The sequence below is a fragment of the Somniosus microcephalus genome, chromosome 10, assembly GCF_052327205.1.
Source record: "Somniosus microcephalus isolate GS21.2 chromosome 10, FLI_Smic_1.0, whole genome shotgun sequence".
Classification (NCBI taxonomy): Eukaryota; Metazoa; Chordata; class Chondrichthyes; order Squaliformes; family Somniosidae; genus Somniosus; species Somniosus microcephalus.
In genome coordinates, this window is record NC_140996.1 from 194,469,750 (window position 1) to 194,541,838 (window position 72,089).

Sequence of the window (72,089 nt, forward strand, 5' to 3'; positions counted from 1 at the left end):
CTATTTCTCACCTCTTTCCTGCAGATCAGGATCCAGTAAATGGCATTACTCAGTGGCAGCCTGCCTGGTGCATGGAGCCCCTGGGATTGTGGGCACACTGATTTGGAGAGAGCAATTTCAGGTGTTGCTGATTTCTTAAGAACCTGAACTAAAGGCGCAGTATGTTTGTCCTTGGATTAACTGCTTTGTTTTATGTGATGCCAGATTTTGATTTGCTGTTTTTTTTTTAATTGGGTGGTGCCGGGACTTTGACATTTGCTGCCTTTTTACTTTATATTTTGTGAACTTTCTTGGAGCTGCTTTCAAGCTGGTTTCCCATCTGTAAAATGAATGGCAGTCAGCACTGAGAGAAGAAGCAGGGCTGTCTGCTTTATTAACAATTTTGCAGAGATGTTGCTTCAGGAAGTGGAGCAGAGGAGGGAAATTATCTTCCCCTGCCGATGCCACGAAATCGACAAAAATTGTGACATAAAAGAAATGCCGGACGGGGTCAATTTCTCAAGCACAGTGCATCGAATGTAGCTGCAGGAGTGTAAAACATTGCACAACCTCAATGGGAAGGGCAAGGTGGGCAGGTGCAACTTCCCCTCTTATTTCTGTTGTGGACTGACTGGAATTAGCACCATCTCACACCTCTTCCTCTTGCTTTCCTTCCATTTCTCTGCACCGTCCCGTGCCCATGATGCTGCATTGTGTGCTTCCCTAGGCAGCCTTATATCCTTCTGCGCAAAATGCGCAGGGCAACCTGCTGACAAGCCTTTCTCTGTCTTGAGTCTGCATGCTCCATCTTTGTTTCAACACAAACCCTATGGAGTGCATCTTCATACATGCAAAAGTTGCCAAGATGTTGAATTTCTGCTTCATCTGGTAGAATGGCATCTTTACAGTAGGCACCGCGTTGACCTGTTCTACCATCCCTTCTCAAGCAGCCCTAACGCCAGCTTGCTGTGGCAGGTGGCGCTCATACTGAGAAAATTATATGTCTACTTGCTACCTTCCTCAGTGTGATGCACAAGCCTGCAAAAAGTGCAGATACAGTATTAAAGTGCCACATCAGCACTTTTATTCCTCTGCCACGGAAATCTCACTCCCCCCAGCCTCTGTGCTAGGAACGCTTGACACAAATCATGCTAGAAACTCACAATGAGTTTATAAGTAATGGGATAATGAAAATCCCAGGGAAATCCCTTTTGTGCACTGTCAGCACAAAATGTGCCAGGAAAAATACGCTTGGGGAACTGAAAGGAGAGGAATTTGAGCTTCCATCATCCTAATTTCTATGGTCTGTTACATTTAATGGGCCAGAAATTCGGGTCCCCACGGGTGAGTACGTGCTGGGTACTCACGCGTAGGCCCAACGAAAGTGCCGGTTTCGTGCATGCACTGTGCGTGCGCGGGAAACCGGAACTTCCGTTCCCTTAAAGGAAGAGGTTCACAGGTCGAACGCGTGCATCGGAGAGGCAGCACATACGCCTGGAACTTCCGAGTTTTTCCAGGTTTCTCCGGGAGGGTAAGTCTCCAGCAGCTACGCTTTTAAAAAGCAGTCGCAAGGCCTGCTTTTAACAAGCTAAGTGGTGAATTAAGTAAAATTAAAACATTATTTCCACAGGTTTATTATTTTTAAATACTTTAAAGAAAGGTAAGTTTATTTTTAGCCCTGTTAAAAACTGTAATTATTTTTTTCAAAAATTTAAATTATTGTTTAAAATAGTTATTTTATGTAATTTATAGTTATTTTAAAAATGTGATTTTAAAAAAAAAATATTTGAAGTTTTAGTTATGTTTTGGGGCTGAACTCTATTCATAGATTTGACAGGTCTTCCTGTCAAATCTATGAATAGAGATTCCCTGCTACGATTGGCTCTCCATGGCCCACGTGATCCCAGGGGACGCTTCGAACTAACTGCGCCCCTGGGATACGCAAGCGCTGCGCGCTGGCAGTTGGAGCAGGCCCAGGATTGGAATCCCATGCGGGCCCACAGCTCAACAGCCGGCGCGCTAGGTAAGTGCAGGTCGGGGGCTTGCACCCACGGGAAGCCTCCGACCTGAATTTCTGGCCCAATTCGAAATCTCACTAGTTTTGCAGATTCATGTGCACCCTAACTCAATGCTGAACTCCTGTTCAGACCAAACTCATTTCCTTACCTTCCCTCAGGAAAAACTCACTCTGTCAGACTCTCTCAGTTCACTAGCCACTTTCAGACTCAATACAGAAAACAAACCCAAAACAACATTGGACAACTGGCACAAGTTTCATTAAACCACCCTGTAACAACACTGCATGCTGTATATTTTTGTTCAAGGATGCATTTTTATAACTGTAGTGTATGTACCTTTAAGAGAGAACTACTTTTACAGCTCCTGTATACTGTAGTACCGGCAGTGACCACACCTGTATATAAGCCTTGAGCATGCCTCTGTACTGCCAGTCTTGAGACTACCCTACTCCAGTAAACACCTGTTGATTGTTAAGTTACAGCCTCCGTGTAGTTCTTGGGAAACATCCTATTTTAAGAATCATGGATCTAACAGTGGCGACGAGGTCGATTCGAATCTGCCTGCAACTCTGCATTTCCCTTCAAGGATTCGCTCCGGGAGGACGGTGTAAGAAAGTCGAGGCCAGAAACACGGGTGTCGACCACGAGCATCCACCCAGTCATCCGGCAGAAAGTAAACATCGCAGGAGAGGCTGTTGAGAGCCGGGCTTGGTTCCCCAGCCACGACGATCCAGCAACAGACTGGCAACAGGTGCAGCGCACACCCATCCCGGACAGCGGCGGCTGGAGCCGACCGACAGCGTAGAAAAGCCGAGCAGCGTCGACGGGGTAAGAGAGAGGGTGAAGCGCACAGGGCGCGGCCGGTGGTTGAAAACCGAGCGGCATTGAGGAAAAACAAACAGAGAGAGAGAGAGGGTAAAGCAGCAGCCGGGTTCAGGACCGAGCGACGGCAACGGGAAAGGCGGACAGGAGAACGCGCAGAGCACAGCCAGGGATCAAGGGCTGAACCGCGTCCGCGGGGAGAAGAAGGGAAAGCGCGGGAGACACCATTGAGCCGCGGAGAAGAAGGGAGAGCGCGGGAGATGCCATTTTTAGAAGCCGCGGCGGAGAAGAAGGGCGAGTGCGGGAAGGAAGGAAAGCGCGGGAGACGCCATTTTGTGCCAGCGGAGAAGAAGGGAGAGCACGGGAGATGCCATTTTAGACAGTTAAATCACACCCAGGGATGGCGAAGAGTGGCAGTATCACGGCGTTCGACAATGAAGTCGAAAATTCGGCGACATATGTGGAACGCATTGAGGTGTACTGCAGGGTGAATGAAGTGCCAGATGCTGGGAAAGCACTGGTTTTGTTAAATTCCATGGGTGCAAAAACTTATGGCTTACTGCAAAACCTGATAACCCGAGAGAAGCCCATGGATAAGAATTTCGAAAGCATAGTAGAAATCCTACAGGACCACTTAAGCCCCACACCGCTGCTGATAGCAGAAAGATTTAAGTTCCACAAAAGGAACCAGCATAAAGACGAAAGTAATGCTGAGTACTTAACGGAACTGCGCAAGTTATCGAAACATTGCCAGTTTGGAGTGGGACTAGCAGATACGTTAAGGGACAAGTTTGTGTGTGGGCTTCAAAGTGATGGAACCCAGAAATGGCTTCTATCAGAAAAGGATCTTACGCTGGACAAGGCTTTCAGCATGGCAGTATCACATGAAGCAGCCGCACGGGGCGCTGCAGAGATACAACGGAGACCGCAAGAATACGGCACCAATGAAATGTCGTATGGAGCAGGGAAGTGTTATCGCTGCGGCAGAACAACACACGACCAGAAGGATTGTTGGTTCAAGGACCAAGTGTGCAGACAGTGTGGAAAAACAGGACACATAGCAAGAGTCTGCAGGTCAAGGAATAAAACCAACAGCAAGAAATCTCCACAGGAGAAGTACATAAGGTGATGGACAGTAGTTCAGACGAACAGGGAAGTGATACAGACTCCAGAAGCAAGGAGCTGGGTTGTCTGAAACTACATAAGGTAACCAAAATGGAGGATCACCAGACTATCTGGGTCGCACTCAAGATAGACGGAGTCCAAGTGAAAATGGAATTGGACACTGGATCAGCCCTAACAGTCATAAACCAAAGGTACTGCAAGCGGCTATTTTCACATATACCCTTGGAAACTACAGAGATTGTCTTGAAGACGTACACGGGGCAAAAAGTCTACCCCAAAGGGAAAATAAGGGTGAAAGTGATATACAAAGGCCAGGAAATACCTAAAATGGACCTATATGTATTGCCAGATGGAGGACCACCACTACTAGGACGTGAATGGATCCGGAAGATACAATTAGATTGGCATTCCATACAGGCACTGAAGGTTGAGGCCAAAAAGGACGACGACGTCACACCTGGACGACTGTCAAAAATGCTAACTGACGCACAAGAAGTGTTCCAGGAGGGACTCGGAACACTAAAAGGCATAACAGCAATGATTAAAATAGAGGAAAATGCAAGTCCAAAGTTTTTTAAGGCCAGACCGGTGCCTTATGCGATCCGACCAGCCGTTGACGCAGAGCTGGAAGGGTTGGAACGTTCAGGAGTACTGTCCAAAGTAGACTGGAGCGAGTGGGCTACACCCATCATCCCTGTAATGAAGAGGTCGTTGAGTAATACACCTGGGGAACCAAAGAAGGTCCGCATCTGTGGGGATTTTAAGGTGACAGTGAACCCAGTCCTTCACACGGTACACTATCCGCTTCCATGGATTGGGGATATTTTCGCCTCGCTATCTGGAGGTAAACGCTTCACCAAAATTGATCTGGCCCAGGCGTACTTGCAAATGGAGGTAGAAGAAGCCTCAAAACAATACCTCACGATCAACACTCATAAAGGTCTCTATCAATACAACCGACTGGTGTTCGGGGTAGCATCGGCTCCGGCTATTTGTCAAAGGGCAATGGATCAAGTCCTGCAAGGGATTCCAGGGACCCAGTGTTATTTGGACGACATCCTGGTCACGGGCGAAAATGACAGTGATCACCTCGCCAACCTGGAGAAGGTGCTCACTAGATTAAAGGAATATGGGCTACAAGCTAATCGCCACAAGTGCGAGTTTTTCCAGAAGCAGATCTCGTATTGTGGCCACATTATTGATGAAGAGGGGTTACATAAGTCCCCTGAAAAGATTGAGGCAGTAGTCAAGGCTCCAGCACCAGAAAATGTGTCACAACTGAGGTCGTTCCTCGGGTTGGTGAACTACTACCATAAGTTCTTACCAAATTTGTCTACAGTAGTACACCCACTGAATACCCTACTGCAAACGGGGGTACTATGGAAGTGGAGTGACGAATGTAAACGAGCTTTCCAGAAGTGCAAAGATTTGATCACATCAAAAGAGGTGTTGGCCCATTTCAACCCAGCACTACCAATCCGGTTGGCATGTGATGCATCACCCTATGGTATTGGAGCGGTGTTATTGCACAAATTCCCAGACGGGTTGGAGAGGCCAGTAGCCTTTGCGTCTCAGTCACTAACCTCAGCCGAGCGCAACTACGCCCAGATCGACAGGGAGGCCCTCAGCCTAGTATGGGGAGTAAAAAAATTCAACCACTATCTGCATGGACAGAAGTTCACCTTGCTGACTGACCACCAACCACTTGTCTCCATCTTTAATCCAAAGAAGGGCGTTCCGGTGATGACTGCACAACGGTTACAAAGATGGTCCCTTTTTCTAGGGGCAAACCAATATGAAATAGAATATAAAGGCACGAAACAGCATGGAAATGCTGATGGGCTATCACGCTTGCCACTGCCTACTGTGGAGGAAGCACCAGCAGTGGACCCTATCGAGATATTTTATTCGTCAATAATTGAACGATTGCCAGTAACTAACGCGGATATAGAGAAGGAGACCCGAAATGATCCGACACTGTCTCGGGTATATGATTTGACGGTGAGGGGATGGTCAACACATGGCGACTCACTGTTGCCAGCATTCTCATCCAGAAGAGAACAGCTGTCAGTATGCCAGGGGACAGTGATGTGTGGATCCCGAGTGGTAATTCCACCCAAGTTAAGGGACAGAGTGCTAACTGAGCTTCACGAAGGTCATCTGGGAGGGGTGAAAATGAAAAGCCTTGCTAGGGCTTATGTGTGGTGGCCGGGGATTGATCAACAAATCGAGGACCTAACTAAGAGCTGCTCAGGATGCCAGAAGGTCCAAAATGCACCACCACATGCCCCTCTACACCCCTGGGAGTGGCCCTCCTCTCCATGGCAACGGGTGCATATTGATTTTGCTGGTCCATTCATGGACTCAATGTTTTTAATAGCTGTGGATGCGCACTCGAAGTGGCCTGAGGTGATCCAAATGTCCTCCACCACCACGGAGAAAACTATTGCAGTCCTACGGACCATCTTTGTCAGGAACGGCTTGCCAGAGCAGATTTGCTCTGATAACAGGCCACAGTTTGTGTCCGAAGAGTTTCGAAGATTTATGAAATGGAATGGGGTAAGGCATTACACCTCCGCTCCGTATCATCCAGCCACCAATGGATCGGCTGAGAGGTTTGTACAAACCTTTAAAAAAGCAGTAAGGGCCATGTGCAATGACGACATTCCACTGCAGCATAAGGTGGACAATTTCCTGTTAGCCTACAGAAATGCGACACATACAATCACCAACTAGACCCCGGCCATGATGTTCTTTAACCGAAGGTTGAGATCTCATCTGGATTTGCTCAGACCAAATGTGTGAAGAAATGTTGAGGATAAACAATTCCAGCACATCAATGAGAAGCCGACAAGGAGCTTCAATGTAGGACAACCAGTCTTGGCCTGTGATTACCGAACAGAGAAATGGCAACCCGGAACGATATGCACACGGCAGGGGCCATTAATGTACACAGTGGATGTCGGGAGAACATTGTGAGACGCCACGTCGACCAGATCTTAGCGTCACAGGAACGAGTCAACCCCATGTCTCGCGTACCTGGGAATGAACCCAACATACCGGTAGCATCTACCTCAGAAACAGTAGCAGTGGGAACCGATGAAAGGGGGCCAGAATCGCCTCCGCACCAAGAACAAAACCTCAGGAAAGGCGCTATCCAGAAAGGATCAGGAAGCCGCCCCAAGACTGAATTTATAAATGGACTATTTCTGTTTAATGTGCATGTTAAAGTGTTAATTGTTATTTGAATGTTATGAGTACTGTTAATCTAAAAGGGGAGGAATTGTAGTGTATGTACCTTTAAGAGAGAGCTACTTTTACAGCTCCTCTATACTGTAGTACCGGCAGTGACCACACCTGTATATAAGCCTTGAGCATGCCTCTGTACTCCCAGTCTTGAGACTACCCTACTCCAGTAAACACCTGTTGATTGTTAAGTTACAGCCTCCGTGTAGTTCTTGGGAAACATCCTATTTTAAGAACCACGGATCTAACAATAACTATGCAACGAGTCACTTTATACAATAAATTTAAGAACATAAGAAGAAAGAGCAGGAGTAGGCCATACAGCCCCTCGCGCCTGCTCCGCCATTCAGTAAGATCATGGCTGATCACCGACCTCAACTCCACTTTCCCGCCCAATCTCCATGTCCCTTGATTCTCCTAGAGTCCAAAAATCCATCTATCTATCTCAGCCTTGAATATACTCAAAGACTTTCAGAAAGAAATTTCAGACAAACTTTTCATTTTTTATCCACTGTCTAATGGCAGAAGTTTTATGTATGCATCAAAATACTTTACATAAAGAAATAAAAATGAGTGATCACTCACATAAGTCACTTGAATAGTGTAATATTTAAATGCTGCCGAGTAAAGAAATCGAAATGTATAAATCTCAGCAAGAGATGCTGTTAAAATTGTGTGGGTGTTTGTTTTATGAATAGGAGTAGATATAAAATGAAATGCTCTGTTCAGTATCCAGTAATATAGCTTTCTGTATTTCACAAACAGCTTATGTACATGTTAAAATATAAAAATGGGCAGAATATTATTGCTTAATCTCAGTCAGATGTTTTAAATTGAGTTGTTTTCCCTCGCATATAAAGCATGTTAAGCATCCAGAAATCCTTTATCACACTTTGTCATAAAACCGAGAAACATCTGTGTCTCCTGATGTGTGAATATTTTTAGTCAGTGTTTTTTACTATGAGAAACACTTTTTCAGAGATACAAATCTGTTATTTTGTGGGAGATAAAACATAAAAATCAAAGAAAATTGCTTACCAAGTAACTGGATTTTTAAAATTCACAGCAGCAACCCCCCTCTGTGTAGTTTATAAATGACATAATGCAAAATTATTTTGATATAACCATGACCATAGGAAATGCCAACAAGCCTCATAACTAACAGTTGAGCACTTAACGTAAATGACAGGGATCAAACGCTACCTGCTGGATTAACAGTTGGCACATTAGCCGTGAGCTTTGCTAGGCCCTGCTGGTGCCACCAGACATCACAGGCGGTGGGTGCAGGTTGGATAATTGGGCCCCGACCTCGCTCAACTGATTCAGGGGCATCCAATTTTCTGACTGCTGATTTGGGGGGCAAAAAATGAGGCAGTGCTATTGGCAGACACAGCCTCATTTTAATCATCAAATATTCGTCTTTCCAAGCTGCCCCTCGAGACATCGCCCACATCAAGCATTCTGCAGTGCTCACAATGTATCAGGCAAGTGAAAATGCTATGTTGCAATGGGCCACACCTTCATCACTTTCCCTGTGGAAAGGAGACATCAGATGAATAGAATGGACAGTTTTCACTGGGTGGCAGGATTCCCTTGAGTGCAAAGCATCTCACATGGTTCCCATATGAGTATCAGAGCTCTTCATGTCAACTCTGCGGCCTTCACGAACAGGAAGGATTTGTACTGAATAACTGTTCAGGCTGGTCTCTGACCATAAAGAAAATTCTGCATATCAGAGGCCAGTGTCCTGGAAGTAACCATGATGCCTTAATGGCGAAATCCACTCCGCTTTGTGACTTTGTTTTCACTTCAAGTTTTACCAAACCAAAAGCGTACCCTTTGTTTAAAATATCCCAGGCCAAATTGCCACGGTCTGCATACGATGGAGGTACAGTCCATTTGAAGGAAGTGAAACACTGGGTAGATGGCTCTACGAGAACAGGGCTATGCCCTGCATCCATGGCTGTTGACCCTGTTGGGAAAACTCCAACAGTAGAGGAGCATCTCAACCTTGATACCTCAGCATCTCCAGCTACCACTCCCATCTTCAAGTGCCCTGCAGATTAAGCAAAAGGTCAATGTTAGCACACAATGCTTTAACTGGTACCTCCTGAAGAATATGGCACCCCCCAACTTGGGTTTATGCCATGGTTGATGAACCCAACAACAAATGTGCGTACAATTACCTTCCTCTTTCACCTGATACCAGCAAACATCTTCCTCATTTCCAATTAGGTACGAAGGTCCTGGGTGACAGCATTGACTCAGTTAGTCACCTCCCTCCAAGCAGCTGCCACCTGTACTTTTATTAGAGTGTGACCTTCAACTTAAAATAGAACAACCCTCCTTTGCTGCACCTTTTACAGAAAGACCGCCACATCTTCAATATCAAAGGAGTAGTTGCCCACAAATCTCTGTCGCTGCAAACAATTGGTCTATGCAACCACCACCACGTCTTTCTTTATGGAGAGCTGCAGTCTTCTAAGAGCAGCCCACCCCTAAGCTTCACACAGATGCTATAGGTCAACACAATCCTAATTCTGCTTATCTCGCAAAATTGAGGATATTATTTTAAAAGTGCTTTTTTAAAGTTAAGGCAAACATTCTTCTGTTGCCATGGCTTCAGCCATAGACACCAATTGCTTGCTCGGTGTCTTTCATTAGAGTGGTGAAATTTGTCAATTGGTTATACCACATGATGATATATATAGGCAATGGGGTTGTTGTGCTTCTTTACATGCACACCAACATGTTTTAAAGGGATAGGCCAGCTTGAACTCTAAGGCATAATGTGGTCATTCACAGAAATAGACAAATTTGAGGCACTTTGGATTTTCTATTTAGTTTGATTTGCACACTTCACACAATGAAACATTCTCACTGTTTATATTTGCATTTATGCACGTGTTTGTTTTTGTGCAGTTTGCCTCAAGTTTCTCCAAAATTAAGTGTATTCTTACTGCTGTCAGATCAGGTGATCCAGGTCTTGATAAGACCTTATGTAAGAATGAATTATATAGGACTTGAAGACCAAAGGCTTATTTGTAAGTGTAGTGTATGTAACCTGTACCACCTTAAGAGGATACCTTAAGGTGATGGACTACTTTTTGATGGCTCCTGTACATTGTAGTACCGGTGGTGACCACACTGGTATATAAACCCTGTGGAGCAAAGTGTATTCCAGTTCAGCCCTGACCCTCAGTTACTAAAGACCCGTTTAAGTATTTCTGTAGTCTGTGTCCAGTTATTCAGCATAACTACATTTGAAAGCACAGACTCAACAGTGGCGACGAGTCTGATCTTACCTAGCGGCAGTTGCATCAAAGGAAGCTTCGCCTCTGAAACGGGCGTCAAACAAGGACATCCACCCTCAACACCCTGCTGGGCACTGCATAGCACGGGAGGCAATCGGGAACCCGGGTTGGGTTCTGGCCACGAAGTCTAACATCAGTGAACATCCCTTCGACGACAGCGGCGGGTAAGCCCGATCGAGCGGCACGGGGTGAAGTCGGCCGAGTTGTCAGTAAGAGAAGGGGAGGGAAACGACGAAAAGGGCGGAGAACATGACCGCAGCTGGTGTCAGGGGCCGGACTGCAATCGGGGCAGAGACGCGCAGCAGCCAGAAAAGCGTTTATGTCCACAAGGACTGCAGGAGCGGCGGGGAACAATAGCAGCAGCGTCGGGGAAAATAAAGGACCGCTGGGAGGCGAGAATGGCAACAGCGCAGTAATCGCCATTTTTAGTCGGCGGGGGAAGAAGACAAGCGCGGGAAAAGCTGCCAAGCGCGGGAAGCCGCCATTTTGAAAAATAAAATAATAATCATAATCCGAAGGAAAGGAAACTCAACAAGGATGCCAAAAATGGGTAACATCACTGCTTTTGATAGCGATGTGGAAGATTGGGCCACTTATGTGGAACGCGTTGAAGTTTACTGTACAGCGAATGAGGTACCGGTGGATAAGAAAGCACTAACCCTATTAAACTCGATGGGTGCGAAGACGTACGGGTTATTAAGGAACCTTGTAACACCAGATAAACCGGTAGGAAAGAGTTTCGCGGATATTGTTACTATCCTGCAAGAGCATTTAAACCCCACGCCGCTGCTGATAGTGGAACGATTTAAATTCTACAAAAGAATTCAACTTAAAGAGGAAAGCAACGCTGAATTCTTAATTGAACTGCGCAAGTTATCAAAGTACTGTCGGTTCGGTACAGGACTAGCAGACGCACTGAGAGATAAGTTTGTGTGTGGGCTCCTAAGGGAAGGAACCCAGAAGCGACTGCTAGAGGAAAAGAATCTTACGCTGGACAAAGCTTTCAGCATTGCAGCATCGCATGAGGCAGCAGCACAAGGCACTGCAGAAATGCAGCAAAGGCCATTGGAATTCAGCACCAATGAAATGGCATTGGGCGCAGTAAAGTGCTATCATTGCGGAAGGACAACGCATGACCAGAACCAGTGCTGGTTCAAAGATAAAGAATGCAGGCAATGTGGCAAACTTGGTCACATAGCGAGAGTATGCCGGTCAGGAAAGAAGACCAGCAGCAAAAAGTCGCCGCAGGAGAAGTACAAAAAAGTACACAAGGTGACAGAGAACAGTTCGGATGAACAGAAGACGGATTCAGACTCCAGCAGTAAGGAACTGGGTTGTCTAAAAATACATAATGTGGGTAACACAGCAGACCACCAAACTATCTGGGTCATGCTTCGGATAGCAGGAGTCCAAGTGAAGATGGAATTGGACACTGGATCGGCATTGACGGTCATGAATAAGCAAGATTACAAAAGGTTATTCTCACACATTCCCCTGAGGGATACGGAGATTGTATTGAAAACATACACGGGGCAAAGAGTATACCCCATCGGAAAGATAAAGGTAAATGTGGTCTACAATGGTAAAGAAAGTCAGGAAATGGACTTGTATGTGTTACCTGAGGGAGGTCTGCCACTACTGGGACGGGAATGGATCCGGAGAATAAATGTGGACTGGCATTCCGTACAAGCACTAACTGTAGATTCCTGTAAAGAGGACGACGTCAAACCTAAACGACTGTCCAAAATATTGGACGAGGCTAAGGAGGTGTTCCAACAGGGACTGGGAACACTGAAAGGAATTACGGCAAACATCAAGGTTGAAGAACATGCAAACCCAAAATTTTTCAAAGCCAGACCGGTACCTTATGCGATACGACCTGCTGTGGAAGCAGAGCTGGAAGGGCTAGAACGTTCAGGAGTACTGTCAAAGGTGGACTGGAGCGAATGGGCCACACCCATTGCTCCCGTCATGAAGCGTTCGTTGAGCAACAAGCCGGGGGAACCTGGGAAGGTTCGCATCTGTGGCGATTTCAAGATCACTGTTAATCCGGTTCTTCACACGGTGCAATATCCGCTTCCGCGGATTGAAGATATCTTCGCTTCGCTGTCTGGCGGGAAACACTTCACCAAGATAGACCTGGCGCAGGCGTACCTACAGATGGAAGTTGATGAAGCGTCACGCCAGTATCTCACGATCAACACACATAAGGGCTTATATCGGTATAATAGACTGGTTTTTGGAGTGGCATCAGCTCCAGCGATTTGGCAAAGGGCCATGGAGCAGGTATTGCAGGGAATTCCAGGCACACAATGCTACCTGGACGACATTCTGATTACAGGAGATGATGATAAGGAGCACCTCGCGAATTTGGAGCAGGTGCTCACCAGATTGAAAGAATATGGACTCAGAGTTAATCGCCAGAAATGTGAGTTCTTTCAAAAGCGAATCTCGTACTGCGGCCACGTCATTGACCAGGAGGGGCTCCATAAGTCACCTGACAAGGTCGAAGCTGTTGTGAAAGCTCCCGCTCCGGAAAATGTATCCCAGTTGAGGTCGTTCCTTGGGTTGGTTAACTATTACCACAAGTTTCTTCCAAATTTATCCACGGTGTTACACCCGCTGAACACTCTTTTGTAAATGGGAGTACCATGGAAGTGGAGCGAGGATTGTAAGCGGGCTTTTCAAAAAAGCAAGGCACTGATCACCTCTAAGGAAGTGTTGGCTCACTTTAACCCAACGCTGCCTATTCGCTTAGCTTGTGATGCTTCTCCATATGGTATCGGGGCAGTGCTCTCACATAAGTTGCCAAATGGCTTGGAAAGGCCAGTCGCGTTCGCATCCAGATCATTGACCTCCGCAGAGCGCAACTATGCTCAGATAGATAGGGAGGCTCTCAGCCTCGTGTGGGGAGTTAAGAAATTTAACCATTACCTGCAAGGCCAAAAGTTTACGCTGCTGACAGATCACCAGCCGTTGGTTTCCATTTTTAACCCTAAGAAGGGTGTTCCGGTTATGACGGCGCAGAGGCTTCAGAGGTGGTCCCTTTTCCTAGGGGCACATCAATATGATATTGAATTCAAAGGTACAAAGCAACATGGTAATGCTGATGGGCTGTCGCGCCTGCCACTACCTACAGCGGAAGAGGCACCGGCAGTTGACCCTGTCGAGATATTTCACTCGACCATCATCGAATGCTTACCAGTCACCAATGCGAGTATTGAGAGAGAGACCCGAAACGACCCGACACTGTCTCGGGTCTACGATTTGACAGTGAAGGGATGGCCAGCACATGGCGACCCACTGTTACCAGCATTCTCAGCCAGACGAGAACAGCTGTCCGTCTGTCAAGGAACATTGATGTATGGAACAAGGGTGATTATTCCTCCTAAATTAAGGGAGAGAGTTCTGAAGGAACTGCATGAAGGTCATCTGGGGGGAGTCAAGATGAAAAGCCTTGCTAGGGCTTATGTGTGGTGGCCAGGTATCGACAAACAAATAGAGGATCTGACTAAAAGCTGCTCAGGGTGCCAAAAAGTTCAAAACGCACCTCCAATTGCACCGCTGCATCCGTGGGAATGGCCTTCAACCCCATGGCAACGTGTGCATATCGACTTTGCAGGTCCATTCATGGATTCCATGTTTTTGATAGCGGTAGACGCACATTCTAAATGGCCAGAAGTGATTAAGATGTCGACCACTACCTCTGAAAAGACGATCGCAGTTCTAAGAACCATATTTGCAAGGAATGGGTTGCCGGAACAAATATGTTCAGACAACGGACCACAGTTCGTGTCAGAAGAATTCCAGAAATTCATGAAAAAGAATGGGGTGAAACACTATACATCTGCCCCATATCATCCGGCTACCAATGGGTTGGCCGAGAGATTTGTACAAACGTTCAAAAAGGCGATAAAGGCCATGAGCGAAGACCATATTCCACTACAACACAAGGTGGACAATTTCCTGATGGCATATCGAAACGCCACGCATGCAGTGACAAATCAAAGCCCTGCCACAATGTTCTATAACAGAAGGTTGCGGTCCCGGTTGGATTTGTTAAAACCCAATGTGCGTAGGGAAGTCGAAAACAAGCAATTCCAGCACGTAAATAACAAGGCCACTCGGAGTTTCGAAATAGGACAACCAGTGTTGGCCAGGGACTATAGGAATGATAAATGGCAATCCGGAACAATTCGTGCCCGACAAGGACCCTTGATGTACACGGTAGACGTTGGAGAGAACGTAATACGACGTCATGCTGACCAACTTGTGGAATCGAGAACAAGGGTCGACCCCATGTCTACGGCAGAGACACCAGTTGAAGAAGTTATTGAGCCTGTAGCATCTACCTCAGACTCGAACGTACATGATGATGTTCAATCCATAGAAGATCAAATGGATGAGTCACCCCAGCAACGAGAACCAGAGACCCCTGAAAGGCATTATCCGGCCCGGATCAGAAGGCCTCCTCAGAGACTGAATCTTTGAACAGTTTTGTGTGAAAGTTGTATATATGTTATCCATGTAATGTTTAAATTGGGGTGTACACTGTTAAGCTAAAAGGGGAGGAATTGTAGTGTATGTAACCTGTACCACCTTAAGAGGATACCTTAAGGTGATGGACTACTTTTTGATGGCTCCTGTACATTGTAGTACCGGTGGTGACCACACCGGTATATAAACCCTGTGGAGCAAAGTTTATTCCAGTTCAGCCCTGACCCTCAGTTACTAAAGACCTGTTTAAGTATTTCTGTAGTCTGTGTCCAGTTATTCAGCATAACTACATTTGAAAGCACAGACTCAACACTCTCTATCCAGTATCACCTCATTGGAACAACTTCTCTCATCATTGACAGATCGCTTCTGTCATCTTAAGTTCACCTGCCATCTATTACATCAAAATGGGCACGTTTTATACTGTCTCACCTTGGTCCTCAGAATCTAACCACGATCAGCCCCAACACCTGCAGCACCAGGCACACCAGCAGCACCAAAAACAACACCAACCTTCTCCGCAACTGATGCTGCACAGGACACAGGGCATCAGCACCCAACCACATTGCAGGGATGGCCTCACCATGGCTAGATTTACTTCACTTGATGCTGTACACCCTGGTTGCCACATGATGTGCCAGGTTGGCACCACCCCACACCAACACCATAAAGCATCCCTACAATGCCCAAGCCATTCCTTTCACACTCATCACCATTGTGGGGAGTACCGTTATGTCTCACCATTCACTACAACTCACTAAGCTACTTCCAAAGGTTCACACAAATCTGTCCAAGAACGCAAAGTGTTCACAATAAAGGTTTCAATGTTTGACACCACATTTAACAGAAACTTTACATGAACATTGCATAAAAAACCCAAGTGCCTACCCTTGTGTGTTTTTAGTTAGTATGATTGGACTAGGATGAGGGTGAGTGTGAGGGGTGGCTGGTGAGATGGGGAAGTGATAATGTAGATAGAGAGAGAGGGATGGGTGGAGGTGCAAGGTGGGTTGGTGTAAAGATCTACAGGAATAGGGTAGGGAAGGTAGAGTGATGGGGTTCTGATGAGTGGCACAGCAGGATGAGGTTGAGTGTGGCTTTGTACTAATGTTTTGTGATCTACTGAGATCATTGAAAGGTTCGCGCCACTGCAGCCAGGTCCTCCTGACGACATCCCTGCTTGTGTCCTCCTATGCAATGTGCAATCAGGCTGTGTTGATCTCCTGGGGAGGTCTCTTCCGCCCATTAGAAGGGACAAAAACCTTCTTGCGTGCTCTGACTCCCTCCATAAGCCTATGAATGGAGTCATGGAAGAGCCTGGGTGCAGCCGTGCACCTCTGTGCAGTGCTTGTCAGTGTTTGCAGCACCTCAATGCTGTAGAACACTGACAGCACAACTGTCAAAATCAATTTGCGCATGGTCCATTTAAGGAAACTGGCTGATGACACGTCATCAAATATTGGTGTCAGACCCGCTTCCTTCATTGGCCAGCAAGTGCACTGGGTGGGCTTAACAAGCCCAATCAGGGGAAAATCATTTTTGACAGCGGGCTGGAGCCAGCAGCGAAGCCAGGACCTGCCACCAACGTCGCCCGCCACGGACCCGCCAAGGTTGGTAAAATCCAGCCCTCTGGTTCAGCCTCAGGCAGTCGCCAGGTAGCGGGATGGAGTCGGTGGCTAGGGAGCGGAGTTTGTGGCGGGGACCAAAGACAATGGCTTCCATCTTCCCAATATTTAATTGTTTCAGCAAAAACATGATTTTTGTTAACATTTCAAAATAGTTTGAATAATAAAATTGTAATGCAAATATAAATACAAACTTTTAAAAATCATACTGCACTAACGGAATGTTCCGTACCTTTTCATATTGGCTACTTCAAATATATATTTTTTTTGAACTCAGGTTTTGTTTGAATTTCTATTCTAGGTTTTTACAATTTCATTTGAAAACATTTCCTTTAAGCTTTTTGATAAATGACTACATGCACTTTTCTCAACAAAATGTTTCCCTGCAATAAATTTGTCCTGCTGAAATATTAAAGATGGTGCTATGAGTTCTATTGACATTTTTGATTCATTTGACCTTTTTTTCCCCATTATTTCCTTTCCTTCACTCATCCTCTCCTGGCTGTTTGATGGATTATGAATCCACAGGTGGCAGCAGATCTTTGATTACATTGCCCAAGTGGTTAATCATTACATGCATCTTGAACAGTGAACGCCAGCAGTACATTCAGCCATGAGCTGGGCTGGGGGAAGGCAGTGGTCATGAGAATAATCACAGCCAATCAGTGCCTATGTGTGGACTGTTCGAGCAGGGAGAACCGAATAATGATTGGGAGCAGGAAGGTCTTCCCCTCCTTTCCCTGATTGCAGAATCTGGCTAACCAAGGATTGATCCAGGAACCTTGCTACTCTGTATAATTTACCTGGTACCTTTACCTACAGAACTATTAAGGAGCAACTTATACATTTTGAAAAGCATAGTAAGTAGAATTCATAGCTGAAATCAAGCTATTTCTTTCAATTTTAATTGAAATTTTTATTTTAATAAGTATGGAATTACTATTCCTTATTTCTGTCCATTTGCAGTGTTGAGCAGATATGAACGTGGCCAAAGTTAGGGACAGGGATAGGAATAGCAGATAAAATAGTCATGGAAAATAGAGGTTCCTGTGTTGCTAAGGCTAGGAGGAGTTTTCTGATCTCTACTGTGTTAAGTCCTGCCTGCCCATCACTCCCATTCTACCTGACCGATAGTCCCCCACTTATATTGAACTTAAGTTCCTTGTCCTCATCTTCAAATTCGTCCATGGGCTCGGCTCACCCTGTCTCTGCTGTCTCCTCTAGCATTACAGACCTTCTACACCCTTTCATCCTCCAACCCTGGTCTTTTGTGCATTCCATCTCTTTGGTCCACCATCGATAAAGAGCCTTCCACTTCCTCGGCTCCACTTTCTGGCATTCCCTCCCTAAAACCTTCCTCTCTCCACCTTTCAAAGCCTTCTCATAACCTTCCTTTCAACCAAGCTTTCGGTCACCTCGCCTAACTTTCATCCCATGGCTTGTTGCATGTTGCTTTACTTCCCTTATTGTTTCCTCTTCCTTTCTGTAAAGTGCCTTGGGACTATTTTTTTACATTAAAGGCATAATTGTTGATGAGGGCAATAGGTCATGGTTGAATAGTCACAATGTAGGGATGGATAAATATTTAGGAGTTTTGATGGATAATCTTTGAGGATCAAAGTGTAGCTGTACAGAACTTTTCCCTCAGATCATTAAACAAATGGGATGGAATTCATGGATAGGATAGGATTGATTGTACAAAGTCTGTCAAAGGAGCTGATTTGCTGAGCTGAGTGGCTTTTTCTCATTTCGTTCTTTCATGTGTTCTAATATTCTAAATGTTCAAAAACAGTGAAATCCTGTCCCCCTCAACCCCACCAATTTTCAAAAATTAAGTTTGCTGTTGTAGGAATCGATCTATCCCTAACTGAAGCACTGAAGTCGAGTCAGTTCAATAATTCAACTGAATTTAATCAAACAAGTGAACAAAACAAAAACATGCAGGAGCAACAGCAAACAGGTCTTTTCAGCAGCTTGTTACACGAGGTCTGGTCTTAGAACCTCCCACTCTCTGATGTCATGACGTCATCACGTTTCCCGCCGTTCGGGGCATCACGTGACCAACGTGATGACGTCATCACATTGTTTCAGGACTTTTGCAGAAAGCTTGTTTACACTCAGCCAACAAACACAGATGCTGTAGCATTGGGTTAAAGACAGTTATGCATTTGTACAGAAGATCATTGGTGGTTTTGCCACATGCGCCCCCCCCAGAAGTGTCTTTAATCGCAAAGGTCAATCGCAGAGGAGGTCGGACAATCCTGTCGGAGCGACTCCGATATTCCCGGAATCACCAACCGTCATTGTGGATGCGAACCCAACCTTGGTGTCGGTCTTCCATTCTCGCGCACGGTTTTGCTGCTTTCTCGGTGCCGGTGGCACGAAACTACATGGGGGTCGGCAGTATCTGGCTTTCGGTCCGAACCGGGCGTGGTAGTAACAGAGGCTGGTCTGTGGAGGTGCAGAGGTGGGGTTCCTCGAGGCGGGATGCTTCGAAGTGGCACAGTACTGTTGCATCACCGCGTGAATGGTGTCGGCTTCGGCCGCGAGCGCTACACCGTCCGTAGCCTCCGACCTGGCGAGGGCTGCTTGTACCTGCTCAGGGAGCTGGCTCAGGAACAGTTCCCGAAACAGAAAACACTGTGGCTCAGACCCGAGGAGTGTGAGCATTTGGCTCATCAACTCGGAAGGCTTAGCGTCGCCTAACCCGGGGAGTGCGAGCAAACGTCGTGCGCGCGCCGCTTTCGTGAGACTGAATATTTGCATAAGGTGCGCCTTAAGCGTTTCATACTTGTCATCCACGGGCGGGTTCTCCAGCAGGCTGATGATTCGGGAAGCCGTCGAGCTGTCCAGTGCGGAGACCACGTAAAGGTAACGGGTCTGATCCAGCACGATGTTCCGAAGTTGGAACTGAGCCTTCGCTTGCATGAACCAGGAGGCTGCCTGTCGTTCCCAAAATTAAGGGAGCTTCAAACTCGCTGCGTTCACATCCATCTTGTTCTCGAACTTTCCTCCGCGAAAATCATCCGCGAAGCTTCGGGTTCACCAATGTAGGAATCGATCTATCCCTAACTGAAGCACTGAAGTCAAGTCAGTTCAATAATTCAACTGAATTTAATCAAACAAGTGAACAAAACAAAAACATGCAGGAGCAACAGCAAACAGGTCTTTTCAGCAGCTTGTTACACGAGGTCTGGTCTTAGAACCTCCCACTCTCTGACGTCATGACGTCATCACGTTTCCCGCCGTTCGGGGCATCACGTGACCAACGTGATGATGTCATCACGTTGTTTCAGGGCTTTTGCAGAAAGCTTATTTACACTCAGCCAACAAACACAGATGCTGTAGCATTGGGTTAAATACAGTTATGCATTTGTACAGAAGATCATTGGTGGTTTTGCCACACTGTGTTCTATTTATCTTTTTAAAACTCCAATCATACTATCATCCAATAGACAGTATATCAATAGAAAGGAACAGTTAACTCTTTAGGTAATGAGGTTTAAGTATACAATTCAAGACAATAGATTTCCCCTCTGGTAGACCAGGGATAATGGTAATTGCATACTTTTAAGGAAAAAGGCTAAATTAATTTTGTTGCATTGATGATGGATGGCAGTGTGACGATGGGATTCATTCCCTCTTTACACATGGTGAAAGGATCAAGAATTCACAGATCAGATATTACATGAATTAGAATTTTAATTTCATTACCTTCTACTCTACATATGGTAAAGCTGTTGGAAGTTGAATGGAAGCGTGCCCAAGCTCTCTATTTCTTTTATGTGAAGGTTTGGCAACATATGGTTTCACTTTTTAGCTGCTAAAAATAATCACATAGCAACAGAAAATATTATTTATTATTTGAAAGCCTAATTATTGAGTCCTTCTCAACAGAAGTGTCCAATTAACCAATTGTATAATGCATTGCTTCTGCCCAGGTCAGTCAGAAATTGGTATAGATAGATATTTTAATGATAAATAAGAGAATACTGATTTTTCAAAAGTTATTGCGAGCACTAGAAGATCTCCCAAGGTGATGCTTTCAGGCTGAGGAGAAGGGAGTGGATGGTCTGGGGTTTTTGTTTAGACTAGTTGCATCACTTAGGATCTGCTGTGCTAGAGCAGGGATAGACCACCGCTGAAGGATACAGAGGGAAGGAGGGGAACAGAGCCCAGCTGAAGCACCCAGGGTAGGCTTGTGGGGAAGAAAGTGAAGTTGGAGGTAGAACAGTTGGGCTGAAGGAGGAAGCAAAGGGAAACTGGAGCACAGATAGGCTAGGAAGATAGTACTAGTATACCAAAGACATGAGTACAGACAGGGTGGGAGTGGGGGGGGAGCAGAGAAAGCCTCGTGAGGTAGTACTAGTGTACCAAAGACATGAGTACAGACAGGGTGGGAGTGGGGGGGAGCATAGAAAGCCTAGTGAGGTAGTACTAGTGTACCAAAGACATGAGTACAGACAGGGTGGGAGTGGGGGGGGGAGCAGAGAAAGCCTCATGAGATAGTACTAGTATACCAAAGACATGAGTACAGACAGGGTGGGAGTGGGGGGGAGCAGAGAAAGCCTCGTGAGGTAGTACTAGTATACCAAAGACATGAGTACAGACAGGGTGGGAGTGGGGGGGAGCATAGAAAGCCTAGTGAGGTAGTACTAGTATACCAAAGACAGAAGCACAGACAGGGTGGGAGTGGGGGGGGAGCAGAGAAAGCCTCGTGAGGTAGTACTAGTGTACCAAAGACAGAAGCACAGACAGGGTGGGAGTGGGGGGGGAGCAGAGAAAGCCTCGTGAGGTAGTACTAGTGTACCAAAGACAGAAGCACAGACAGGGTGGGGAGGAGAGCACAGATGGCAAGGGAGAAGTATGCAATAAGGCATGAGGTCCTTAAATATAGTCCAAGCCTCTCATCAATTGAGTTGCAGGTTTGTGCAGGTAATCTTTCTGCCATTTTATTTCTACAAATATTTTATAATCCACTCATTTCAGAATTTAGAACATTTTAAGCAACACCGCTAGCAAAAGCTTTCCTCCCAGTCTGACTCTGGAGGGAGCTATCGATGTCATCTCAAATTTTTGTTAGTGTAATTAAACAGATTTTTTTTGGGGGTAGGGAAGGTTTTGTACAATATGTTGGTCAATAACAAAAATAGAAAATAAGCAATTAGAAAGGAGAAAAAACACTGATTAGGAAGATGTTTGGGGGCCTTTTATCATCAGCTTCCAGTGGTCCCCTTAAGGACGGCTAGTCCTACCCAGGGATGGAAGCTTTGAATTTAAAGTGTTCAAAATGATGAGGGGTTTTGATAGAGCAGATCGGGAGAAACTGTTTCAGTGGTAGGTGGGTCAATGACCAGAGGACACAGATTTAAGATAATTGGCAAAAAATCCAGGGGGGCAATGAGGAGATATTTTTTATGCAGCGAGCTGTTATGATCTGGAGTGCGCTGCCTGAAAGGGTGGTGGAAGCAGATTCAACAGTAACTTTCAAAAGGAAATTGGATAAATATTTGAAAAGGAGAAATGTGCAGGGCTATGGGAAAAGAGCAGTAGAGTCTGACTAATTGGGTAGCTCTTTCAAAGAGCCGGCATAGGCACAGTGGGCCGAATGGCGTCCTTCTGTGATGAAAAGAAAAAAAAGATAACTAGGCACAAAGGGGTAGAAATTGGACTTACACCCAAAATGGACAGAAAGTTAGCAGAGTGACCGTGCCGTGCGTTGGTCTGCACCAGCATGAGGCCCGTGCCAAATTTGGCACCTGGCCTAATCTGCATTAACCATAGAGCTGCGGGCGCCAAGCGGGCGACCAAAAGTAGTTTGTCTGTTCCAATGGCAGTAATGTGGGCCGGCAGCAACACCTGTGAGGGTGGGGGGTGGTGGGGGGTGCCTGGGTCAGCCGTGGTTACCAGTTGCTTTGTGGGACCATGAGGAACATTCCTGCTCCATCCCACTCCACAAAATGCAAACATTTTCAACATTTTCGGGCCTTTTTCGCAGCGGCTTCCAGCGGTCCCTTTAAATGGAAATTATTGGGCATTTATATAGCGCCTTTCATGACATCCCAAAGCGCTTTACAGCCAATGAAGCACTTTTGAAGTGGAGTCACTGTTGTAATGTAGGAAACGCGGCAGCTAATTTGCATACAGCAAGCTCCTACAAACAGCAATGTGACAATGACCAGATAATCTGTTTTAGTGATGTTGATTGAGGGATAAATATTGGCCAGGACACCAGGGATAACTCCCCTGCTCTTCTTCAAAATAGTGCCGTAGGATCTTTTACACCTACCTGAGAGAGCAGACGGGGCCTCGGTTTAACGTCTCAGCAGAACGACGGCATCTCTGATGGTGCAGCACTCCTTCCGTACTGCACTGGAGTGACAGCCTAGATTTTTTGCTCAAGTCTCTGAAGTGGGACTATGAACCCACAACCTTCTGATTCTAAGGCAAGAGTGCTACCAACTGAGCCACTGCTGACACCGAGGACCGCTGGATAAGCCACTCTCGACCAAGGAGAGTCCAGAACTCTGCCTAGTTGCTGTCCAATTTGACATGAGGGTTCTACAAGCGGATTTGGCCCCCTATTTGAATAACCAAGTCAGCCTGCCGCCTGTTTCAGGCAAGCACCTTGGGTGACTAAAAGTTGCCTGATTCAATTTTACGTGAGGCACATTTCTGGGGTCAATTGGACGTGGGAGATTGCAGCCCAATTTAGATCCCATTGTGCCTATTTCACACCCAAAAATCAGGTGCATCAATGTCTGGCTTTTCCCCCAAACATATATATTATGTAGAAATATTTATTCTGTTAACAAACACAAATGATTGAAATTTATTAAGTCTCCTTTTTTAAACTCCAATGATATTAACACTGAAAATCTTTGGCCATGAACAGAATAATAGCAGTAATTGCTTTAGCAGAAAGTGGCTATTATGTTTGATGAGTTTGTGAAAGATGACAACACAGGGAATGGAACGGATTCTCTTTTTCCATTTGGTAACTGGATCATTCACTCTCACATCAGACATGGTATCCTTTACATACAATAAGCTACCTGCATTAACAATGTCTCACAGCTCTAAGTGGAAAAGAGGGTTAGAGCTACCCATACAACATATCCAGTTCTACCATGGATCCTTATGGACCATAAGCTATAACTTCACATGCACATTTCATTGTGATAGTGCCAAATCTGTATCAATTACTCAGAACTTAAGAGTAGTTTATATCATCGATACAAATTACCTGGGAACTGGGATAAGGATACCCAAATGCATTTAATTAAAAAAGCCCCGTACCAGCTGCCAGCGAGGAGACATCCCTGTCTCTCTAAGCTGGATTCAACCCAATCTGAAAGGTAATCAGTAAAGCCCTGATTTTCTGAAAAAAGCAGAATCAGGGCTGAGCTCATGCGTGGCACGGAGCATGTCTTCACTGGCTGAGAAAAGGGCTAGCCTCGCCAAATTTTCTAGGGCATTTCCTTCTCCTTAGTCTAGTAGGCTCCCTGCACAATGCAAATAGGTACAGCGAGCCTGGACAATAGCACAAATGGCTGGGGGATGGGAAATCTGGCTAATCCGCAGCTCTTAAAAGTGCCGTTGCTCAGCGTTATTAATGTCTATAAATAGGAATGTGTAGAAAACTCCCTCTTTTGAGGATGACACGTTGAGGTCCTGCTGCAGGAGGTGCAGCGGAGTGTGGCTTTGTGAAAGCCGGAAGCAGGTAGCACAAAAAGTAATTGTGCTCAGCCATATCTAGTTGCAAATAAAGAAGGTACTGAACCAATGCCAAGGTAAGTACATCCACCTTTGCATATTGCTGGAACAGTGTGGCAGAAAGCAAAGTTGTGAGCTGCAGCAGACTCAGGAGGTATGATGCATGTAGGTTCAGTTAGACCAATGTTAACTGCACCATTGTCACCCCACCACCCATACCCCCTTGCACAAGCAGTCATGTGACCTTCAATGCACTGGTCCAACATTCCTCAACTTGTGAGATTCAACTCATCTCTCCACCTTCCACACCCATTAAATTAAAATCTGACTGTGAAGTTTGCATTCACTAGTGGGAGACAGTGGAATGGTATGAGAAACAAATTTTTAATAGTGAACCAATTAATTGGATTAACAAAAAAAATGTGACACCCACATGTTAACCCTCTGTGATCTATATATCCTTTCTCTTCCTATGCCTACCATTTCTACGTAGTGCTGCCCTTGCAGAGATGGTGGAAGTCTGCTGTTCACCTTTCTCAGTGCTCTGAGTTGCTCTTAGCCAAAGATCTCTAGGTTTTTGAGCCCGTGAGGGCCCTGCCACTGACTGCTCCCCCCAGGGGCAGTGTGGACCAGCTGGAGTGGATTGGTATTAGTCAAGGGGTTGGCAATGGACGAGACAGCAGATGTACTGAGAAACGTTTGCACTTGTTTCGCCCGTTCCGCCATCCTCCCTCCCCGGAGAAGCGGCATATCATTCCTACCTGTCTGTGGGAGAGCAGAGTGGAGGAGATCAGTGATTGCTTGGAAGCCCCAATCTAGTCTCTGTACACTCTTGTCAAAACCAGTCGAGACGCTCACGGCCAGAGTCTACACAGCTGCTGTCTGAGCCTGCATGCTGGAGGCAATGGCTGCCAGCATTGACTCGTGTGACTGGCTGGCTACAGTTTCCATAGAGCTTGCCACACGCTCCATGGTTGATTGCAGAGTTGAAAAGCTGTGTGTGATCAGGAGAGTTGTACTCCTCCCTCCTCTCTGCCGTTGTGGGCAGTGTGCCCGGCAGTGCTGCCAACACCTCAGTCAGTTGCTACTGTCCCTCCAGCATTCACCTTTTCAATGCTGGCCTCCGGGGTTCTGCATCTCTGTCCTGATCAGCAAAGCTTGGAGAGGACGGTGCCCTCCGACACGTAATCTCATCAGCTGTCCCTGTCATCATACTCACATGTGCCATGTGAGTAACCAAGTGCAGTCTAATCCAACTGTCTACGTGGACCAACCGAGGTGCTGGTATCTGCCCTGGTGCCTATTACACTGGAGAACCCTCAGAAGGTATCAGCTCCTCTGAGGAGTCTTCGTCCTCTCCCGTCAGGGGCTCTTGATCTTTATGCAATGGAACTGAAGGAGTGAAGCAATGGATAATATTAAGTAATGGCACTTTGATAATGTTGATCTGCAAATGAAACAGTTCATAAGAGTGGGCAATATTCTGAGTTCCAGTGAAAGTGAAATTGTTTTGTGGGAGCTGTGTATATGAAAGATTAATGTTGTCACCCTTCTCCACTGGACAGCCAGCCTCGCCATCACCAATGCTGAGGGAGCTTGATATTCCGCTGGTGGCAAGTACCTCCTCCTCCACCAGGGAAATCTCTACAATTACTTGCAGTCCTCCACCAGTCCTCACCTTCTCCCTGGTTTTTCGCGCTTTCTTCCCCTCAAGGGTGGCATGATATACCGATGATTGGATCTGAGGAATGTATACATCTGATGGATGCAATACAAACAGTGCAGGTGAGAATCAGGTACATGCATAAGGAGTGTGAGTGGTGTGCCTTTCAGGATTATGCTAACGGTGCCATTTCAGGATGTGTGATGAGAGTCCTTGGAGGTGATTGAGGTTGTATGGATGTTGTGAGGATTGCATGGATGCTATGAGGATTGCGGTCACAGGCAGTGGTGGAGGGAGGAAATATAAGGTGAGCATGCCAAGGGAGTGAGAGTGACAGGAGGTACATTGGCTCGTGATGAGAGTTATGAGGGGCCGTGTAAATGCAGTAGGACTGATAAGACAACATGAGAGATGGTGCAGCGCAGGATCTGGGTGAATATAGCCGTATGCTCATCTTTCCTGACTTGGTCAGGTCATTGAACCACTAACGGCACTAAATCCATGACCTAGGGGTCACAGTCCTGCTGTTCACCTCCTCTACCACCTCCAGCTAGGCCTTCTTGGTGGTGGCAGCAGGCATCATTTTCTCACTGGTTGGAACCAGCACCTCCCTCCTGCTCTTTACTGCCCCCAGCAGCACATCCAGAGACGCATCAGAGAATTTAGGCACAGCCTTTCCCCTCTCGCAACGTTCCATCTCGAAATTGGACCTATAAATAGTTGATGCTAAATCGCGTCATGCAGGTATGTGTCACGCCCGCTGGAGGTGTGAAACCCAGAAGTAAAATAGTAATGAGGCATCCCCGTTGAAATCGGACATTCCTATGTGTTCCACTGTGTTGCTCGTTTGTCGCTCACTATTGTCCCCACCACCATCCTCTCCCCCACCCCGGCCGCCCCCGGACCATACTCTGTTCCTGTCTCCATGTTAATATCGGGAACACACTATAAGGTCTTGAGTGAATGCCCCCCACAAACCACAGAACAATGTGAAGGGTTAATATTAATGACTAAAATGTGTACTCGTACGCACGGTGCCCAAGGAAGGAAAGGGGAAATAGCCAATGTGTTACCTTGCCTGCTTTTGTCAGGTCATTGAACTTCTTGTGGAACAGGCCTACCATTCTTGGGGGGATAGAAGAGTTGGACAGTGCCACCTCCCTCCACATGGCACACAACACATTTTTGTGCTTCTTCCAAAGGATGCCCAGCAGCCTCTCTCTGCTAAATTTTTTTGAGGCAGATTTGGAGGTTAGTCTCACTGGAGTTGTGAGCTCTTCTGTTTCTCCATGCAGTGGAAGACATTCTTGAAAAGTGAGGCCAATTCACATGTCAGCCATCCAGTGCAGCTACTGACAATAAGTTCAGTGAGCCAAACACTTTCCTATTTAACTGCTGCTCCCCAGGCTGTTGCTGCTCATTTTGGTCAGAGCTGGCTTTTTAAAGGTTGCTCTTGAATTTCCAAGCACCCCCCAGCATATTACTTCCATTTGCACTGGATATTCCCCAAGAGATATGTGATTGATCTGATCCACAAAATTCTGCTCCACATAGCATTGGGGGCTCAACTCAACTTATACATAATGTGGATAAATGCGAGGTTATCCACTTTGGTGGCAAAAACAGGAAGACAGATTATTCAAATGGCAATAGGGGAAGTGCAACGAGACCTGGGTGTCCTTGTGCACCATTCGCTGAAGGTAAGCATGCAGGTGCAGCAGGCGGTTAAGAAGGCAAATGGTATGTTGGCCTTCATAGCGAGAGGATTCGAGTACAGGAGCAAGGATGTCTTGCTGCAGTTGTACAGGGCCTTGGTGAGACCACACCTTGAGTATTGTGTGCAGTTTTTGTAGTGTATGTACCTTGAAGAAGGAACTATATTCTGCAGCCCCTGTATACTGCAGTACCAGTAGTGACCACCTCTGTATATAAGCCTGTGAAGTAACTTTGTATAGTAGTTCCAGTTTTGTCTCGATTCAGTAAACACCTGTTATAACCAACTTCTGCAGTCCGTGTCTCATTACACACGGACATTACATTGGCGACGAACAGATCCGAACTTACCTACAGTTCTGCACCACCTCACGGGGATCCATCCCTGAAGCGAAGTTATTAGAGGTCGAAGCCAGAAGGAAGAAATCCAAAAAGAAAAAAAAACAGAAGAAACGGGCGTTGACCGTGGGCAACTGCCCTCTGATTCATCGAATTCGAAGATTTGCAGGAGAGGCCGTCGAGAGCTGGGCTTGGTTCTCCAGTCTATGGTGTTCCAGCTAATCGGGCTGGTGGCAGGTAGTACACTGATCCTTCCTGGGCTGCGGCGGGCTAGAGCTCGATCGGGTGGCTTTTCAATGGGGCCGAGCAGCGTTGTCGGGAAGAGGAGAGAGAGAGAGAGGGTGGAGCACACAGGGCGCGGCCGGTGCTACGAAGCCGGGCAGCGTACAGACCCGAGAAGAGGGAAGAAAGTGCCCCATAGGGTCTGCTCTGATGACGGGAACAGTAATTAAAATAAAAGAAAAAGAAATTAGAAGTGCAGAAAGCCGCGAGGAGCTGCAGTTTGCCACAGGGACCGCGGAGAGCGGCGTTGGCAGCAGCGCGGGGGGGAAGCGCGCGAAGACCATAGGGCGTCACCATCAAGGCATAAAAGCACCAGCAACAGCGTTGGCAGCAGCGGAAAAGACAGAAAGCGCGGGAGGCGCCATCTTAATCCAGCGGGGAAGAACGAAAAGTGCGGGAGGCGCTATTTTGTTCAATCGGGGAAGAAGGCAAAGCGCGGGAGGCGCCATTTTGTTCAATCGGGGAAGAAGGCAAAGCGCGGGAGGCGCCATCTTAGATCTCCAAGATGCCGAAGACTGGCAATATCACTGCCTTCGATAATGAAATAGAAGACTGGACCACGTATGTGGAAAGAGTCGAAGTATATTGCAAGGCAAATGAAGTAGCCGATGAGAAAAAGGCATCGGTACTACTAAACTTAATGGGCGCAAGAACGTACGGCCTATTGCGGAACCTGATCACTCCAGTCAAACCGATGGAGAAGAGTTTTAACGAAATTGTTGATATCCTACAGGAACACCTAAATCCTACACCGCTGCTGATAGCAGAAAGATTTAAATTCCACAAGAGAAATCAGCATAAAGATGAGAGCAATGCTTATTACCTTACGGAACTACGCAAGCTATCAAAGCACTGCCAGTTCGGAGCAGGACTGGCAGATACCCTACGGGACAAATTTGTCTGTGGACTCCTGAGTGAAGGAACCCAGAAGAGGTTACTCTCAGAGAAAGAGCTGACGCTAGATAAGGCTTTCAGCGTGGCAGTATCGTACGAAGCAGCAGCAAGGGGAGCTGTGGAAATACAGCAAAAGCCAGAGGAATACGGCACCCATGAAATGACACGGGGATTTGAAAAATGTTATCGCTGCGGCAGAACAATCCATGACCAGAAGGACTGCTGGTTCAAGGACAAAACATGCAGGCAATGCGGAAAGATGGGACACATTGCACGAGTTTGCAGGTCCGGGAAGAAGACTAACGACAACAAAAAGACTACTAAGGAAAAGTACAGGAAAGTACAAAAGATGACGGACAGTAGTTCCGAAGACCAGAAGAGCGATAGTGAATCCGGGAACAAGAGACTAAGCTGTCTCAAACTACACAACGTAATTGCAAAAGAGGATCACCGAACCATTTGGGTCACCCTCACGATAGCAGGGTCCCAAGTCAAAATGGAATTGGATACAGGATCAGCCCTGACCGTCATGAATCGACGAGACTACGAGCGGCTATTCTCACACATACCCTTGAAAGACACATCCATTGTCTTGAAGACATATACGGGGCAGAAAGTATACCCCAGAGGGAAAATAAGGGTGCCTGTCGAATACAACGGCAAGGAAATACAGAAATTGTATCTGTACATACTGCAAGATGGTGGACCACCGTTATTGGGACGTGAATGGATCAGAAAGATAAGTTTAGACTGGCACTCCATTCAGGCACTGACGGTGGCTGGTAAAAAGGATGACGACGTCACACCTGGACGATTGTCAAAAATCTTAGCTAACACTAAAGAGGTATTTCAACAAGGACTGGGAACTCTTAAAGGCATAACCGCCTCGATAAAAATAGAAGAGAATGCAATTCCCAAGTTTTTCAAAGCAAGACCGGTACCATATGCAATTCGCTCAGCCGTCGAAGCAGAGCTGGAGAATCTGGAGAATGCAGGCGTGTTATCTAAGGTAGACTGGAGTGAGTGGGCGACACCCATCGTTCCTGTCATGAAGAAAATGTTAAACAATAAGTCTGAGGAGCCAAGGAAGGTTCGCTTCTGTGGGGACTTCAAGGTGACTGTGAACCCAGTCCTTCACACAGTACAGTATCCTCTTCTGAGGATAGAAGTTATTTTCACCTCACTATCTGAAGGGAAACGTTTTACAAAAATTGACCTAGCGCAAGCATATTTGCAGATGGAGGTTGAAGAATCCTCTCGGAAATATCTCATGATAAACACTCACAAAGGTCTTTACCAGTATAATCAACTGGTATTCGGAGTAGCATCAGCTCCAGCTATATGGCAAAGAGCGATGGAACAAGTCCTGCAAGGGATTCCGGGGACTCAGTGTTACTTGGACGACATCCTAGTGACAGGTGAAAATGACAGTGAACACCTTGCCAACCTACAGCAGGTGCTCACTAGACTAAGAGAACATGGGCGACGAGCCAATCGCCCCAAGTGCGAGTTTTTTAAGAAACAAATATCGTATTGTGGCCACGTGATTGATGAAGAGGGGTTACATAAGTCCCCTGACAAAATTGAAGCGGTAGTTAAGGCTCCAGCGCCTGAAAATGTGTCGCAACTGAGGTCATTCCTCGGATTGGTGAATTACTACCATAAGTTTTTGCCAAATTTGACCACAATTCTGCACCCACTGAATGCCCTGCTACAAACTGGAGTAACATGGAAATGGAGCGATGAATGTAGGCGGGCCTTTCAGAAGTGTAAAGGCCTGATCACTTCAAGAGAAGTATTGGCTCACTACAACCCATCACTACCGATAAGACTGGCGTGTGATGCGTCTCCCTACGGCGTTGGAGCGGTACTGTCACATAAATTCCTTGATGGTTCAGAGGGGCCGATAGCTTTTGCGTCACGCTCGTTAACTTCAGCCGAGCGTAACTATGCCCAGATTGACAGAGAGGCCCTCAGCCTGGTGTGGGGGGTGAAGAAGTTCAATCACTACCTGCACGGACAGAAATCTACTCTACTAACTGATCATCAACCTCTTGTCTCCATTTTCAACCCTAAGAAGGGCGTCCCGATAATGACAGCACAACGGCTACAGAGGTGGTCCCTTTTCCTAGGGGCACACCAATGTGACATAGAGTACAAAGGAACTAAACAGCATGGGAATGCTGATGGATTGCCGCGCCTACCGTTGCCGACTGTGGAAGAAGCACCTGCAGTGGATCCTGTGGAGATATTCCACTCGACCATAGTCGAATGTCTACCTGTGACGAATGCAAACATAGAAAAGGAAACACGAAATGACCCGACACTCTCCAGGGTCTATGATTTAACGGTGAAGGGATGGCCAGCACATGGCGAACCACTGTTGCCAGCATTCTCGCCGGGAAGAGAACAGCTGTCAGTGTGCCGAGGAACCTTAATGTGTGGATCCAGAGTAGTAATTCCACCCAAATTGAAGGATAGAGTGCTCAATGAGCTTCATGAGGGCCATCTGGGAGGGGTAAAAATGAAGAACTTAGCCAGAGCGTTTGTGTGGTGGCCGGGAATCGATAGAGAAATCGAAGAGATGACCAAGAGCTGTACAGGATGTCAGAAGGTCCAAAATGCCCCACCACAAGCCCCTCTACATCCATGGGAGTGGCCCTCATCTCCATGGCAAAGGGTACACATTGATTTTGCTGGTCCATTTATGGACTCGATGTTTTTAATTGCGGTGGATGCACATTCAAAGTGGCCAGAGGTAATAAAAATGTCCTCAACCACCACAGAAAAAACTATCACAGTCTTACGAACCATATTCGCCAGAAATGGGCTGCCTGAACAGATTTGCTCTGACAATGGACCACAGTTTGTGCCTGAAGAGTTCCGGAGGTTCTTAAAGAACAATGGTGTTAAGCATTACACATTCGCCCCATATCATCCAGCCACCAATGGTTTGGCTGAGAGGTTCGTTCAAACATTCAAGAAGGCTATCAAGGCAATGTGTAATGAAGACATACCCCTACAACACAAGGTGGATAACTTCTTGTTTGCCGACCGGAATGCGACACATGCGGTTACCAACCAAACCCCAGCCATGATGTTCTTCAATCGAAGACTAAGATGCCACTTGGATTTGGTTAAGCCAAACATCAGAAGAGATGTGGAGAACAGGCAGTTTCAGAATATGAATGAAAGGCCAACCAGGAGTTTCAAGATAGGTCAACCAGTTTTGGCCCGGGACTACCGCACAGAGAAATGGCAGCCAGGAACGATCTGCACACGGCAAGGACCTCTAATGTATACCGTGGACATTGGAGAGAGCATTGTAAGACGCCATGCTGACCAGATTCTAGAGTCACTGGAAAACGTCAAATCTACACCACGATCCTATACACCTGGTAATGAAACCGAAGTACCAATTGCATCTACCTCAGAATCGGTGATATTGGAAGCAGACGAACCAAACAACGACGTTGATCCCGAATCAACTTTGCCAGAAGAACCTGATACCCCAAAGAGGCATTATCCAGACAGAATCAGGAAGCCTCCTCAAAGACTGAATTTATAACTGATTAACTTCAGCTAATGCATATAGCAACTGTAATTGTAAATATGTTATTTAATTATTAATCGAATGTTATGTACTGTTTAGCTAAAAGGGGAGGAATTGTAGTGTATGTACCTTGAAGAAGGAACTATATTCTGCAGTCCCTGTATACTGCAGTACCAGTAGTGACCACCCCTGTATATAAGCCTGTGCAGTAACTTTGTATAGTAGTTCCAGTTTTGTCTCCATTCAGTAAACACCTGTTATAACCAACTTCTGCAGTCCGTGTCTCAATTACACACGGACATTACAGTTTTGGTCACCTTATCTGAGGAAGGATGTTCTTGCCATGGAGGGAGTGCAGCAAAGATTCACCAGACTGATACCTGGGATGGCAGGAATGACGTATGAAGAGAGGTTGGGTCGATTAGGCTTATACTCACTGGAGTTTAGAAGAATGAGAGGGGATCTCATTGAAACTTATAAAATTCTAACAGGATTACACAGACTAGATGCAGGAAGGATGTTCCCGATGGCGGGGGAGTCCAGAACCAGGGGTCACAGTCTAAGGATAAGGGGTAAACCATTTAGGACAGAGATGAGGAGGAATTTCTTCACCCAGAGAGTGGTGAACCTGTGGAATTCTCTACCACAGAAGGCAGTTGAGGCCAACTTATTAAATATATTCAAGAAGGAGTTAGATATATTTCTTAAGGCTAAAGGAATCAAGGGATATGGGGAGAAAGCAGGGACAGGGTACTGAATTTGGATGATCAGCCATGATCTCATTAAATGGCGGAGCAGGCTCGAGGGACCGAATGGCCTACTCCTGCTCCTATCTTCTATGTTTCTATGTTTCTATGCATGATCCATTGGCTGAAATCCGGTGCAATTCAGTGCATGAAAATTCGGACCCTAGATTTTCTGATATGGGTGTTGTAGAATTCGCAAAATTGAACATTGTCCTATAGGGTCTATTGGCAGAAAAGGCCTTAACTTTTAAAGACTGTTTTAAAAGAAGCCCAGAAAAAGGGACACACAAAATGGCCGCCAGACCCCGTGACCAGCTTTTGGGACACTTTAAAATGGTTCCTGCAGTCCCCAGACAGCTTTTGTGGATTCAGCCCACAGTAGGTTCTGGAAGGCAGTTTCAGGGAAAACGAAACCAGACAGAGCCCCATACATATCGATTGGATGCAGATCCGATCAGATCGGCCTGTAGATAAAGGCCATCTAAATGTTTACCCAGACAAAGGGAAACAGTTTCATATTCATAGGGGGAACATCAAGAACTGTTTAAGACATCGAAGGACATTAAAAACATTACCAGGTCATTCCAGACCAGAGATGGCAGTTACCGGCCATCCAGAAGGTAATTCTTACACAAAGACTACCCCGCTGTGATACAAGCCCGCCAAGAATTAAACAAAGACTCACCTTGATTTGGCGGGAGATAAGGGCTTCTTTGAGAAGTATAACTGGAGTCCCGGGGTAGCCATCGGTATCTTTTGCAGCTTTTGCAGCTTTTCGGAGCTTGGTGGAGCGAAGGGTAGCGTGGCGTGGCGCAGTTTGGCTTAGCTAGCTTGCCTTTTCGAGAACCGTGGAGGAACGTCGATCCGGAGACCAGTCAAGAAGGTGATTCGAGTCTGCGTCCCGCCCCGGGGTAACCATCGGGAGATCATCGACAAACCATGGGCCGTTGACGAGACAAAGGACAGTAGCCCTCCAGAAGAAGCCTACATGAAAATGGTAAAACAGCTGGGCTCTGCGGAGAAACCTATATGACAATGGTCAAACAGTTGGTCTCCGTCCATGCCGACGTCCAGGCCTGCTAGCATCCAGCCTGTCCATGACCTTCACCTCGAGGAAGAAGAGAGAGTGTCGCAGCCCGCAGCGTTGACCACGTGGAGACAGGACGCCTGAGAGGATCAAAACGCAGACCTTTCAAAATCTTATACTTTCAAATTGGATTGGTGAGCATGTTTCTGGCCCCTCATAATCTGATCTAGTTAGGTTTAGGGGGTGGACATTTTGGGTATAATTAATTATGAGTTGTTGTCCCTCGATGTTCCGTGTGTTTCCCCATTTCGAGATGACTTTTGTAAAGTATAACATGCCTGTATATATGTTGGTTAGTACTGTATTATGATTTGTTTTTCCCTCCCATGTACCTTATTGGCTTACATTCAATTTGTTCCTTTATGCAATAAAATTTCATTTCGTTTTCATTAAACCTGATCTATAGAGTATTCTCTACATTGTAGTTCCTGCCTCAAAGTCCAGTGTATAGAACCTAAGGGGCGAGTGGGTCGAACCACTCAAGGTTTTTACTGTGCAAGAGAGAGAGGCCCCTGGAGAGAGAAAACCTCTGCGATCTAAAACCCCTTACAGTGTAGTTTCTAATCTTAATCTTAAAATTAGAACTAAGCTGGTTAAAAGTGAATCCAGGGCAGAGAGTTGTAAATCTGTGAAATGCATTGATGCAGAAAGGGAGGCAGAAACTAACTTGGGATGAACAGTTATTAAGGGATATGAAGAAAAGGCAGGAAATTGGGATTAAAGAGATAAAGTCGCCATGGCTAATAAAATGGGGGAAACAGGCTTAATAGGCCGACAGGCCTACTCCCGTTCTTATGTTCCTATGTATTGTATACTCACATATGAATTCAGTTATCGGGGAGGTATTAACATGACCTGCTGGACCTGCTTATGGAGTTTAATAGATTTTTGTTCACACTGTTACTTCTGTAGGTCTACATATGTTGAATAATAATAAAAAACATGAAAAGGATATTTACCAAGATGTCTCAGTCATAAAATAAAACTGTAAGCCAGGTGCAATTTGGTTTCAATTAAACCGAACTGAATCTATACAACCCTCTGTGTGAATTCAAGTGCAATAAAGAGACGCTTATTCTATCACAATTACTCTCAAAGCACACATTTTATTACAACTGTACTTACAATTAAGTTGACCTCACAAAACAATTTACATGAACGGTGTACTCCATTTGGCTAGTTTTTTTTACTAGCTACAGGTCAGAAGTTCACTTCTGGTCCAATCTGTTCAAATTGGATAAATTCACTTTACACCTGTTTATGTGGAATCTGAAACAATTTCCTTCCAATTTTGTCTGACAGTAATAATTTGCATCTGTGAAAATAATTATGTGAATTGTCACTTACAAATCGCACAGCATGATGTTTGGAAATTATTTAAACCCCAAATGAAAAAGTGCCCAGATGTGTCATTGGCTTTCTATTGGTGCATCTGAAAATAATACATCTGCACCTAAAAGCACTAATGTTGTAAAATGTAGACCCTTGACTTATTGGAATGTGATACTTTCAGTGACTTGGTGCCAACAGTTAGTAACTTGGCCTCTTTGTAAAATTACTACTAGAATGTGGTACTAGATGCCTCCAGCAGTTATGAATTATGGGTCTTCACAATAATGAAAGAACATTGAACACTAACATACAACACATGGGGAAGTGACTTGTTGTGTGAAGTAATTTGTCATCATTCGCACCTACTCCGAAACAAGTACTTTCACTGCTTCCAGTACCTTATGTATAATTGAGCTACTTGGACAGCCAATTGTGCTGTGGGAAATAAATATGGATATCCAAAGATTTTATCATGGGATGTCATGTTATGTGGAGAGACTGGAGAAGCTGGGATTGTTCTTCTTAGAGCAGAGAAGGTTAAGGGGAGACCTAATAGAGGTATTCAAAATTACAAGGGGTTTTGATAGAGCAAGTAGGGAGAAACTGTTTCCTCTGGCAAGTGGGTCGGTAAGCAGAGGTCATAGATTTAAAATAACTGGCAAAAGAACTAGAGGGAAAATTAGGAGAGATTTCTTCACACAGAGAGTTGTTAAGATCTGGAACATACTACTTGCAAGGGTGGTGGAATCAGATTCCATTGGAACTTTCACAAGGCAATTGGACATGTACTTGAAGAGAACTAATTTGCAGGGTTATGGGGGTAAAACTGGGGTTTGGGACTAAATTGGACAGGTCTTTCAAAGGGCTGGCATAGGCACAACAGGCATAATGGACTCCTTCTGTGCTGCAAGGTTCTATGGCCTAGAATTTCAGTATAGCCAGTTTTGGGGCGCTAACGTTAGCGCCCGCCCGGAGTTAGCGCCCGCCCCAAAGTTGCGCCCCGTTGCCGGAAATTCAGTGGCTTCGCCCTAAGAGGTTGGTGGAGCGCTAAAAGAGGCGTTCCACTACTATCTTTAGGCGCTAAGCCGGCGGTGCAGAGGGATAGCGCCGAGGCGGGGCGCAGCGCGGGTGCGGTCATTTTTTGATTGACAGCAGACCCCTTGGCGCCGACCAGCTCTTAAAGGGGGAAGGGACGATTTGGTCTGCTGCCACGCCCTGCACACTGCAGCTCTGCAAACAGGCCTCAACACTGCTGCTCAGCCCCAGGGAGTCATGGCAACGCCAGAGAAGGCCTGTGAGCGTGCCCTGCGCTTCTCAGAGGGTGATCTGGACATAATGGTCACAGCTCTGGAGGAGAGGCGCAGGATCTTGTTCCCAGAGACTGGGAGGAATCCGAACCACCACGATTACACCAGAGCCTGGAAGCAGATCGCCCACAGGGTGACGTACACCGGCGATGCCCCCAGGAACCACAAACAATGTCGTAAAAAATACAACGACCTGACCAGGATTGTCAGGGTGAGTACCCTTTCCAGTCTCCTCCTCATTCTTGCATGTACACCTGACATGATGGGCAAAGGGAGCTGAAAGGCCTAATGGCCAGCCCTCAGCCAGCAGCATTGGGACAGTCATGAGCATCAATTGGCCATTCTGCACTCTACACTCTGGCCAAGCTATTCCACCATGGGAGGCAGTGCACAGTACATCAGGGCTACACTCTGGCCAAGCTATTCCACCATGGGAGGCAGTGCACACGACATCAGGGCTACACTCTGGCCAAGCTATTCCACCATGGGAGGCAGTGCACAGTACATCAGGGCTACACTCTGGCCAAGCTATTCCACCATGGGAGGCAGTGCACAGTACATCAGGGCTACACTCTGGCCAAGCTATTCCACCATGGGAGGCAGTGCACACGACATCAGGGCTACACTCCGCACTTACAGCCCGCCCTTTCTCTTGCAGACTAAAGTTGCCTACAATCGCCAGGCCCGTGCCTGGGCCAGGGGAGGCCGCTCCAAGCTGCAGAAGCTCACTCGCCTGGAGGAGCGCGTGTCTGTGCTCATGGGAGCCCGGCTGATCGTGCATACAGCGTGCAGAGTAGCCGACCCTCCACTGCCCGGCAATGGTAAGGACCTCGCCTTTTGGCCCTCTCGCGTCGCACTTGCGCATCCGAGCTACCTCCTTTGCCACTGTCCCACCAATGCGCTGAATGCCACCAGTCCTAACTCCCTCACTGACGCCGTCTCCTCACTCTGAAGCTACTCTAGTGCATTCCTGCTTTCAGCTGGTGACGCCCAGGACCCTGAAGCTGCCAGTGACAGCCCCTCCGAGCAGGAGGAGGAGGAGGAGGAGGAGGAGGAGGAGGAAGAGCAAGCCGGACCATCGGGGGAACACTCAGGTCCCGCAGGAGAGGATGAAATGCTTGACACGTCCTCACTGGACGAGTGCCTGGACGAGCTGTCGCAGGGGAATGCAGCTTCTGGGACCAGTGGCGTCCAGCCACCCAGGAGCCGTGCGCGTGGCCCGCGGCCTTCCCCCCAAAGGGGGGAAGGATCAGAGGGGAGTGCTGTTGTTCGGCACACTCGCCGCCACCAACGTGGCAAGGTTCCCCTCGTTCGGTCCCCTCCTCCCCAGCGGGAGAGTCGCGACTCCAGTCCGGACACCTTCACGTCGGAGGAGGCGCGGAAGCTGGATAAGATGGCCGAGGATTCGGACCGGTGCCACACGGAGCTCATGAGCGTGGTGGGGCGCATGCCTGAGGCCATCGAGTCGCTGGCGACCAGTGTGCGCGAGTTCGGGGCAGCAACTGCCGCGAGTGGCCGCATGCTGACTGATGCCGTCAAGACCCTGGCGGGTGTGATGCGGGCGCACACCAGGACAACAGGGGCACTCACTGCTGCCACACGCGCTGTCTCAGGCAGGCATCGCCAGGGCAGACGCCGCGCTGGAGCATCCCAGCGAGCCGCCCCTCGGCTGATTGTTGCGGATCCTGCAGTGCGGGCCCGGCCGAGTGCCAGCGCGCCACAGCACCAGCCAGTGCATCCCAGACGCCAGCTGGCCCACATTGCGCCATCCGTCGCCGCCATTCCCCCACTGGGGTGTCAAGGGCAAGCGGCTGGAGCTGATGTTGGCCAGGCTCAGGTGCGCCACTCAGCAGACGGCCCCTCGAGGCCCAAAGGCCGTGTAGGCCGCCCCCCAGCGGCACCTGCGCAAGGACATCTGAGCCTCAGGCGCCTTCCCCCAGCCTCGCAGCAGCCACTGGGCAGAGCTTGCGAAGGAGCAGCAGGCCGGGCAGGGGAGGCAAAAGGATGGGCAAGGTCTCGCCCTCGCGGGCCACTCAGTAGAGGGTGTGGCCAGCTTTCGTTTTATATGGCGGTGGCCATCTTTCTTTTGCCCATGGTTGTTTGGTTCGAGGGCTTTTTTTTTGCGTTAGGCCGACGTTGAGGCCCGGTTTGAACAAATGTGGAGTGACTCCTCCCCAGTTTGTGGGAGTGAGTCGTTTGTTGGCCTTTTTGTGGGGCCCGTTTATTGTTTTTGGGGATTCATGTGGGAAGGGGTTTTCATTTTTGTGTAATAAATAATTATCTTTATTCATGCAGTCTCCATGGTTGTTCTTCTTAGTGTTTGTTGACTTCGCCGGCTGAGGGCTTGCGGAGCGGCTGCATTCATCTTCCCTCATGGCCCCTGGCCATTCCCTGACAGGGGGCTTAGAAGTACCGTGTAATAAGGTGGCGTCGCGCGGCCCTTGGCCCTGGTCGCTCCCTCCTGAGAACGTACTCCTGCTCCTCCTCCTCCTGCTCCTCCTGCTCCTCCTCCTGAGGTGCTGCTCCAATGTCAGGTGGCAGTGCCTGAGTCCTGCGGATAGCCAGGTTGTGTAGCATGCAGCAAACTACCACAAATTGGGAGACCCGGTCCGGCGAATACTGGAGAGCTCCTCCGGAGCGATCAAGGCAGCGGAACCACTGCTTGAGGACCCCAATAGTTTGCTCGATGATGTTGCGGGTAGTTTGATGGCTCTCGTTGTAGGCCTCTTCAGCAGCGGTCCTGGGCGCGCGGAGCGGGGTCATGAGCCAGGTACACAAAGGATAGCCTTTGTCCCCGAGTAGCCATCCTCTTGGGGGAGGCTGTGCCTCGAACATGTCATGCACAGTACTCTGCCGCAGGATAAAGGCATCGTGGCTGCTGCCTGGGAAGTTGGCATTGACTGCCATGATGCGCTGCTTGTGGTCACACACCAGCTGCACATTCAGAGAATGGTAGCCCTTCCTGTTGCGATACTGCTCGCCATGCTCCAGAGGGGCCCGCAAAGCCACATGCGTACAGTCAATGGCGCCCTGCACCAAGGGGAAGTCCCCGAGTCTGGCAAATCCCAAGGCGCGCTGATGCTGGCTCTGCAGGGCCATGGGGAAGGAGATGAATTGGCTTCTCCTTCTGAACAGTGCTTCGGTCACCTGGTGGATGCAGCGATGCGCGCCGTACTGGGAGGTGTTTGCTATGTCCCCAGCAGCGGATTGGAAGGAGCCGGTGGCATAGAAGTTCAATGCCACCGTCACCTTCACTTCCACCGACAGAGACGTCCTGCACCTGAGCTTTGGCCGCAGATCTCGGCGAAGCAGGTGGCAGATCTCTGCAATCACCTCCTTTCGGAATCGGCGCCTTCTAACACATCGCAAGGCACTCATGTTTAGGTAGGAGCGCTGCTGGCGGTATAGCCTGACTGGGTAAGGCCTTCGTGGCCGACGCCTGTAGCCCCCTCTGCCTCTAGCCAGGGCTGCCCCTCTCACAATGCGTCTGCGAGCCCTACGGACATGGCGCTGCAGCTCCGCGTTGGCACCCCATGCAACCCCCATCAAATCCTGGCAAACACTCAAATTTCCAAAAGGCCACTTGCAGCGCTCTGGCCTGAGTCCAAAAATACCTGAGCTGTTGCTGCTTGAAACCAGTTAGCTATCCTCCTTGTTGTGTGTCCAGAAATGCGTTGCACAAGAGTGTTTGCTGCAAAATGGCTGGGCTTTATACTGGAGGGTACGTCCCCTTTAATTTGCGCCCCCCGGGGCCCGCGCTGGTTGTGTTGCGTTCCTTTTTTCAAACGCTCCGGCCGCCAGCCGCACAATGGGGCGGACCGACTGAAGTTTGGAATCGGGGCGGCCAAAGGGCGTTGCACGAGGATGTGACGTCATTTTCTGCGCGCGCATCCGGGCGGGCGCTAAAGCCCAACTTAATTTGGGGTGAGGCGTAACCTGCGCTGCGCCCGGACGCTACACGCATAGCGCCCGAAAATCACTTCTCTTAAGGCGCTAACTGCTGGCGCAAGCAACTGAAATTCTAGGCCTATGATTCTATACCTCCTCAAGTCACTTGTCATAATCGTCATGGTTTTATCATGTAGCTGGTTGAGGAAACACATCTGTCTTCTATTTTCAGTAGACTCATGAACAATACTCATACCTTGCTCAGCTGTTAAGATCAGTCCTTATTCCTTCTCTAGCTTTTAGTAGTCACTGGATGATTACCAAAATCTCAGCAAAAACAGTGTAAAATGTTCTTTTTCTCATCCTCAGACAACTCATAAGCTCCAATAAAGTTGAGCTACCATTACCACAATAAAGTGCTTGCTAAAATAACACAGTCCAAACAATTTATTTTAGCTGAAGAAATGCAATGGTATTTTACAAAAGCAAAATACTGTGGGAAATCTGAAATAAAAACAGAAAATGCTGGCCGGGCAGCATCTTTGGAGAGAGAAACAAAATTAACATTTCAGGTTGATAACCTTTCATCAGAACCGGAAAAGGTTATAGAGGTAACATGTTTTAAGCAGAGAAAGGGGGAAAGGAGGAAAGAACAAAAGGGAAGGTCTGTGATAGGGTGGAAGGCAGGAGAGATTAAATGACAAAAGGGATGATGGTGTAAAGCAAAAGGGGATGGTAATGGGACACGTTAAGAAGCAAAAGATGAGTCTAGTGGAGGTGTAAATGACAATAGCAAAATCATTAACAACAACTGCTGTTTAAAAAATGGGGGAAACATTCAGTATCGCCCCATTTGGGGCGCCATTATCGGCCGTGCACAAAGTTTAGCGCCTGCCGCTAATTATCGCCTCCGATGGCAAACTTGGCTTTTATCGTCCCTGGAGGTGATTGGAGCGCTAAATCAGGCGCTTGACACCTGTCCTAAGGCGCAAAGGCTGAGCAGCGAGGCGCTACCTCCGAGCGCTGGTGAAGCAAGGAAGGGCAAATCAAAATGAACCTGCAAAGTGCTGCTCAGTACCCAAAACCCCTTCACACAGCGTTGAATCTCTCCAGAAGTCTCTCTCTCTCAGAATGCGTGGTGCAAAAATGTCACCAACAAAAAAAGGCAGGAAGCGGTCACCTTTAAATAGCGCTCCCCCAGTCCTTTTCTGACTGCAAAATGCTCCCCTCAACCTGTTGTCGCTAGCGGCAGGCGGTAAGGCAGGGGGCGCAACTCAATATCCGGTCCGGGGCGCTACCGGGGCGTTGCGCACTCAACTGATGTCACGATCTGCCGGTGCAGGAGATCGTGGTGGTAGTGTTCAGCGCCGCCACAAAATGTCTAGTTAATTTCACGAGCGGTGTAAATATCGCCACGCCTGGGCGCTAGTTGCTTTGCACCCCATTAGCGCCCTCTTAAGGCGATAATGGGAGGCACAAACAACTGAATTTTTCCCCCTGGGAGCCATGGATATGATCTGAAATTGTTGAACTCAATGTTGAGTCCGGAAGGCTGTAAAGTGCCTAATCGAAAGATGATGTGCTGTTCCTCGAGCTTCCGTTGACCTTCATTAGAATAGTATAGGAGGCCAAGGACAAAGAGGTCAGAGTGGGAGTGACACAGAGAATTAAAATGGCAAGCGATGGAAAGCTCAGGGTCAGGCTTATGGACTGAACGGAGCTGTTCAGCAAAGCGGTCACCCAATCTGCGTTTGGTCTCCTCTTATGTTCATTAATAACTAGACATTCTTATTATGAACACAGCTAGCTTCTAGCTAGTCACTTATTCAGTACACGTTCTCTAGGTACAGTATCTGTAGAGATGCAGCATGTGTGCTCCTGTGTGCAGGCTGCCATCTTGACTGTTGCCTTGTGGGTAGCCTAGTGCCTCACGGGTAATGTAGTCTTATATATATACAGCTGGGTAGTGTAGTTTTATATACAGCTCTACACAGCTCTACGACTCCACCTAGTGTCCACTATAGAATGACATGTTATTGATCATTACATCCCCCTTTCTTTGAGGTTTAACAAAATCAATATCAATCAACTTTCAAGAAAACAATAAAGATAATATCAGTAACACTTTTGTTAGTGCTCTATAAACATAAACATTTTCAAAACAGTCTGTGATAAAAATGATAACTTCCGGGAAGTTATGTCATCACTTCCTGTGAACTATGAACGATGAACTATGAACTGTGTACATACCTCACTTCCTGTCACATGCCACTTCCTGTTGGTCTGGTATAAATACTGGTCTGTTCAGTATTGTAAGAGGCTTCTACCAGAGGCATGGTAAAGACCTCTCTTGTATATAGTGTGTTTATAAGTTACTTAAAGCTTACTTTAAAGTTACTTGATGGTAAGTCTCCTTTTTCTTACATCAATTTAAGTAACTTAATATTTACACTGACAAATACTAGACCTTCAGACAAACTCGGAAGTTAAGGATCCAGGGAACCACCCATCATGGAGAAAATCCTTAGACCTATTCGTCTGGACTTGGACCCGAATACACCAGCAGCTGGCAGGGTATGGAAGCATTGGTATCGTACTTTTGAGAATTTTCTGGATGAATGTAAAGCGGATGCTCCTGCTAAATTGAAGATACTTGTCAATTATGTGACCCCAAAAGTGTTCGAATATGTTGATGACTGGGATAATTACGAAGAGGTGATTCGGGCACTTAAGAAACTGTATGCGAAGACCCCAAATGAGGTCTATGCTAGACATCTACTGGCCACAGCCCGACAAGGGCCAGGGGAATCAATTGACGAATTCCTGCAAGAACTTCGCAGGCTCAGCGTAGATTGTAACTTTCAGGCAGCCTCAGCTGAGCTGTACCGCCAAGAAATGATTCGTGATGCTTTCATCTGCGGGATTGCCTCTCCATTTATACGCCAGCGTCTACTAGAAAGTAAAACACTTGAGCTACAAAAAGCTTTTGACCTAGCTTGTTCACTGGATTTGGCAAAGAGAAATGCAGACCTCTATCAGCTGCCCAGATCTCGATCTGCTGCTGTAGCTGCAACCAGACAATTCAAGCGGTCTCAGGTGAACCCTATCATGGGGGAATCTAATTCTGATAATTCTGATGAAGAAGAGGAGGACGACCCCACTTTAGCAGCCTCTTGGCAATCTAGGAAGGAATGCTTCTTTTGTGGAGATGCTTTTCACCCTAGGAAAACCTGCCCTGCTCGCAATGCAATCTGCAGTTATTGCGGGAAAAAAGGACACTTTGCTAAAGTTTGCCTATCAAGGGCCTCTACGAGGGCCAATCCAGCTAAGGCCTACCGAACTGCCCCAATTAGGGCCTATCAAGATGCTCCAGCTAGGACCTATCAAGCTTCCTCTCGAGCTCTCTCCCGAAGAAGCACACCGAGAGTTTTAGCCACTCTCTGTGCAACGACACCAATTACAGCTGCTTGCCCACAGAACCTGTCTCATGCAGCCACAAAAATTTCAATTAAAGGGCATACCTTAGATGCCTTAATTGACTCAGGAAGTACTGATAGTTTCATTAAGGAACAGATTGTTGCGAAATTGAAACTACATGTCTTCCCATCGGACCAGGCAATTGCGATGGCCCAGTCATCACTTAATACCAGAATCTCCGGCTTTTGTGTTGTTGATATGACACTTCATGGTCGTATGTATCCCTCCACCCGACTTTCGGTGCTCAAGGACTTATGTAGTGATCTCCTCTTAGGGCTGGACTTCCAAAAACAGCATAAGAAACTCACCATTGAGTTTGGTGGATCCAAACCCGGACTTACTATTTCTAATATACCGTCTAAATTCCCATTTTGTGCATTATCAGCAGCTTCACTTGATGAACCCTCATTATTTGTCAGTATTCCGCCTCAATGCCAACCGATAATAACGAAATCGCGGCGCTTTAATCAGGAAGACCAATCTTTTATTGCGGCTGAAATCTCTCGACTTCTAGCAGAGGATATCATTGAACCATGTTCGTTGCCCTGGCGGGCTCAAGTCGTCATTGTCAAGAACCCTCTAAAACCTCACAAACAGCGACTATGCATCGATTATTCGCAAACCATCAATCAATATACCGACTTGGACGCCTGCCCATTGCCACGCATTGATGATATGGTTAATAAACTGGCCGAATACAAAGTGTTCTCAACTTACGATTTAAAAAGTGCCTATCATCAGTTACCCTTGAAGGTCTCAGATAAGCAGTACACAGCCTTTGAGGCTAATGGACGGCTGTACCAATTTCGTCGCCTCCCATTCGGGGTTACTAATGGAGTGGCTGTCTTTCAATGGGCAATGGATGGCCTGGTTAAGCAGGAAAACCTAAGGGACACTTTTCCCTATCTTGATAACATTACCATTGCAGGTCACGATCAACAGGAACATGACTCCAACCTCCAAAAATTTCGGGATGCCCTCCATCGCCGTAATTTGACCCTGAATGAATCCAAATCTGTTGAGTCGCAACCGACCATCAACATCCTTGGCTACTGCGTAGGCAATGGTATCATTAAGCCAGACCCAGAAAGACTTCGCCCGCTCCAAGAGCTCCCGTCACCTAAGAATCCGGCTTCTTTACGTCGGGCTCTCGGTCTGTTTGCATACTACGCTAAATGGATTCCTCATTTTTCGGACAAAATCCAACCCTTGCTGCATGCTAGATCATTTCCACTGGGAACAGCGGCTGTTGCAGCCTTTAACCTTCTCAAAAAACAGTTGGAGAAAGCGGCTCTTCACTCCATTGATGAGAATCTCCCTTTCGTGGTTGAATGTGATGCCTCAGAGGTGGCGATCTCAGCTACTCTGAATCAGGAAGGTCGTCCTGTAGCATTTATGTCCAGGACCTTACAAGGTGCCGAGCTACATTATCCTCCGGTTGAGAAAGAAGCCACAGCCATCATAGAGGCAGTACGGAAGTGGAACCATTTTCTAGCTCGCCAGCACTTTACATTGATCACGGACCAACGATCAGTCGCCTTCATGCTCGATAATCGAAAATGAACCAAAATTAAGAATAATAAAATACAACTTTGGAGGATGGAACTGGCCTCTTTTGGTTATACCATTCTCTATCGGCCTGGCAAGGAGAATGTGGCCCCGGACACCCTCACACGGGCATTCTGCTCCACTATGTCATCCTCCACTCTCATGGATGTCCACAATGGTTTGTGTCATCCTGGCGTTACGCGCATGCTACATTTCGTACGATCACGGAATCTCCCTTTTTCCACTGGAGATGTAAAGAAAATATGCTCAGAATGCCGGCTTTGTGCGGAATTAAAACCTCAGTTCTTCCGCCCCTCAGATGGTATACTCATACATGCAACCCAACCGATGCAACGACTTAGCATCGATTTTAAGGGCCCAGTGCCCTCTTCAACTCGGAACACATATTTGCTCACCATGATCGACGAATATTCACGTTTTCCGTTTGCCTTCCCCTGCTCCAATATGCTGGCGTCCACAGTAATCTGCTGCCTTGAGCAGGTATTTTCTCTCTGTGGCATGCCGGCTTATATTCACTCAGATCGGGGTCCATCCTTTATGTCAAGGGAACTCAAGGACTACCTCTCAGAACGGGGAATTGCTACAAGCAAAACAACACCATACCATCCCATCGGAAATGGGCAGGTAGAGAGGTATAACGGTATCATCTGGAATTCCGTACGTCTCGCTTTAAGATCTCGGGGCCTACCAGACCAGCAATGGGAAACAGTGCTTCCGGATGCATTGCACTCTATACGGCCCCTGCTTTCTACAGCCACAAATACTACACCTCATGAGCGGTTCTTTGGATTCCAGCGTCGCTCATCTCATGGGACATCACTCCCGTCATGGCTAACTACTCCTGGACCTGTATTACTCCGAAGATACGTTCGGACGTCTAAAAATGACCCTCTTGTAGACGAGGTCGAACTAACCGATGCCAACCCCACCTATGCAAACATACGATATTCCGACGGCCGAGAATCTACCGTATCATTACGGGATCTGGCTCCCTGCCCACCAGGACCTAGTGGGACATCGGGTGATGGCATTTCACCAGGAAACTCTTGGGACCTATCGGGTACCCCTCTCCAGGATCCTGATCGGACACCAACTAGCTTGGTGCCGGTAGAACCCCGTGCTCAAGGTTGCGACCCTCCCAGTACCACGCATGAAAGTACTGATCCGCCACAGACCAGCTCTGCACCTCCCTCTGAACAGAGGCAGTCCGACTTTGAACCTATTGGGGCTCGTACTCGAAGCCATGATCTCCCCGACCCTTCACAGGGCAATCCAGGCCACACAGACTCTGACCAATGGCCAACCGCATGTAAGCGGACCAGCGACCCTCTACGACGGGAATCCAAACGGGTGCGACTCTTCCTTGTTCGGCGGCTGCGGACCAAAAGGTAGACCACAGCCTCCTAATCCGGCAGGAGGGAAGAATGTGATAAAAATGATAACTTCCGGGAAGTTATGTCATCACTTCCTGTAAACTATGAACTATGAACTATGAACTGTGTACATACCTCACTTCCTGTCACATGTCACTTCCTGTTGGTCTGGTATAAATACTGGTCTGTTCAGTATTGTAAGAGGCTTCTACCAGAGGCATGGTAAAGACCTCTCTTGTATATAGTGTGTTTATAAGTTACTTAAAGCTTACTTTAAAGTTACTTGATGGTAAGTCTCCTTTTTCTTACATCACAGTCAACGCATTTTCAAAGCTTTACATTGCACTCAAAGATTAAGTCTATCAGGCTTTTTTACTTCACGTGTGGATCTTCTCAACACGGGTAAGTCTGATGTGTCTTCATGAGATTGTTCTGGCGGTGAATGACAAGATGCAGTTGCGGCATTGTCATCAATCTGCTCTTGTATAGATCGAGGTCTCCTTGCGATCTTTGCTTGGAGAGGGTTTCAGTGTTTCCTTCACTCTTCATGCCATAACTCTCAATGTAGTCAATGCACTCTCGAAAAACTGCTGGCAGCTGGATCCCATCATACAGCATAGTCCTCTCAGCAGCCTCGGCTAATGGAACACCAAAGATTGGCCTGAGGGAAGAAGGAGTATCCACCGGAACTGCTTCCTGCTCTGGTGCAGGCTTCTTCTTTTTCTTTTTCTCTTTCCACTGCTTAACAACATCTGCTGCGGTTATATCTTTGGACATTTTCTCCTTATGTTTTTCCTCTTTGTGCTTTTCTTCCTTTGGCTTCTCTTTGACCTTAAAGTCTTTTTCTTTCTTCTTGGAGAAATTAGGCTTTTTGAAGACATGGATACCCTTTGGCCTTTTCATCCTTGATGGGCTCTCTGCTTCATCACCTGAGTCATCTGGTCTGCTTATGGCACAGTTTATACAGTAGACTCTCTTGACCAGTTCTACGTCTTCACAAGCTTTGTCACCTAGTATCGAATCAAGTCTTTCAGCCACAACAGAAAACATGAGATGATGCACTTTGTCTTTGACTGTCACTTTAAGTCTGCATACACCTAAGCTATCTATTTTCTGTCCATTATAGCTCTTCAGTAGTACTGACTTTTTCTGTATTTTGGGCTTTTCTTTCATATTTTTTATGTCACTCATACTAATTAAGTTTGCTTTTGCCCCAGTGTCCAGTTTCAATGTAACTAATGCTCCATTTATCTGCAGTGGGATCATCCATTTGTCCACTTTTACTGCATTGACTTTATGTTCAGCATTGTCCATTTCTGAGGGCTGCACATTTTCTGTATCTTTTTTGATATCGTCACATGACACCATTCCTACAAAAAAAAGTCTCACTTAAATCAGTGTCCTCAATTACATTAACTTGTTGCCCTTTCGTTGTTTTTACTTTTGAAAAGCATTGTTTGGCAAAGTGATTCTTTCCATGGGTAATGTAGTCTTATATATACAGCTGGGTAGTGTAGTCTTATATACAGCTCTACACAGCTCTACGGCTCCACCTAGTGTCTACTATAGAATGACATGCTATTGATCATTACAGATGTGCTGTTCCTCGAGCTTCCATTGACCTTCATTAGAATAGTATAGGAGGCCAAGGGCAAAGAGGTCAGAGTGGGAGTGACACAGAGAATTAAAATGGCAAGCGATGGAAAGCTCAGGGTCATGCTTACGGACTGAACGGAGCTGTTCAGCAAAGCGGTCACCCAATCTGCGTTTGGTCTCCCCAATCTAGAGGAGACCGCATTGTGAGCAGTGAATACAGTATACTAGATTGCAAGAAGTACAAGTAAATCGTTGTTTCACCTGGAAGGAGTGTTTGGGGCCCTGGGCAGTGGGAAGGGAGGAGGTAAAAGGGCAGTTGTTGCATCTCCTGCGCTTGCGTGGGTAGACGTCATGGGAAGGGGAGGGGGTGTTGGGAGTGATTGAAGAGTGGACCAGGATGTGGCGGAGGGAGCAGTCCCTTCAGGATGCTGAAAGGGGAGGGTAGAGGAAGATGTGTTTGGTGGTGGCATCATGCTGGAGGTGGCAGAAATGGTGGAGTTGAATGTGGAGGCTAGTGGGGTGGTAGGTGAGGACAATTGGAACTGTAATGTGGTTCTGGGAGGGAGGGGAAGGGGTGAAAGCAGAAGTGCGGGAAATGGGACAGAAACAGTCGAGGGCCCTGTCAACCATGTAAGGGGAATCCTCAGTTGAGGAAAAAGGAAGGCAGATTGGAAGCACTGGTAGTGAAGGTGGCATCATCAGAACAGATGCGATGGAGATGGAGAAACTGGTAGAATGGAACAGAGTCCTTAGAGGAAATGGGGTGATCTTTTATACTATTTCACTGTACCTTGCTTTTCGAACATATAGTTTGCATGCCGTTTTCCATTTTTTGATTGGACTGTCTGTTGTTCCCCACCCCTCCCCTTTTTCAGCCCTACTAAGGGGCTTGCCTATCTTTCCGTTTTCATTCCACTGATAGGTCTATATCTAAAAGGTTAACCTTTCGTCTTTAATGAGGTTGATATACCTATTCTGTATTTCTGGCATTTTTTGTTTTTAATTCAAATTTCTAGCATATGCAGTATTTTTTCCTTTATGTACACAAAAAGCTAATGCACAATTAACAAATGGGTTCAAGGTTACAAGAGAACCTATTGCTTTGATCTCAATACAAACTTCAGCTGAAAGCAGTTAACATACTTTTCAGGTGAAGTTATGACATGATTCATATAGCAGCAACCACTGGAGGATGCCTACTGCCCTTTTTTTTCCCCCCGCTAGCTGTATTCCGCTTTCCAAAATCCTGGATTTGTCCCTGATGACCTCCCCAAGTCCTTATTAGCAGTTGTAGTTATGCTGAGTCTCCTTGACATTAAAACAGTAACCATTTTGAATGTATTATAATAAATATAAGCGTCTTTCTGTTTCTCTTGTCCACTTCTATTAAGTTTGCGTGTTTAAACTCGAAAGTGCTGATGATCTCAGTGAGTCAGCCAGTTGGGAGACATTATTCACTGACAATATGAGGGTGTAAATTAACATTAGAACTAACTGGGCCAAATTTTAATATCAGTGGGCTGAATTTTAATCATGTTGACGCATGACTACCTCTCCCTATGGGAAATATCCTAAAACCACATTTTCTAAGATTAAATTGCAACCTGACAATTGGGCATCATAAAGTTTATTATGTAAAATTAATGTCAACATTGTTTTGCAGAGACAAATGAGGAAAAAGCTGTACTTAATCATGGACCCTTCATTTAGGTAGTTGTGAGGGTGCCGGTTAGTTCTCCTAGTAACCCCTAGGTGGCACCTTCATGAGTGGTTACCCCCTCTTTTGTACAACCAAAATAAGTTAACAAATAAACTAACAAAAACCCAATAACCCTTTAAATAACCCTTCACCAATCAAATTAAAATTTGGTTGTCTAAACTAATTATGCACTCCAGTCCCCGCGGCGCCCATCGGTCACGAAAAAGCTCGAGCGCGCCGGCGGACACCGCGTGCTCCATCTCTAGGGCCACCCGGGCGCGAACATGGAGTGGTTACCCCTCTCTTTTCATTGGACCCAAATAAAAAAGAAACAATTTCACAAATAAGGTGACAACAACCCAATTACCCTTTTAAATAACCCTCCACCAATCAAATTAAAATTTGGTTGTCCCGATTAACAATGCACTCCAGTCCCCGCGGCGCCCACCGGTCACGAAAGAGCTCGAGCGTGCCGGCGGACACCGCGTGCTCCATCTCTAGGGCCACCCGGGCGCGAACATGGCCACGGAAGAGGGGGAGGCAATCCGGTCGGACGACCCCCTCGCTCGCCCGCTGCCAGGACCAATTGATGGCTTTCTTGGCCAGGCCCAGGAGCAGGCCCACGAGGAGGTCCTTCGACCCGCCCGCTCCCCTCCGCACGGGGTGACCGTAGATCAGGAGCGTGGGACTGAAGTGCAACCAAAATTTGAGGAGCAGCCCCCTCAAAAAATGGAAGAGGGGCTGCAACCTCTCACACCCCGTGTAAACGTGAAAGACGGACTCCTCCAGACCGCAAAACAAACAGGCGGTCTGGGAGTCCGTAAACCTACTTAAAAATCTATTGCACGGGACTGCTCTGTGCAACACCCTCCAGGCCAAATCCCCGATAGAACAAGGGAGGACTCCCGCATAGAGAGCCCCCCATTGGGGACCTCCACCTCCGTCCGGAGGTAAAACGGCACGCCACGGCGTGTCCGGACGGCAGGCGAAGATGGCAAAGTGGAAGGTGTGCAAGAGCAGCCCGTACAGGAAACCCCTCCGCGCAGAATGAAAAAGCACGGAGGGTATTTCCTCGAGACGGCTCAAGTTGTGAGGCGCCGATCTCCGAGGGGAGTCTCGGGGAAAGGCGCCGATAAGGAATTCCATCCGAACGGGAGTAAGCTCGGACGGGATCTCCCCACGTGCCCGAGCCGCCTCGACGCACCTCGTGGCGCCGGGGGGCAGCATCGCTTTCACCGCCCCGATGGCATTGACCGCGAGCCGGACGTCGTCCCACGACATGCGCCTCGCCAGCTCCTCTGGCGCCATCCAGCCCGCTCCTCCGCCATCGAGTAGGTCCCCGACTCTAGTCACCCTGGCAGGCACAGCCCTGCGTTCCGCCAGCCACCCGAACTCGCGGACGTGGAGGTGCGGATTCCTGAACAGCGGCTCCCGGAGGACAGCCGCCGCTCCTGACGGGGGAGAGCTCCGCCTGGAGGCGACGTGATTCCAAACCCATAGTAGTTCCTGGTAAAAGACAGGCAGCTCCCGCAGGCTCTCACGCCTGCCGCTCCCCTCCAAAAACAGGAGCTGCGTGTCGTAATTGAGGCCGTGCAGCTGGCGGAAAAAATACGTCGCCAGCGCACACCATCTTGGAGGATTCTCGACGTACAGGTATCTCTGCAGCGTCCGAAGACGGAAAGTCGCAATCTGGGTGCGGAGGCACACCAACGCCTGACCGCCCTCCCTAAGCGGGAGACTCAGAACCGCGGCAGCGACCCAGTGCATCCTGTTGTTCCAGAAGAAGTCGACGAGCTTCTTCTGTATCCTGGCGACAAACGCAGGGGGGGGGTCAGAGTAACCAACCGGTACCACAACATGGCGGCCACCAGTTGGTTTATGACCAACGCCTGACCCCTGTAGGACAACACTCGGAGCAATCCTGTCCAGCGTCCTAAGCGAGCGGTGACTTTGGCCTCCAGCTCGTGCCAGTTCGCCGGCCAGGCGTCCTCGGCCGGGCTGAGGTAGACTCCCAAGTAGAGGAGGTGCGTAGTACTCCAGGCGAAGGGCCTGAACTCCTCCGGCAGAGAGTCCACCCGCCACTGACCCACCAGGAGTCCGGAACATTTCCCCCAGTTGATCCTGGCGGAGGATGCGTCCGAGTAAATCTGCTGGCATTCCCGCATCCTCCGCAAGTCAACGGGATCCGTGACCACGAGGAGCACGTCATCGGCGTAAGCCGAGAGGACCACCTCCACGCCCGGCCCTTGCAGAGCCAATCCCGCCAACCTCTTCCGCAAGAGGCGCAGGAAAGGCTCCACGCAAATGGCGTATAACTGGCCGGACATGGGGCATCCCTGACGCACCCCCCTCCCGAAGCGAAGGGGCGCCGTCAAGGACCCGTTAACTTTAATCAGACACTCCGCGGCAGCGTACAGAAGTCGGATCCGGGCGACGAAATGCGTCCCGAACCCGAAAGCGCGCAGAGTCCCGAAAAGATACTCGTGATCCATCCTGTCGAACGCCTTCTCCTGATCCAGGGAAAGGAAGGCAACCGACAGACCAGCCCTCTGGGAATGGTGGACCAGGTCCCGGACCAGATGGATATTATCGTGAATGGTCCGGCCCGGGACCGTGTAGGACTGGTCGGGATGGATCATGCGGGCCAGCACGGTGCCAAGGCGAACAGACATGGCCCTGGCAAAGATTTTATAATCCGTGCTGAGGAGGGAGACCGGGCGCCAGTTCTTAAGGAGGCGGAGATCACCCCTCTTAGGCAGCAGGACGATCACCGCCCTGCGCCACGAGAGGGGCATCTCCCCGGTCGCCAAACATTCCCCCAGGACCCGCACGTAGTCGCCCCCCAGGACGCCCCAGAACGCCCTGTGGAACTCCACGGTCAGCCCGTCCAGCCCCGGGGACTTCCCCCTAGAGAGCTGGCGGAGGGCGCCGGACAGCTCCTCCAAACTCAGAGGAGCGTCCAATTTTTCGGCGCCCTCCAGGCCGACCTTCGGCAGGTCCTCCCACAAAACTCCGCGCGCGTCCTCGCTGGACGGATCCGGAGAGAACAGAGCCCCGTAATAGGCGCGGGTCTCCGCGCGGATTCCCTCCGGATCCGAGACCGGAGATCCGTCGTCGGCCAGCAGCTCCAAAAGCTGCTTACGGACCCCCCGTCTTTTTTCCAGCGAGTAGAAGAAGGGGGAGCCGCGGTCCAGGTCCCACAGGAACTGGATCCGCGACCTCACGTACGCGCCTCGGGACCCGACGAGCTGCAGGTCCTTCAGCGCGCCCCTCTTCTCTTCGTACGCCAGCCGCAGGGCCGGGTCCTCGGCGACTTGACCGAGACGGGACTCCAGGTCGAGCACCTCCTTCTCCAACTGCCCGACCCTGGCCTCCCGCCTCTTGGTCGACCCCTTCGCGTACTCCTGACAGAAGAGACGGATGTGAGCCTTGCCCACATCCCACCATAGCCTCAAGGAGGGGAAGCCCCCCTGCTTCCTTCTCCAGCCGGCCCAGAACCGACCGAACGAATCCCGGAACCGCGCGTCCTCCAGCAGCAGGTTGTTAAAGTGCCAGTACGCGGACCGCCCCCCGGCGCGCGGCGGCACGAGCTCCGCCCACACCAGGTGGTGGTCCGTGCACGGCACCGGCCGCACGGAAGCCGTCGGAATGCAGGAGACGTATGCCCGGGAAATGTAGAGGCGGTCGATCCTGGACGCTCCTCCCCCAGACCTCACAAAAGTGAAGGCGCTGGAGTTGGGATGGAGATTACGCCAGACGTCCACCAAGTCGAGGGACCCGACCAGGTCCCTCAACTTCCCCACCGACGCCGGGCTCGGCTGGGTACCCGTGCGGTCCCTCGCCTCGAGGGTACAATTAAAATCCCCCCCGAGGACGACGCACTCGCCCGCGTCGATGGAGCCCAAAAGAGTGGACACTTCTTCAAAGAAGCGCGCTTGCTGCGCACCGGCCCCGGGGGCGTACACGTTCACTAGATGGAACGGCACGCCCCCCAGGCGAACAGTGACCTGGAGCAAGCGGCCCGGCACGAGCTCCTTGACCCCCAAGATTCCAGCTGAAAATGCGGGGCCAACAAGATAGCCACCCCACTGGAAACATTGGAGAGGTGACTCATGTTGACCCCTCCTTGCCACTCCAGGAGCCACGTGGCCTCGTCTCCCGGAACGGTGTGGGTTTCTTGCAGGAAGCACACCGCATACTTCCCGTCCCGAAGGACCGAAAAGTTATTAAATCTGCGGCTAGCCTCCCTGCTGCCGTTGACGTTGAGGCTGGCTATGGTTATCTTCATTTCAGAAGCACAACCAACCCCTACTTAAACCTAACGGGGGAAGGGAGGGCGGCCGCTAGCCGACCGCCACTCCCTTAGCAGCCCGGTGAGGAATGCCCGGAACCGACACAGCTCGGACGGGCTCACGCCCGCGTCCGCACCCATGGTCTTGTAGGCGACGCGGGCCGACCCGATGAGCAGCGCCAGCCCCGACCATCTGTCGAGGGCCTGCTGGGTCCTGCGGCGACCCTGGCTCGTGGCCACAAATTCCCGGAGCTCCCTGATGGGAATAAGAACGAGGGGGGTCCCGGCGAGGGGCGCGAGGTCATCCATCGCCTCGTCGGCGACGGACTCTAAGTCCTCCTCCGCCCCCACCACCGAGTCCCCGTCCTCCTCCGGGGGGTCGCCACCGGCGGCCGAACCGTCCACCACGCAATGCGCATCGGGCGGCCTGGCCGCGACAGCCGGCCCCGCCTCCGCCCCGATCCCACCCCCAGGATCGGTAGCGGAGGATTCCCCCCCGGGCTCCTCTAGGGGGGCCGGGCCAGCAGGCGGCGGCGGTTCGGAGACCCCCTCCGCCCCAGGCGCCGGAACGACCGGAGAGGCCGGAGAGACCGGAGAATACAAAAACCGGACCTCCTCCAAGTCGCCCGGCGCCGGAGACACAGACCGAGGGCCCTCCTCAGCGACGCCACCGGCCTCTGACCCAGCAGACGGGGGAAAATTCTGACACACCTCGATGAGGTCGAGCAGCACCTGGGAAAAATCCGGGTCGCCCCGGGCGGGCTCGTCCTCAGACGACCCGCCCGACCCGGTCCCCTGGCCGCCCGACCCGTCGAGGGGCAATGCCACCAGTACTGGATGAATACCCGCCGCGGGTTGTTCCGCGACCCCCCCCACGGGCAGGGTCTCGTCCCCATCCCCGGGAGGCACGAGCTGGGCAGACGCTTCTGCCTCAGCCTCCTCAGGGACAGGCGACCCCTGCCGTTCGCCCGTAATGGTGTTAGCGGTGGGGTGGGGCGCAGCGCCCGCGGCGGGCGACGACTCCCCCTGACCGGAGGGACCTTCCTCCTCCCGGTCCTCCTCCTCATCCAGGGGGTCGCGCCTTCTTTTAAGCGCGGAGGGGTAAAGGGAGGCCTCCATTTCTTCAGGGGCCTCCCCTGCTCCTTCAGGAGGAGCGAGTTCTTTGGGTCCCCCGGGCCCGAGCCCGGCCGCAGGTTCTGGCATTACCGCCTCGGCGGTTGCAGCCACAGGCTCGGCCACGAGGGCCCCCCCCCCTCCGCACTCCGCGATTAGCGCGGCGACGCTCTCCGGCGTCAGGGGCTCCATGCTTTGGGGGACGCCCTCCGCGGGGGGACCCACCCCACGGTTTCGCGTCTTGTCCCGCGCCTTCTTTCGGACAGGACCTCCCTCCTCCCCCCCGCCGGAGGCCAGGATGGCATCGACCTCCGACGACGACCGCGCCCCGGTAGCGTTGGATCGAGCGGGGGCGCGGCTAGACCCGGAGAGAGGAGCGGCGGCGGCGCCAGCCTTGGCCACGGCAGATGACTTGGCGGCCTTGGAGGCGGGGCAGTTTTTGCGCACGTGCCCCACCTCCCTACAGGCGTGGCACCGCACGCCGTCCGTCGTCCAGAAGACGCGGTACGAGGTCCCCCCGTGGAGGACCGTGAAAGCCCCGTCCGTCTCCCCCTCCCGCGCCAGCTGGATAAAGGCCTGGCGCCGGAAGGAGAAGACATGGCGAAGGCTGCTCTCCCGGAGTCCGAGCGGGATCGGGGAAATCCCCGACCTCACCTCCCCGAGTTGGTGTAGGTGGGGGAGGAGGAGCTCACAGGTGATAAAGGGCGGGATGTTTGATAAAACCACCCTCTGCGCGGTGGCCTCCAGCGGGTCCACCGGCAGGAAAGTCCCGCCCACGGTGAGCCCCTGAGCGATGGCCAGGGCCACCGCCCGCTCGGACTCCAGGAAAAAGACAGCCTTCCCATACATTTTTGAGGCGGCGACTATGGCCGGAGGGCCGACAACCCCGGCCATAGCCTTTACGCACGCCTCAATAGTCATGTTGGGGTGGGTGTAGCTCTTCACCCCAAGTTTTTCAGTCAGCAATCGGAACGGCGACGGGGCAGCAGCGGAAGCGGGAGCGGCCGCAGCTTTGGCCGCCACTGCCGCATAAGTTCTCGCCGGCCCCGTCGCCGCCGCAGATGTAGATGCCATCGTGGGGTGGATTTTAAAAAAGAGCTACACACACCCCAAAAGTCACAGGCCCGAAGGTGTTAAAAATGGCCTTGGTGTAACAAGGTCTTTCCTGAGCAGAGGGAGCGTAAATGTACTGGGCCACCTCTCCCCTTGATGGTATGAATTGGGAGGGGGCCCTTTCTTCCCTCTGCTCAATTGGAAAAATAAATATGAAAGGAGGTGCCTGTCGGAGAGGCAGAGAGAGGACAAAGAGAGAGAGAGAGGGGGGTGGGAAGGAGGGGGGGGGCCGCAAAGGCAGGGTCCCCACTGGACGATGATAGGCGGTGGGTGGGTGTCGGCAGGGTGTACTCCCCCGATGGTATAAACAAAGTCTTTTCAGGTGGTCTTCGGGCAGGGGGAGAAGATGTCTTCGCCTGGGCAGACTGGAGACAGCCCAGGTTCAGCCCACACCAGGACTTTTTGATGAGGGAAGCAGCTTCACCTGGGCAGGCTCCAGCCAACCCAGGCCAGGCTTTCGGCCCGTCTTCTTTTCCTCCCCCCGCCTAGAATGCAAAAAGTCTTTAGGGGGAATACACAGAGACACCCACCTGCAGATGTTGGAGTTGCAGCTCCTCCCCTCCTTCCAAGTGGAGCTGTTGGTATCCTCTCTCCCTCTCTCCCTCTCCTGGGCTGGAGGCCGAATTGGGAGGCAGTGCTGGAAAAGAGGCCTCTCCAGGTGTAATGCTGGCCTCCTCCTCTGTCCTCCACTCCTTCCTCTCCAGGCACCTCTGTCGATGGGTTGGTGTGGGAAGGTTGTAGTGGTGGTGGCCTGGGGTCACTCCTTCCTTTCACTTTACTCCCAGACCAAGGCAACCACACACTCTCTCCCCACAGTAGCAGCAGGAGCAGCTCAGCCACACAACCTGCTCCTCTGATTGCAAGGAGCAGACTGAGCTGGTGTCAGGGTGCCGGTTAGTTCTCCTAGTAACCCCTAGGTGGCACCTTCATGAGTGGTTACCCCCTCTTTTGTACAACCAAAATAAGTTAACAAATAAACTAACAAAAACCCAATAACCCTTTAAATAACCCTTCACCAATCAAATTAAAATTTGGTTGTCTAAACTAATTATGCACTCCAGTCCCCGCGGCGCCCATCGGTCACGAAAAAGCTCGAGCGCGCCGGCGGACACCGCGTGCTCCATCTCTAGGGCCACCCGGGCGCGAACATGGAGTGGTTACCCCTCTCTTTTCATTGGACCCAAATAAAAAAGAAACAATTTCACAAATAAGGTGACAACAACCCAATTACCCTTTTAAATAACCCTCCACCAATCAAATTAAAATTTGGTTGTCCCGATTAACAATGCACTCCAGTCCCCGCGGCGCCCACCGGTCACGAAAGAGCTCGAGCGTGCCGGCGGACACCGCGTGCTCCATCTCTAGGGCCACCCGGGCGCGAACATGGCCACGGAAGAGGGGGAGGCAATCCGGTCGGACGACCCCCTCGCTCGCCCGCTGCCAGGACCAATTGATGGCTTTCTTGGCCAGGCCCAGGAGCAGGCCCACGAGGAGGTCCTCCGACCCGCCCGCTCCCCTCCGCACGGGGTGACCGTAGATCAGGAGCGTGGGACTGAAGTGCAACCAAAATTTGAGGAGCAGCCCCCTCAAAAAATGGAAGAGGGGCTGCAACCTCTCACACCCCGTGTAAACGTGAAAGACGGACTCCTCCAGACCGCAAAACAAACAGGCGGTCTGGGAGTCCGTAAACCTACTTAAAAATCTATTGCACGGGACTGCTCTGTGCAACACCCTCCAGGCCAAATCCCCGATAGAACAAGGGAGGACTCCCGCATAGAGAGCCCCCCATTGGGGACCTCCACCTCCGTCCGGAGGTAAAACGGCACGCCACGGCGTGTCCGGACGGCAGGCGAAGATGGCAAAGTGGAAGGTGTGCAAGAGCAGCCCGTACAGGAAACCCCTCCGCGCAGAATGAAAAAGCACGGAGGGTATTTCCTCGAGACGGCTCAAGTTGTGAGGCGCCGATCTCCGAGGGGAGTCTCGGGGAAAGGCGCCGATAAGGAATTCCATCCGAACGGGAGTAAGCTCGGACGGGATCTCCCCACGTGCCCGAGCCGCCTCGACGCACCTCGTGGCGCCGGGGGGCAGCATCGCTTTCACCGCCCCGATGGCATTGACCGCGAGCCGGACGTCGTCCCACGACATGCGCCTCGCCAGCTCCTCTGGCGCCATCCAGCCCGCTCCTCCGCCATCGAGTAGGTCCCCGACTCTAGTCACCCTGGCAGGCACAGCCCTGCGTTCCGCCAGCCACCCGAACTCGCGGACGTGGAGGTGCGGATTCCTGAACAGCGGCTCCCGGAGGACAGCCGCCGCTCCTGACGGGGGAGAGCTCCGCCTGGAGGCGACGTGATTCCAAACCCATAGTAGTTCCTGGTAAAAAACAGGCAGCTCCCGCAGGCTCTCACGCCTGCCGCTCCCCTCCAAAAACAGGAGCTGCGTGTCGTAATTGAGGCCGTGCAGCTGGCGGAAAAAATACGTCGCCAGCGCACACCATCTTGGAGGATTCTCGACGTACAGGTATCTCTGCAGCGTCCGAAGACGGAAAGTCGCAATCTGGGTGCGGAGGCACACCAACGCCTGACCGCCCTCCCTAAGCGGGAGACTCAGAACCGCGGCAGCGACCCAGTGCATCCTGTTGTTCCAGAAGAAGTCGACGAGCTTCTTCTGTATCCTGGCGACAAACGCAGGGGGGGGGGTCAGAGTAACCAACCGGTACCACAACATGGCGGCCACCAGTTGGTTTATGACCAACGCCCGACCCCTGTAGGACAACACTCGGAGCAATCCTGTCCAGCGTCCTAAGCGAGCGGTGACTTTGGCCTCCAGCTCGTGCCAGTTCGCCGGCCAGGCGTCCTCGGCCGGGCTGAGGTAGACTCCCAAGTAGAGGAGGTGCGTAGTACTCCAGGCGAAGGGCCTGAACTCCTCCGGCAGAGAGTCCACCTGCCACTGACCCACCAGGAGTCCGGAACATTTCCCCCAGTTGATCCTGGCGGAGGATGCGTCCGAGTAAATCTGCTGGCATTCCCGCATCCTCCGCAAGTCAACGGGATCCGTGACCACGAGGAGCACGTCATCGGCGTAAGCCGAGAGGACCACCTCCACGCCCGGCCCTTGCAGAGCCAATCCCGCCAACCTCTTCCGCAAGAGGCGCAGGAAAGGCTCCACGCAAATGGCGTATAACTGGCCGGACATGGGGCATCCCTGACGCACCCCCCTCCCGAAGCGAAGGGGCGCCGTCAAGGACCCGTTAACTTTAATCAGACACTCCGCGGCAGCGTACAGAAGTCGGATCCGGGCGACGAAATGCATCCCGAACCCGAAAGCGCGCAGAGTCCCGAAAAGATACTCGTGATCCACCCTGTCGAACGCCTTCTCCTGATCCAGGGAAAGGAAGGCGACCGACAGACCAGCCCTCTGGGAATGGTGGACCAGGTCCCGGACCAGATGGATATTATCGTGAATGGTCCGGCCCGGGACCGTGTAGGACTGGTCGGGATGGATCATGCGGGCCAGCACGGTGCCAAGGCGAACAGACATGGCCCTGGCAAAGATTTTATAATCCGTGCTGAGGAGGGAGACCGGGCGCCAGTTCTTAAGGAGGCGGAGATCACCCCTCTTAGGCAGCAGGACGATCACCGCCCTGCGCCACGAGAGGGGCATCTCCCCGGTCGCCAAACATTCCCCCAGGACCCGCACGTAGTCGCCCCCCAGGACGCCCCAGAACGCCCTGTGGAACTCCACGGTCAGCCCGTCCAGCCCCGGGGACTTCCCCCTAGAGAGCTGGCGGAGGGCGCCGGACAGCTCCTCCAAACTCAGAGGAGCGTCCAATTAAAATTTGGTTGTCTAAACTAATTATGCACTCCAGTCCCCGCGGCGCCCATTGGTCACGAAAAAGCTCGAGCGTGCCGGCGGACACCGCGTGCTCCATCTCTAGGGCCACCCGGGCGCGAACATGGAGTGGTTACCCCTGTGTTAAATCCCTAATTGACTGTTATTGGGCTTATGAGTTTCACCTGTGATTTGTAGTATATTAGTTCTGTTTTTCCCCTTCTCTGTGCTCAGTCTTGACAAGCTTTTGTGCCAAGTGGTTGCTTGTCAGAGCTTCTAAAGTGTAATTGTATCTTTGTGTTTATTAAGTAAAGTACTTTGTTTGAACTTTATGCCTGCCTCAAGCCTCGTCTCTGCACTTGGGTCCAGAACCAGCCTCGCCCTGACAGCAAGACTGAGCCAGTATGGACCCAGCAGTGATAGAGGAACTTCGTTCTATTCTCTCCCTTCAGGGTGCTTTCCTCGGCCGCCTTGAGCAACTTCTCCAAGGCATTTCGGACAAGGTAGATACGTGGACTCAGACCATTCAACACCTAGCTGCTGTGGCTTCTGCTCGGGACGTTCCTCTTCGGTCAGTTCCTTTGGGTGCTACCCCACCGGTCGCTGATCGCCAGACTTACCGAGAGCCTCGCCTACCGGCTGGAGCGCTATGATGGTGATCCAGGCAAGTGTCGTGGCTTCCTGACCCAGTGCTTCCTGGTTTTTGAACTTCAACCTTCCATGTTCCATTCATCTAGCTCTAAGGTAGCATTCATTATTTCACTACTTTCGGGAAAAGCTCTCGCCTGGGCTACCGCTATCTGGGAGCAGCAATCTTCGGTCTGCTTTGATGTTGTCGATTTCACCGCTGAGATGGGCAAGGTCTTTGACCATCCTGTGAGTGGACGGGAGGCAGCTAAGAGACTTTTGAATCTCCGCCAGGGCGGCTGCAGCGTAGCCGACTTTGCCATTGAGTTCCGCACACTCGCTGCGGAGAGTCGCTGGAACACCGAGGCCCTTCTTTCCATGTTTTTTTACGGCCTTTCCGGAACTATCAAGGATGAACTAGCGTCCAGAGAGATCCCGGAGGACCTTGACACGCTCATCTCCCTTGCTGTCAGAGTGGATAACCGCCTCCGGGAGCATGCTAGAGAGAGGAGATTCACTACTTCCACAAGGGTGAAATCGTCTGGTGTTCCGGATCTGACCAGGAGTTTCCAAGTACCCCCGAGTCCACCTGTTAGCACGGAAGAGACACCTATGCAACTCGGCAGAACTCGGCTCTCCCAGGTTGAGAGACAGAGGAGATTGAGAGAGGGGTGTTGTCTTCACTGTGGCCTGTCTGGTCATTTCAGAGCCACATGCCCAGAGCTCCAGGAACAAGCCAGGAGGATTGGGAAGATACGGATTGATCAAACCCCTTCTTCTACCCCTTCTGTCTTCCAAACCCTGATTCCTGCTCGTCTCTCTTGGGAGGGAAAGCAGTTCAATCTGCAGGCGTTCATTGACTCCGGGGCCGCGGGTTGTTTTATTGACCGTACCCTGGTGCACAGGCTGAAAATTCCTTTCTCCTGCCTGGATAAGCCTTTACAAGTCATGGCCCTCGATGGCAGGCCCCTTGGTTCTGGGCACATTCATCATATCACTGGAGTGTTACATGTCCAAGTGGGGGAGAGACATCAAGAGTTGCTGCAGTTTCACCTGATAGATTCCCCTGAGCTTCCTCTCGTTCTTGGACACCCGTGGCTCTTTCTCCACAACCCTCATATTGACTGGACTACTGGGATGGTGCTGGAGTGGGGCCCTTCATGTTCAACTAACTGTCTCAAGGTCTTCCCTAGTCTGCCTCGTACTTCCTCTCCCGAGCCAGCCGATCAGCTGGATCTTGCTCGTGTGCCTCCTGAGTATTCGGACCTCCATGCGGTATTTAGTAAGGGGCGGTCCTCTACACTCCCCCCACACCGGCCCTACGACTGTGCGATTGATCTCCTGCCTGGCACTAGCCCTCCTCGGGGTTGGCTCTACTCTCTCTCTGGTCCTGAGAATGTTTCGATGGAGGAATATATCAAAGAAGCCCTCGCCACAGGTTTCATTCGTCCTTCCACCTCCCCAGCGGGTGCAGGTTTCTTTTTTGTAAAGAAGAAGGATGGCGGTCTCAGACCTTGTATAGACTATCGGGGGCTCAACAAAATTACGATTAAGAACCGCTATCCTCTCCCTTTGATGTTCTCAGCGTTTGAGCAGCTACAGGGAGCTACCATCTTCTCCAAACTTGACCTCCGCAATGCATATAACCTGGTCCGCATTAGGGAGGGGGATGAATGGAAAACTGCCTTTATCACCCCGAGCGGTCACTGGGAATACCTTGTCATGCCCTTTGGTCTCACTAATGCTCCTGCTGTCTTCCAGGCTCTGGTCAATGACGTGCTCCGGGACCTGCTGAATCAGTTCGTGTTTGTTTATTTGGATGACATTCTCATCTTCTCGAAGTCCCCCCAGCAGCATGTCCAACACGTCAGGCGGGTGTTGCAGAGGCTCTTGGAGAGCCGTCTCTTCGTCAAACCCGAGAAGTGTGAATTCCACGTCACTAAGGTCACCTTCCTGGGCTACGTTATCTCTGGTGGAAGCGTCCAGATGGATCCGAGTAAGGTTCAAGCCGTCCTGAACTGGCCGAGTCCCACGTCAGTTAAGCAGATTCAGCGGTTCCTGGGATTCGCCAACTTTTACAGACGCTTCATCCGTAACTTCAGCTCCCTTGCCGCGCCCCTCTCCACATTGACCAAGGGCTCGCCTGTACGGTTTAGCTGGTGTTCTGAAGCAGAACGGGCATTCCAGGAGCTCAAACAACGCTTCACCTCCGCCCCCCATTCTGATACATCCCGATCCCGCCTTGCCCTTCATCGTAGAGGTGGATGCCTCGGATATTGGAGTTGGGGCTGTCCTGTCCCAGCGCTCCCCCAAGGACCAAAAACTTCACCCCTGTGCCTTCTTCTCCCGTCGCCTGAAGCCAGCTGAGTGTAACTATGATGTCGGCAACAGGGAGTTTTTGGCAGTTAAGTTGGCCTTGGAGGAGTGGAGACACTGGTTGGAGGGAGCGGAACATCCTTTTGTCGTCTGGACCGACCATAAGAACCTGGTATATATTCAGGACGCTAAGCGCCTCAACCCCCGGCAGGCCAGGTGGGCACTCTTCTTTAACCGGTTCAACTTTCTCCTGTCGTACCGCCCAGGGTCTAAGAACCTCAAACCGGATGCCCTTTCTCGCCAGTTTGACCCCTCGGAAAAGGACCGGATTCCGGAACCTATCGTCCCTAGTCCCTGCATCGTGGCTCCCGTCGTGTGGGAGATTGAGACTGTGGTGCGAAGGGCCCAACGTCAGGAGGCCGATCCCGGAGGAGGCCCTCCTAATAAACTTTGTTCCCAGTCGAGTGCACGCCCAGGTCCTTCAATGGGGCCATTCTTCTCGATTGACGGGTCATCCTGGGATCTGTCGGACTCTCGAGTTTCTTAAAAGGAGGTTCTGGTGGCCCGCTATGGAAGCCGACACCCGGACCTTTGTCTCCGCTTGTCCCGTCTGTGCCCAGAACAAGACATCCCAACAACCTCCGCTTGGTCTCCTGCATCCCTTGCCTATTCCCAGCCGTCCCTGGTCTCATATCGCCCTGGATTTCATCACCAGGCTACCTCCATCTGAAGGATTCACCACCATCCTAGTTGTGGTTGATCGCTTTTCAAAGGCTGCTCACTTCGTTCCTCTTGTCAAGCTTCCCTCGGCCAGGGAGACCGCCCAGCTGGTTGTCCAACACGTCTTCCGCCTCCATGGCTTGCCCCTGGATGTTGTCTCTGACCGTGGTCCTCAGTTTTCATCTAGGTTTTGGAAGTCCTTTTGTTCCCTCCTGGGGGCGTCCGTCAGTCTCTCTTCAGGGTTCCACCCTCAATCTAACGGCCAGACTGAGAACTAATCAGGATCTGGAGAGGGTGCTACGAAGCTTTGTGTCCTCCAATCCTTCCTCCTGGAGCAAGTACCTGGTCTGGGCAGAGTATGCGCATAATACCCTTCAGAGCTCCTCCACTGGTCTTTCGCCTTTTGAGTGCCAATATGGCTTCCAACCGCCACTCTTCCCGGAACAGGAGAGGGAGGTAGGAGTGCCGGCTGCCCAGGGGTTAGTCCAATGCTGCCGTCGTACCTGGAGGAGGGTCCGATCCGCCTTGCAGCTTGCCTCATCTCGGCAGAAGGTACAGGCCGACCGTCGCCCAGCTCCTCGGTTCCGGACCGGACAGAAGGTCTGGCTGTCTACCAAGAATCTTCCGCTCCATGTAGAGTCCCGCAAGTTGGCTCCCCGGTTCATAGGACCTTTTAGGATTTTGGAGCAAGTAAGCCCGGTGGCCTACCGGCTCCTCCTTCCTCGATCGATGAGGATACATCCCACATTTCATGTCTCTCACCTCAAGCCGGTACTTACTAGTCCCTTGGTTCCTGCGGCTAGACCTCCACCCCCGCCCCGTATGATCGACGGCCAGCAAGTCTTCACGGTCCGTCGTCTCCTTGATTGTCGCCGGGTCAGGAGGAGCATCCAATACCTGGTTGACTTGGGAGGGTTTCGGTCCTGAGGAGCGTTCCTGGGTTCCGGCCCGGGACATTTTGGATCCGGAAATCCTAAGGGATTTTCGCCGTCGCCACCTTGCTCGTCCAGGAGGAATGTCAGGAGCCGTTCCTAGGGGAGGGGGTCCTGTGAGGGTGCCGGTTAGTTCTCCTAGTAACCCCTAGGTGGCACCTTCATGAGTGGTTACCCCTCTCTTTTAATTCGACCAAAAAACAAATTCACAAATAAGGTGACAAAAACCCAATAACCCTTTTAAATAGCCCTCCACCAATCAAATTAAAATTTGGTTGTCCCGATTAATTATGCACTCCAGTCCCCGCGGCGCCCACCGGTCACGAAAAAGCTCGAGCGTGCCGGCGGACACCGCGTGCTCCATCTCTAGGGCCACCCGGGCGCGAACATGGAGTGGTTACCCCTGTGTTAAATCCCTAATTGACTGTTATTGGGCTTATGAGTTTCACCTGTGATTTGTAGTATATTAGTTCTGTTTTTCCCCTTCTCTGTGCTCAGTCTTGACAAGCCTTTGTGCCAAGTGGTTGCTTGTCAGAGCTTCTAAAGTGTAATTGTATCTTTGTGTTTATTAAGTAAAGTACTTTGTTTGAACTTTATACCTGCCTCAAGCCTCGTCTCTGCACTTGGGTCCAGAACCAGCCTCGCCCTGACAGGTAGTATATCGCTCCTGACTTCTCTCCAATACAGCCTGAAGTTAGGTTAAAGTTCTTACTGTGTTACTACAACTTCTGAAGACATTTTACACTTTGGCCAGTTTGAACCCCAAATTTGACAGCAATATTTCTTCATAGTTTTTTTGGCATTATTGAATCAGATCTGTAACAGAGCTCTGTTGTAAAAAGATCTCAGAAAAAACGCAAACTACATTGCCCATGTGGATATTTGAAACTGCTCCCCAACACCACTGGCACTACAATTCCCGCCGCTTATAGCGGGCGCGATTGTGTGGACCCAATGTGCCCGCTATATGCAGTGGCGGGAGTAACCTAACGGCCGAGATCCTGGAGGTGGCGGGGAACGCGGCACGGGACCTTGCCATCTTCTGACACTGATCTGTTGAAAGCTACTGGTACTTTGGAGATTTTTTAATGAATTTCACTCCAGTTTAGATTTAACACTGACTACAGCATCAATGCTAAGTTTACGTTTTATTGCTATTGGCTTTTACTGTGCTGGGTGTGACCCTTTACTCTTGCCGGTGCAGCACGTTTTCTGGTGAAGTTTTTGCAGTAGCTAATTAATGTAACACTAATTACATTTGGCTAATTACACCTGGAATACTGCAGACTGTTTTGGTGTCCATACTTAAGAAAAGACATACTTGCTCTCGAGTCAGTACAAAGAAGGTTCACTCGGTTAATCCCGGGGATGAGGGGATGGACATATGAGGAGAGGTTGAGTAGATTGGGACTCTACTCATTGGAGTTCAGAAGAATGAGAGGCAATCTTATTGAAACATATAAGATTGTGAAGGGGTTGGATCGGGTGGATGCGGGGAAGATGTTCCCGATGATGGGTGAAACTAGAACTAGGGGGCATAGTCTTAGAATAAGGGGCTGCTCTTTCAAAACTGAGATGAGGAGGAACTACTTCACTCAGAGGGTGGTAGGTCCATGGAATATGCTGCCCCAAAAAGCTGTAGAAGCTACATCATTACATAAATTTAAAACAGAAATAGACAGTTTCCTAGAAGTAAAGGGTTATGGGGAGCGGGCAGGAATTTGGACATGAGTCTAGGTTCGGATCGGTCATGGCCCTGTGGGTAGCGGAGCGGGCCCAGGGGCCGTGTAGCTTGATCCTGCTCCTATTTCATGTGTCTAATTCTGTTAGATTCAGGAGATGGTTCTGTGATAGTAGATTGGCGGTTAGGATCAGATCAGCCATGATCTTATTGAATGGCGGAGCAGGCTCGAGGGGCCGATTGGCCTACTCCTGCTCCTATTTCTTATGTTCTTATGAGAGTTTACTCTGCGTATCTAATACTCCCAGTGGGGGCATGGGAAGCATTATCCAGAACTCTCCTGCCCGAATCCTAACTCGCACCAAGTCCCGTTCACCCATCACCCTTGTGCTCGCTGGCCTACATTGGCTTCCTGTCCGACAACAAGTGGTATTGTATAAGCAAAAAAAAAAGCTTCCTCGCTCCACCAAAATCTATGTACATTATCAGCACAATGTAATTACATTTTAATTAATGCTTACATTTTAGTTTAAGATACTTCTAAATTATTTGCTAAATTACTGTGCATTGATCTGATACATTAATCCATTCAGGGGTAGCTTACTTGCATTGCCATTTATTATGCTTACTGAATGTGTTAAGTGCCTTGAGCTGATTCTCATCATTGGATGAATTTTGCTACAGCACACCCTTTCTCTATATTTTTCCTCCCACATATTTCCAGTCAGCCCTGCAAGAGATTCTACAAGGTTTGCTTTGTGATCGCTCAATTTGTTTAAGCAAACAAAGCAGTGAGGACATGTTTGTATTCTCCAGCCCAACTCCCGCTGCTGTAACTCTGTTCCACTTAATGTGAAGTACGCAGTATCTACCTCAGCTAGGGTGGGCTGTTTCCCTTCATTCCCTAAAACAAGCCTGGAAATTGAGAATGCAGGGTCTGACTTCTGGCTGCACGATATAAACATTAAAAGCTATTTATATTGAATTTTGTCTGCAACCCTGGATGCCCATTTAAAATGGGCATTCTTAACATCAGGCGACCTGCAGGCCAGAACAACAGAAACTGGCATGCAGTCCTGGCACATCACCAAATACACGTTGAAGTAGGGCCCCCGCCTCCCGTCCATTTGGGCAGGCATTTCTAATGCTGCAGGTCCATCCACTGGAAAATGCTCTGGGTCACAAACCGAGTGCATTTCCAGCCAGATCGTCCACTTCTGACTGCCCCAGCACCACCCAAACTCTGGCATTAAAGCTGAGGAAAATCCTGCCTACTAACTTTCTTTGTCTCCGCTAACTAAATTGCTAAGAGATAATGATATATTTTCCCATATAAAATGAGCCAGTTAATAACTACTGACTGCCTATACTAGCATCAGCTGTTCTCATGGCTCAAACTAAAATAGATCAAGTCATGAAACTTAATTAGCTTTTGCTGGCTAGAAATGTCTTGTGGAAGATTTTTCACTTCTCATGTACGAGTGTGGAGGAGGAATGCTTTCTCATCGACCTGAAAGACGCATGAGAAGAGGGGACTAATTAAACCCACAGTACAAAGAGAGAGGAAGAGGGAGTCAGTCCAGGAAGTGAACCAATCAACCAACAAATATGTGCTGAAATTTTCACATGAAATGCAAGGGAAAGCAGACAGCCCAAGCTAGTTGCTCGCATCTCACTTGATATTAAACTAAATCAGGTTCCAGAAGAAGAATACATAAATGTTAAGGCCATTTATAACTGCCCGTAAAAACACCTTTACTGATTTTGCTCTGCTTGGACTGTGTACAGCCCATAGGACTGATCACAATACTGCCCGCCACGTGAAAATCAGATTTAAACTGATGTTGGATTTCCCTCCTCTTCTACCTGTGGTCCACCTCAAAAAAATCAATGCCTGTATAAAAGAGGTGTTCATGATTGATAGGTGGTGTTAGGCAGGTGGATCTATCTGATTAGAATAATGTATTTGGCCAAACGTTGTTGCTGAAGAATTGTTCTTGCTGATGTATTGGGGCTTTTTGTATTACATATTTTGTATTTCCAGCCGACTGATGGCTTTGGCATTGCTGTTGGTCCTGTGGAGGAGTACTTTTGGAGCTTCAGCCATAAAGCACAGGATATAATAGTGTTTTCATTGGGGATTCTCTGGACAGATAAAGCTTTGATCTGGCTTAGAGTAGAATGCAAGAGGTTAGTTAAGAGTTACTATTTCAGTCAAGTAAGACAATCAACCCACTGATGTCCGTGGTGTGTTCATTATTTGCTTTATTATTATGCAAATACAAATTGTATTGATTCAACAAAGTGAGTCTGATCGTAGATATTGCTTTGTATGTTTACTTATGTGTAATAAAAAAGCTTAACCAGTCATATCTCGTCTAGCCAAGTGTTTTCTTAGCTTGCTTCTGAAAAGATTAAAGAAGTACACGTGCATAAGCTGTTAATATCCAGTTAACTTCACAAGGGAATACTACTGTTACACCCTTGGGTTATACTATTGGCCCAGTAATTCCTCTCTGAACGCGTGAGTACGGTCGGGGTACTCACGCGTCTGGCAGGAGGAAATGCCCGTGTTCAGCATGCACAGCGCATGCGGGGAAACCGGCATTTCCAGTCCTCTGAACGAAGGGGTTCAGAGGCACAGCGCGTGCGACTGCACAGGCAGCGCTTGCGCAGTGAACTTCGTCGATTTCATTCATGGATTCAGTGAGGGTAAGTCCTTACAAGTTACACTTGAAAAAAGCATGTGTAAAGTTGCTCCAAGGCTGCGGAGGAAGATGTATTTTATCGTGGAGCTTCTGAAAGGCAATATTTTTGTTTGGGAAAGGGAGGAAAGTTATTTTAAGAAATGCTGAGGTAAGTTTTAAAGTTTAAATTTTTTTTTTTTAAACGGGTTTTCAGTACGGTAGGTAGAAGGAGCAATTGTGGCTGTGTGAATTGAATGTGAGAATGAGTGTTCTAAAATGAGTAATGAAACATTTCCAACACTTTTAAGAAAGAAACTTTTCATCAGTAATAAGTAATTATGTATGTATGTCCGCATATATTCCTTTACGTATATGTATGTATGTTTTATATTCCTTTACTTATGTGTATGAATGTATGTTTTTAATTATGATTTTCCAATAAGTTACTTTCTCTGAAAGTCATAATTAAATACATACATTCATACACATAAGTAAAGGAATATATACATATACGCAAAGGAATATATACAGACATACATACATAATTACTTAGAAACTTTTCATCAGTAATATATTCTTTTAAGTAATTATGTATGTATGTCTGTATATATTCCTTTGCGTGTATGTATATATTCCTTTACTTATGTGTATGAATGTATGTATTTAATTATGAATTTCAGAGAAAGTAACTTATTGGAAAATCATAATTAAAAACATACATTCATACACATAAGTAAAGGAATATAAAACATACATACATATACGTAAAGGAATATATGCGGACATACATACATAATTACTTATTACTGATGAAAAGTTTCTTTCTTAAAAATGTTGGAGTCATTTTCACATTTAACAAACACAGCAAATTCAATTCACATAGCCACAATTGATCCTTCTACCTACAGTACTGAAAACCCGTTTTTAAAAAACAAAAATAAACTTTAAAACTTACCTCAGCATTTCTTAAAATAACTTTCCTCCCTTTCCCAAACAAAAATATTGCCTTTCAGAAGCTCCACGATAAGAAATATCTTCCTCCGCAGCCTCTGGAGCAACTGTACTCATGCTTTTTTTCATGTGTAAGTTGTAAGGACTTGACCTCACTGAAAGCATGAATGAAAGCGGCGAATTTTACTGCGCACGCGCTGCCTGTACAGTCGCACGCGTTCTGCCTCTGAACCCCTTCGTTCAGAGGGCAGGAAATGCCGGTTTTCCCCGCATGCGCTGTGCATGCTGAAAACCGGCATTTCCTCCGGCCAGACGCGTAAGTACCCCGACCGTACTCGCACGTTTGGAAGGGAATTACTGAGCCAACATTTTACATGTCAATGAAATGAAAAATTTAACAATTGCATGATTTGCCCCCTCGCATCTGCGACTGAGGGTCCAAGGAGGTGCATTGCACAAGAGGTCATCATCGTACGTATCCTCACACTGTTCCCTTTCGGGAACTGTATGAAGTGGTGGAAGGATTTCTGGCCACGTTAACACTCCTTCCGTGACCATAACCATCTTCATACCAGCCATTAGGGTGGTTAGTCCTATGGCGTGAGGGTTTTACGGGCTCCCACAACCCATCTGAGGGGGGGGGCCACCCACACCCGCGGACGCAAGTATCCCGCTGGATGTCCACCCAGAATTTATAGTTGGAGCTCCGACTCCACTTGCCGGGACTGTCTGGAGCGGGGTTCGAAACCCTACTCCTTCTGGCCCAGCGGCGGGGATGCTTACCGCTACACAAAAGGCCCACTCCGCGCAAAAGGTGACACCCATACGTTTCCTGCACCTTTTCCCTCCCCGTGACTGGAGCCCTATGCTGCCACTTGAAAGACCAAGCTATCATCTGTCCTTTTTGCGGCGCCTTTGACTTCTCATTACCAATGATGAGCAGGCGCTGCGCCTCCACCTCGTTGAGGAG